Raw genomic sequence first — 72089 nt, 5'->3', positions numbered from 1 at the left:
GCTAGGCGTGTAGCATAGATGCCTCCAAAGATGGGACCCTTAGTACGGTTCATACTTAACCATCTATCAATAATACCGCCCATACTAAAAGTGTTATCACTGTATAAACCGTGGTGCAGAATAATTATATCAGGGATACTAAGGTTTCCACAGTTTCCGCGTCCAATTAAACAACAACTAGCAAATAATGCAAAGTAACGTAAAACGGGAAAATTTATGCTAGTGATTTGTGCATCGGAAACCTTCCTAGTTTCTCCTACGGTGATAGTATCAATAAACCCAGCCACATCATCAACATGATGTGGTTCTTCTGTCTTGCCCTCAAAAGGGACTAAACAAATCCGACAGAAATCATAAAGTGACATATCCTAATGCTCATCATATAAATGAAACTCCACCGTAGGTGGTGAGTTCCTAGAATGAAAATGAAAGTTTTGCACAAAAGTATTTGTGAGTAAGAGATACTGATCGCATTGGTCGTGGAGGAAAGCGGTGAGGCCTGCATTGTGAGCCAATTCATGAAAATCTTCATAGATACCGGCTGCTCTCAAGAAATCATCAGAACGCCATTCACACGCCCGAATCTCCGCGGTGCGCGACAAATTATACTTAGGCTTCGGTGCCTTTTCCTTTGAGCTTTGGCTTGATGAGCCCCTCAAAAATCTCCTCATTATTTTTCTGAAATAATCTGAAATTTTTAGTAACTTCAAACAAAAGTGAACCAACTTCAATAAAACTGATAGCAACTACTCCTACAAGTGCCTAGAACCTAAATCAAGCATTAGAACTACTTGGAACCATATAAATTTGACATGCAAGCTCAAGAACATGGTCACCTATGCAGCACAAATTTGCAAAGAATAAAGCACTAGAACAAAAACTAATTAGACCAATGGAGGAGTCACATACCAAGGAACAATCTCCCCAAGCAGTTTTGCAAGAGGTGCTTTGAGCAAGGAGATCGAAAATCACAGCAAAAGTGGCTGGAACTCGTGCTTGAGTTGGTTTTTTGGGTTTGTGTGAGACAGAGGAAGAAGATGGGTGCTGGGATAAGTGGAGGAGGGCCACCATGGGCCCATGAGGCAGGGGGCGCACCCTCGGGGGGGGCGCCCACCACCCTCGTGGCCAGGTGGCAGCTCCTCTCGCGGTAATTTTTGCACAGTAAATCCTCAAATATTCCCGAAAAAATCATATTAAATTGGCATGTCATTCTAAGGACTTTTATTTTGGGGATATTTTTATGTTGCACGGATAAGTCAGGAAACAGACAGAAAAATACTATTTTTACTTTATTTCTACTAATTAACAGAAAATATAGAGAGGGTACAGAAGGTTGTGCTTCTAGTTTCATCCATATCATGCTCATCAAAAAGAATCCACTAACAAGGTTGATCAAGTCTTGTTAACAAACTCATCCCGATACTCATGAAACCGGAGAAATTTCGAATAACACTAAGTTACCTCAACGGGGATATGCACATCCCCAATAATAAGAATATCATATTTCTTTTTGACAGTAGGAAGAGGAAATTCAAAACCTCCAATTATAATCGATGGAATTTTTCCAATGGAGTTGATACTATGAACTTGAGGTTGTTTCCTCGGAAAGTGTACCGTATGCTCATTACCATTAACATGAAAAGTGACATTGCCTTTGTTGCAATCAATAACAGCCCCTGCAGTATTAAGAAAAGGTCTTCCAAGAATAATAGACATACTATCATCCTCAGGAATATCAAGTATAACAAAGTCTGTTAAAATAGTAACATTTGCAACCACAACTGGCACATCCTCACAAATACCGACAGGTATCGCAGTTGATTTATCAGCCATTTGCAAAGATATTTCGGTAGGTGTCAGCTTATTCAAGTCGAGTCTACGATATAAAGAGAGAGGCATAACACTAACACCGGCTCCAAGATCACATAAAGCAGTTTTAATATAATTTATTTTAATGGAGCAAGGTATAGTAGGTACTCCGGGATCTCCAAGTTTCTTTGGTATTCCACCCTTAAAAGTATAATTAGCAAGCATGGTGGAAATCTCAGCTTCCGGTATCCTTCTTTTATTAGTAATGATATCCTTCATATATTTAGCATAAGGATTTGTTTTGAGCACATCAGTTAATCGCGTATGCAAAAAGATAGGCCTAATCATTTCAGCAAAGCGCTCAAAATCCTCATCATCCTTTTTCTTGGACGGTTTCGAAGGAAAAGGCATGGGTTTCTGAACCCAAGGTTCCCTTTCTTTACCATGTTTCCTAGCAACAAAGTCTCTTTTATCATAACGTTGATTCTTTGATTGTGGGTTATCAAGATCAACAGCAGGTTCAATTTCTACATCATTGTCATTACTAGGTTGAGCATCATCATGAACGTCATCATTAATATTTTCACTAGGTTCATGTTCATTACCAGATTGTGTTTCAGCATCAGACATAGATATATCATTTGGATTATCAGGTGGTTCAGCAATAGGTTCACTAGAAGTTTGCATAGTTCTATCATTTTTCTTTTTCTTCTTTTTAGAAGAACTAGGAACATCAATATTATTTCTTTGAGAATCTTGCTCGATTCTCTTAGGGTGGCCTTCAGGATACAAAGGTTCCTGAGTCATTCTACCAGTTCTTATAGCCACTCTAACAGCGTACTCATTTTTCTTACTATTCATTTCATCAAGCACTTCTTTTTGAGCCTTAAGTACTTGTTCTACTTGAGTGGTAACCATAGAAGCATGTTTGCTAACAAGTTTAAGTTCACCTTTAATATTAGCCATATAATCACCCAAGCGTCTAATCATAGAAGCATTTTCTTTTAATTGTCTACCAAAATAAGCGTTGAAGTCGTCTTGCTTAAATATAAAGTTATCAAACTCATCCAAGCACTGACTAGCAATTTTAGTAGGAGGGACTTTAGCTTTATCATATCTATAGAGATAATTTACCTTTACTACCTGTGTCGGGATATCGGGATCAGGAGGTTCTTCAGTAAATAAAGAATTGAGATCATATGTTTCTTCAACAGGCGGTATATTAAGACCATGTATTTCTTCAATAGGAGGTAAATTCTTAACGTCTTCAGCTTTAATACCTTTTTCTTTCATAGATTTCTTTGCCTCTTGCATATCTTCAGGACTGAGAAATAGAACACCTCTCTTCTTCGGAGTTGGTTTAGGAATAGACTCAGTAATTGGAGCAGGAGTTGGCTCAGGAGCTGGCTCAGGAGGTGCCCAATTATTTTCATTTGTCAACATATTATTCAATAGGATTTCAGCTTCATCCGGTGTTCTTTCCCTGAAAAGAGAACCAACACAACTATCCAGGTAATCTCTGGAAGCATCGGTTAGTCCATTATAAAAGATATCAAGTATCTCAGGTTTCTTAAGAGGATGATCAGGCAAAGCATTAAGTAACTTGAGAAGCCCCCCCCCAAGTTTGTGGGAGACTCTCTTCTTTAATTTGCACGAAGTTGTATATTTCCCTCAAAGCAGCTTGTTTCTTATGAGTAGGGAAATATTTAGCAGAGAAGTAATAAATCATATTCTGGGGACTACGCACACAACCAGGATCAAGATAATTAAACCATATCTTAGCATCACCCTTTAATGAGAACGGAAATATTTTGAGTATATAAAAGTAACGCGATCTCTCATCATTAGTAAACAGGGCAGCTATATCATTTAACTTAGTAAGATGTGCCACAACAGTTTCAGATTCATAGCCATAAAACGGATCAGATTCAACCAAAGTAATTATATCAAGATCAACAGAGAATTCATAATCCTTATCAGGAACACATATAGTAGCAAAAGTAGGGTCGGGTTTCATTTTATCTCTAAGTGATTCTTTGTTCCATTTAACTAATAACCTCTTAAGCTCATATCTATCTTTGCAAGCTAAAATAGCGGCAGAAGATTCCATATCAAAAAGATAACCCTCAGGAATAACAGGCATATTTTCATCATCACTATCATCATCATATTCAGATTCAATAATTTCTTTTTCTCTAGCCCTAACAATTTGTTCATCAAGAAATTCACCAAGGGGCACAGTAGTATCACACATAGAAGCAGTTTCATCATAAGTATCATGCATAGCAGAAGTGGCATCATCAATAACATGCGACATATCAGAACGAATAACAGAAGCAGGTGTAGGTGTCGCTAGCTTACTCATAACAGAAGGTGAATCAAGTGCAGAGCTAGATGGCAGTTCCTTACCTCCCCTCGTAGTTGAGGGATAGATCTTGGTTTTTGGATCTCTCAAGTTCTTCATAGTGTCCAGCAGATATAAATCCCAAGTGACTCAAAGAGTAGAGCTATGCTCCCCGGCAACGGCGCCAGAAATTAGTCTTGATAACCCACAAGTATAGGGGATCGCAACAGCTTTCGAGGGTAGAGTATTCAACCCAAATTTATTGATTCGACACAAGGGGAGCCAAAGAATATTCTCAAGTATTAGCAGCTGATTTGTCAATTTAACCACACCTGGAAACTTAGTATCTGCAGCAAAGTGTTTAGTAGCAAAGTAATATGATAGTGGTGGTAGCGGCAACAAAAGTAAAGACAGCAAAAGTAATGTTTTTGGTATTTTGTAGTGATTGTAACAGTAGCAGTGGGAAAGTAAATAAGCAAGAACCAGTATATGGAAAACTCGTAGGCACCGGATCAGTGATGGATAATTATGCCGGATGCGGTTCATCATGTAACAGTCATAACATAGGGTGACACAGAACTAGCTCCAATTCATCAATGTAATGTAGGCATGTATTCCGTATATAGTCATACGTTCTTATGGAAAAGAACTTGCATGACATCTTTTGTCCTACCCTCCCATGACAGCGGGGTCCTATTGGAAACTAAGGGATATTAAGGCCTCCTTTTAATAGAGAACCGGAACAAAGCATTAGCACATAGTGAATACATGAACTCCTCAAACTATGGTCATCACCAGGAGTGGTCCCGATTATTGTCACTTCGGGGTTTCCGGATCATAACACATAGTAGGTGACTATAGACTTGCAAGATAGGATCAGGAACTCACATATATTCATGAAAACATAATAGGTTCAGATCTGAAATCATGGCACTCGGGCCCTAGTGACAAGCATTAAGCATAGCAAAGTCATAGCAACATCAATCTCAGAACATAATGGATACTAGGGATCAAACCCTAACAAAACTAACTCGATTACATGATAAATCTCATCCAACCCATCACCGTCCAGCAAGTCTACGATGGAATTACTCACGCACGGCGGTGAGCATCATGAAATTGTTGATGGAGGATGGTTGATGATGACGACGGCGATGAATCCCCCTCTCTGGAGCCCCGAACGGACTCCAGATCAGCCCTCCCGAGAGGTTTTAGGGCTTGGCAGCGGCTCCATATCGTAAAACACGATGATTTCTTCTCTCTGATTTTTTTCTCTCCGAAAGCAAATATATAGAGTTGGAGTTGGCGTCGGAGGGCATCCAGGGGGCCCATGAGGTAGGGGGCGCGCCCTAGGGGGGGGCGCCCCCCACCCTCGTGAGAAGGGTGTGGGCCCCCTGGTCTTCATCTTTGGCGAGGATTTTTTATTATTTTTTCTAAGATGTTCCGTGGAGTTTCAGGTCATTCCGAGAATATTTGTTTTCTGCACATTAAACAACACCATGGCAATTCTGCTGAAAACAGCGTCAGTCCGGGTTAGCTCCATTCAAATCATACAAGTTAGAGTCCAAAACAAGGGCAAAAGTGTTTGGAAAAGTAGATACGACGGAGACGTATCATTACGCAACACCCCGTGCGCATGGGGGTCAAAAGACCCCGTGCGCACGGGGTATCCAAAACTTTTCTGATGCAAAATTCTGGATACCACGACAAGCACACAACAGAGGCAAATAACCACCTACAAGAGATAATTAATGGATACTCTGAGAATTTGAATTTCAAATGAGCTTGACATACCACATAGTGACTAGATAATATTGAGTATCAATACTATGTAGTATTTCTCATATTCACATTTTGGGTTTGTGATGCACACAAAACATAACACTCCCCCATAATGTGATGATCCACTAATATCTCGCAAGAGCCAAACAACATACAAATAAGGCTCAAGACAACAAGCAGCACTATATGATGTGCAACGCAACCTACACATGCTAGATAACACAAATCAAGCATACTAGGAAGCACAACATATAAATGCACATGCTAGATACAAAACCTAAGCATGCAAGGGGCGAGTAACTTTCAATGTAAGCAATAAAAAATACAAGTTACCGCAAGGAGCAACATTGGATAGATAATATGAAGATAATCCACATGACTTGGCTCGAACAAATAAATGGTGGATATCCTTTTCCTCATGAACTAGCCAAATCTCCAATGTCCTCCACACACCTATTGATCAAGTTTGAGCTTGATGGTCCCCAACCAAGTTGGGTCCTAAGAACTTAGTCACAATAGGCTTGGCAACCCAAATGGTCTTTTCCATTTCCAAACCACTTTGGGCACCAACAAACTTGGCAAACAAATTGCCAACAACATCCTTCCTAAGCGAATAATGATCATTGACTAGAGGAGGCTTAGGGATGTTACCGTTCGGACAAGATGAGGATATGTGTCCCTTCTCACGACAAATATAGCAACATGTGCTCCCCCTTCTCTTCTTCTTTATTTCCTCAACTTGGGGAGCATTATTTTTGTTCATCATTGGTAGTGGCCTTTCTTCAACATGAGGTTGACCTTGAGATTGAACTTGAGGCCACTTCCCTTGTTGCTTCACATTTGAAGCCTTCTTCTTCAATGGACAAGATCTCACATGGTGTCCAACATTCTTGCACTTGAAGCATGTAATGTTGGCCTCATTCTTGACTTGGTCTTGTCCATTCTTCTTATTCTTGGACTTCTTGTTGTTGGAAGTGAAACCAAGTCCACTCTTGTCATGAGGGGAGTTTTGAATACTCGAGATATTTTTGAGAGTGGAGTTCCCTTCATGACACTTTTCCAAGTCTTTCTTCAACATAGTGACTTGGCCCTTGAGCTCTTTGTTTTCCTCTACAAGGTTAGTATCAACAAAAGTACTAGAGGAAATATAAGCTTCATTGTTAGAGCAACAATGCAAGGAGAGCAATTCATCACGAGAATTGGCAATAATATGTCTAGATGAATCACTAGTACTAGCACATGTCAATAAAGCATTTTGAGTAGAAATAGTGCTCATGTCCACATGAGGCTCACGAGATGTTACCTTAGTCACAATAGCCTTATGAGCTAACTTTAGCCTTTCATGGGAGATTAGAAGATCATCATGAGAGCCCAAGAGCTTTTCATGACTTTTTTCTAATTTCCCATAATTGCTAGTTAGCAAAACAAGTTGAGCCCTTAGATCAACATTCTCCTTCAAGATAGATGCTTCACAAGAAGTAGAGTTAGTAGCACAAGCATTATTGCCAATATGAGAGGAGCTAGTAGAGACTAGAGACTTCACATGACTAGCTTGAAGTTCCTCATAAGACTTAGAGAGTTTGGTGAGCTCTCCTTTCACATTCTTGTAGCCAAGGTCAAGGTGCGCAAAATCCTCTTTAAGTTGATCATGAGCAACTTCAGTTTCTTCTTTGGAAGATTCTAAGTCTCTAAGAGTCTCTAGAGCATCAAGAAGGTTACTATCAAGTTTTTCATTTTGTTCTTGCTCTTCGTGAAGTAAATCATTACACTTTCCAAAATGAGTAATAAGATCTTTAAATATCTCATAAGTGTTCTTATTTACCCCACGAAGAGAATTACCAATTTCATATATTTCTTGACTCATATCCCTATCACATTCATCATCACTCTCATCATTATCATTACTATGAGTAGATGATACCTCGGTATTACCTCTTGCCATGAGGCACATGTGAAAATCGGAGGGTGATGATGATTCTTTTGGAGAGGGAGTTTCTTTATCATCGGGAGTAGGATGTCCGTGTCCATCCTCTTGACACTCATAGTATTTCCTCTCCAACGAGGTGATGTCCTTCTTTGCTCCTCTAGCAATTTCCTCAATAATGGTGTGTACACTATTTTCTCTTGTTTCCTCTACATGGTTAGTCAAACAACAACTAGAGGAAATAGAAGCATAGAGATCATGGAAACAAGGAGTATCAAGGATATCATCACAAAAGGTATTCAAGGAATCTCCAAATGATATGCATGGACTATCAACACAAGAATGTAAGTCATTTTTGCTAGATATGCTCAAGTCCATAGAATCTACAACACTAGCATGTATACATGAAAGATAATCAATGTTTAGCACAACATCATCATCACAAATAATATTTCCACTCACCATGTCATTACCTTGGGACATACCATATGATGGTGAGGTGGAAGAAGTAGAAATGTCCAAGCACATGGATGAAGAAGCAATATGGAGTTCTTCATGATTTGAAGATGTGGAGAACTCCTCAATTGAATCCTCCGACATATGATGAATATCAACAAGATTGGACCCACCATATATTTCTTCAAGTTTGGTCCACATATCATGAGCCGTCACACAGGTCATGATTGACTCAAACACTTCGAGGGATATAGACCGGATTATGGAATTCTTAGCACCATACCCACAAAGCATATCATCATTTTCCTCATTAGTTGGAAAATGGTCATCCTTACACGGAGAAGCCCCTACAAGAACAATTCGCAGAAAATTTGGACCCATGGTCTGAAAATGACAAAGCATGCGAATTTTCCACAAGTGATAGTTTGTGCCACTAAAACAAAAAGTGTCATTGTGCACTATACCCCTAGTCGACATCTTTACTCTCTAGGCGGTGAAGCCTACCAAGGAGATACCAAAGCTCTAATACCAATTGAAATGATCTAGATGACGACTAGAGGAGGGTGAATAGGAGTTTTAAAACTTTTACGGATTTGGCTTTATCCTAATGCGGAATTAAACTAACGGATACTTTTCAAGCACAAATCCTAAATATGCTAGGCTCAACTAAGTGCACCAACGACCTATGCTAAAAAAGATAGGCACTTAAGAAAACTAGCAAGCACAAACTATATCACAAGATATGGAAATGAAGGAACAGCTAAGCAATTCAACTATTACAAGATATCTCAATATGAGCAAGTATGAATTGCGGAAAGTAAAGGGTGTGGGTATGAGATAACCACAAGTGAGTCGGGGACGCAGATTTATCCTGAAGTTCACACTCGTGAGAGTGCTAATCTCCGTTAGAGCGGTTCCGAAGCCGAAGCTCCGAGGCGTCACCAAGTGACTCACTGTATTCTCCCTTTTGAGTCACCCCCAACGGATGAGCCTCGGTTCACTCGGGGTTGGTCTTGAAGGCGACCACCACACCTTTACAAACTTCTCCGGAGCACACCACAACCACGGAAGCTTCCGGAGGAACTTGACCACCTAGGCCACTTGAACACCCTTCCCCGGAGCACACCACAAAAGGAAGCTTCCTGGGGAACCTTGGCCACATAGGCCTCTTCACAATCTTCTCAATGATATCACCAAACCGTCTAGGAGGCGAAGCCTCCAAGAGTAATAAACTCATGGGCTCTCACTCGAACAAATCAATGCGGGGAGCTCAAACCAATGCAACAAATGCAATGCAAGGTCAAGCAACAAATGCTCAACTCACTCTCTCAATCTCACATGATGCAACTCAAGAAAGTGGGAGATTGAAGAGAGGGGATGCAATGGAGGAAATCAACAAATGACTCCAAGATCCATCCACAAATCCCCCTTCACTTAGAGGGGAGATAGGGGTTTGGGAGAGGTGGTAAGAGGCTCAAAATGATGTTTAGAATGTGAATGAACAACCCCACAACCGGTGGGAGGAAGGAGCCCTTAAATAGCCAAAACCCAAAACTAGCCGTTGGGGCTCAACGGGTAGTTCCTGGACACCCCGTGCCCACGGGGGTTTAGACCCTGTGCCCACGGGGTCCCGTGCACACGGTACGAGCCCATGCCCATGGGGGTCAAAACCCTCGTGCCCACGGGGTACCCAGGACAGCCTGCAGTAGCCCACTAAAACATGCATAACTTTGGCATACGAACTCCGAATTTGATGATCTTGGGCTCGTTTTGAAGGTAGGGAAAAGCCCAAGGTCCTCAGATAGAGAACCACCCAAGATCAACAAGAAAGGATGATACAAGTAATGCAAAGGTTTGAGCTCTCTACATGCGACGTGATCAAGCTACTCGCCCGAGAGTCCCTCTTGATAGTATGGCTATCAAACCTATAATCTGGTCTCTCTCCATGCACCATGAGACCGACAAAACTAGGAAAACCTAGCTAAGGTATACCTTTGCCTTGCATATTCAACTTGAGCTTGGTGATGACTCCAATGCTTGTCCCAAGTTGGAATCCCTTTCTTGTCCACAACCACTTGGTGAAGATGCTTGAATTGCTTCCTCATATTGCAATGAGGGAAGCCTTAACTTAAGCCCATCTTCACATGAGCATTATCATGATGTGGACCGCAAGATTCAAAGCATATAACCTCCGGCTTCTCATCTTGCACTTGGACTCCTCAAACCCGATGACCATCACCACTTGATGTCATCCACACATAGGCTACTTGAGATCTTTCCTTTTGATGCAAGCCCATGAGAAACACCTAACCCACATAGACATAACAAACACATAGCATGGGTTAGGTAACAAAGCACAATTCACAATTACTTACCATACCACTATATCACTTGATCCCACGTGGTACAATGTTTGCGCTTTGAGAGTTGACCATCTAGATATAATCTTTGAGCTTCATCTTGGTCAACCAACATCTTTACTCCAAGCTCCATCTTTACTCTAAGCTCCATCTTGGTTTCTTGAAAGCCACAATGAACTCTTCATTTCCCTTAATTGCTTCAAGACGATATCACCAAAGACTCTTTCATGGCCATATCAAGTCCCACTATGAATATCATCTTGGCCACCACTTGCCCTTCTAAAAACTCCATCACAATCTCTTGAGAGGCATAATGAATTTGTCACTCTAGTTGCTTGCTTCAAGACTTGATCAACTAAAACCCAACACATGAGCTCACCATGATCTTGTCTTGAGACCATAACGTGAATTCTTCTCTTTGATTATTCTCTCAAGCCCTTGATCCTTAAAAGCCCTCCATCATAATATCTTGAGAGGCACAATGAATTCTTCACTCTAGTTGTTTGCTTCAAGACTTGATCAACCTAAACCCAACACATGAGCTCACCATGATCTTGTCTTGAAACCATAACTTGAATTCTTCTCTTTGATTATTCTCTCAAGCCCTTGATCCTTAAAAGCCCTCCATCATAATATCTTGAGAGGCACAATGAATTCTTCACTCTAGTTGTTTGCTTCAAGACTTGATCAACCTAAACCCAACACATGAGCTCACCATGATCTTGTCTTGAAACCATAAGGGCGAATTCTTCTCTTTGATTATTCTCTCAAGCCCTTGATCCTTAAAAGCCCTCCATCATAATATCTTGAGAGGCACAATGAATTCTTCACTCTAGTTGTTTGCTTCAAGACTTGATCAACCTAAACCCAACACATGAGCTCACCATGATCTTGTCTTGAAACCATAACTTGAATTCTTCTCTTTGATTATTCTCTCAAGCCCTTGATCCTTAAAAGCCCTCCATCATAATATCTTGAGAGGCACAATGAATTCTTCACTCTAGTTGTTTGCTTCAAGACTTGATCAACCTAAACCCAACACATGAGCTCACCATGATCTTGTCTTGAAACCATAACTTGAATTCTTCTCTTTGATTATTCTCTCAAGCCCTTGATCCTTAAAAGCCCTCCATCATAATATCTTGAGAGGCACAATGAATTCTTCACTCTAGTTGTTTGCTTCAAGACTTGATCAACCTAAACCCAACACATGAGCTCACCATTATCTTGTCTTGAAACAATAACTTGAATTCTTCTCTTTGATTACTCTCTCAAGCCTTGATCCTCAGAAGCCCAAATATATCAATCTTTGAGATCCTCCAATGAACTCCATCATAAACATAATTAGATTAGGCATTGAAACCAATCTTGATGGCTTCAATAGAAGTACCCGAAGACCAACTTGAAACCTTACTGGATATGGGATCTCGAGAGCCAACACCTAGGCCCCGTGAGCACGGGGTATCTAGAGAGTTGACACTCGACCCCGTGCACACGGTACAAGCCCGTGTGCACGGGGTATCCAGAGAAGGATACCATGAGGACTTCTTCGGATGCTTTGATGGCAGACTTCACAAAACAACCCAATGCACTTCAAGCATCACCATGTAACATATATTCATATAAGATTCAATGCACTTGATTCTCCATAGGAATTGTCATTTAATACCAAAGCATAGGGAAAATATATCTTCATATATATGGACTTCATCTTTGATTCCATCCAATATCCTTGTGGCACCATCTATGGACAAAACCTTCAAATATATCTCACTGAAAACATTAGTCCGTAGAGATTGTCATTTAATTGCCAAAACCACACTTAGGGGCTACATGCCCTTTCAAATGCTCTAAAAACAAACACCTATTTGAAAGACGGAGAAACCTAAACTTCAGAGAAATCCATCACAGGACCTGAGTAGAGCAGAGCAACCTCGGGCAAGAGCAGTATATGCATTTGCAGAAGAATGGAGTCTAACTTGTGGAACGGCGAAGTAGGAGAGGTCAAAAAGACCAAGTCGCCAAAGATTGGAACGTCCCCTGGTCATGGCCGCCTGGTCATTGGTGTCGATGCTACCACTCCCGCCCTTCTTCTCCATGACAACCCACACCGTCATCTCGCTCCTCACCGTCGCAACAGCTCACCTGGCCCCAGCATTGTCCTCGCCTCTGTTCGGTTTGGCGAGGTCCATACCTGTCTCTCGCATACATGCATGAGCCATGCTCCCGACAAAAACCCCCGACCCTTCACCTCACCGGGGGACTCCGGCCGGTGAAGCCACCTGCGTTGGGCGCCCCCATGGCTGGGCGCTGGCCGATGGAGCGGGCCGCGTCGGAGGGATTGAGAAAAGGTGCGGGCGTGCAGCGGTAGGAGTCACGCGGGAGGCAGGATGAAGAGGTGCTCGCCGGGGCGGGCGCCAGGGAGCGGATCTGGCTGGGGCACAATGAGGCATTGGGTCTAGACGCGGCCGCGGGCTCAGGCTTGAAGCCTGGGAGGAGGAAGCGGAGGAAGGCGCCGTCGGCCAGGCGTGGGGGAGGAAGACAGGAGGAACATGATCGGGGTATGCAAAATCAAAAAACGGAAAAAGAGGATCGTGCCTGGGATGCCGATCGAAGGGCTTGGGAACCGTGTGGTAGTTTTGCAATCTGCCACACGGTTGCCACATACATATTTCGATATATGATTTACATGGTATAGACATAATATTATTGTTTTGTACTGTATGAAAAACGATGTGATGAATTTTGTACAATTCACACAAGATTGATTAAAATTAAATTTTGGGAAATATGTGCTTGTGATTTACCCACATCATAAGGTCCTCTTGACAATTCTTATCTTATTTTGGAAAAGCTTCGCGGGTTTTGTATTCGACCTCACTCTCGCCTTCTCGAAGAAGCCCCCGCGAGCTAGGGTTTACTGCCCCGGTCCCACGCGACCTTCCTCTTCTTGACGCGGCGGAGCTCATGGCCGGCGGCGAAGAGACGGCGGCCGCGGCGGAGGCGGAGATGGATCTGGAGTTCTCGCGCGGCGCGGATGTGCCCAGCTTCGAGTTCGCCTTCAATTCGGAGAAGTTCTCCGACAAGGTGCTGCAGGTAGAGGTCGTCGCCGGCGACGACGGAGGAGGAGGACCCCTCCCCGACTCAGTGCGCCACATTAAGGGGCAAGGTGCGTAATATGCCCCCCTGCCCCCCCCCCCCCCCCCCCCCCCCCACCCAGCCCCCGCCTCTGGGGGGATTTATGTTTATGCATTTCTGACGCGATTCAGACATTATTAATTTGATTCAGTGCTGTGCTTCATATGCAATGTTTGAGCTAAATCGTTTAGTGTAACGTGGAAGCAATTGAAGGAATCCACAAGGTCAAACTCAATTGAAGGATTGTGCGTGAGCTGATGTTGTGCAGATGTAAGAGTTATCTGACACTGAAAGCTGTGCTCGCTTAATTCGAACTCAATTTTGTAGAGAAATGTGGTTACCAGATCAACGTTGTTTTTTGAACCGGAGATTATACATTGTCCGCATGCCAAATCTGCCAATTATTATGTTTCCGAATGTAGCGGAAAAAAAAGGAACAACATATTATTATCAAATGTCTTGTTGAATATGTATATGAGAAAATATGATCCTTTATATTTAGAAAGGTGATTATATTTAGGAAGAACTCCGCCTATGTTGTCTCAACATAGCCGGTCCCAAGCCTGGGTAAAGAAGGAGGATTGTGATAGGCTTGTCGAGCCAACATAAAAACTCAGCGCTCTTATGCAGATGAAACCCAAAGATCTTATGGGTTTCACCTCTAGCCTACCCCAACTTGTTTGGGACTAAAGGCTTTGTTGTTGTTGTATTATATTTAGGAAGAGCTCCATAAAACTTAAGAACTCTCTGATTCCCCACAACCATGTTCCCTATTCAACATATAAGCATGCAAGGGCAATATTAATTAGTCTGCATTTTTCGCCTCTACAGGTCTGTTTTGTGTGTGTTAAAACATTTAAGGTCATTATTAGCCTGCTTGAGAACCACTTTTGTTTATGTAGTACAACCTGTTGCATAGAGATAAATTTGGCAGTCACATGGCTGATCTTTTTATTAGGGATTACTGGATTAGTGATTGTGGCAACGGTCAAAACAATAGAATGCTATTATAAGTTTTGCACCGGAGATCTTATCGTGGAAACGTAAGACCAAATGAAATCTGTGCTGGGCTAAATCATTATCAAATTTAACAAGTGGCATACCATGTATTCATACATCAGACTATGAGGCAACAAATAGCAATCCCCTTGACCCTGCAAAAGTAGAATAAAATCGATCCATTGCAACTGAGACTACCCACTGGACAATGGAGACACACAACCCTGTGAGTCAGAAAATTTGGAAGCATGCTATTACAGTTGACACCTAAAGTTCTACTACTTGTTGTCCTTTATGAAATTGTAGGCACTGATTACGAGTCGAAGGGCTAGTCTTGACTAGTGGAGGGACTAGTCTATGAGTCGCAATGTGAATGCCGACTAGGATTCTCATGTAAGCCGAGTCGAGTTGTCGAGCGACTAGTCGTAGACTAGTCTGGACTAGTCGTGCTCTATGAGTCGCTCGACTCAAATTTGGAAGGGGATAAGTGAGCCAGCTCGCAGCCATGGGAGGGTAAAATTGGAGAGCTAGGTTTTCAGGCTCGCTCTAGAACGAGCCGCACCTAAGACGAGGCTGCTGCCAGCACCTGCTGAACCGTTGCTGCCGGCAGCGGTGGCAAGGAGCATTGCTCCGCTCTGCGTCTGCTGGTTCTGTTCCTTCCTTTGCCGGATCTACTCTGCCGTTGAAGGAGGGATGTTGCAGTGAGGGAGAATCAGAGAAGGCTAGGGTCATGATGAGCAGGGAGGAGTTTTAGGGTTGTGTGCCGTTACGAGGAAAGAGAGCAGATCAGCAGAAGGCATGTGGCAGCTGTGGTGAGGGAGAAGGGAGTGACGATAGTGGAATAAGGTCACGGGGGGAGTATATAGCTAGTAGATGGGCTTTTGGGCCACAAGGAAGTGCATAGGTACATAGTTGCCCAATCTCTAAGTCTTCCTTATTTTTCCTTGAAATATACTCTACGTGCTAAACTGTTTGACTGCTCTGTTCCTTCTATGTCTGCCTCAAGGATAAGGCGGGGTTAGGCCTTAAAACAATGACTACTACTAGGTATTAGTAGTTGAGCACTGTAAGTTGAGTGCTACAGTACCACGTCGACTAGTCCAGCACTAGTCTAGACTAGTCACGATTAGTCTATAAGCCTCAACCCTGGAACGACTCGTCGATTCGTAAACCTTGATTGTAGGTTTTAATAAATCTATGATCATGATTAGTAAACCACGGTTAGTCCAGCACTAGTCTTCATTTTACAATTCTTGGTCAAGTTTGTCGTGAACCTTTTTAAAAGCCATTGACAAATTCTGGTAGGATCCTTGAGATAACATCTATGATCACTTTGCTCACTGAGCTACAAGCATGGTTAGATTACTGGCTGCAGCTAAATGACCATTCAGTTTTGGTGACCTTATTTTAACCATTTACATAGATCTGTAGATTGATTAAATGAATATGTACCATTGAACAAATTGTTCTAAGTATTTTAACAGAAGATAATATGTTTAATGGCTTTAATCATGTACCTTTTACTTTTCCTAGTTGTCTTGTATACCACTTGTCTTGGTATTTTGCACCTGATAATGGACAGAGTATTTACTCTTCCTCAGCCATGTCAGGTACACAAATTTTAACAGTAAAGGCCCTTCATATCAATTCAGCGATTCTTGCTGCAAGAAGTCCTTTCTTTCTAAAGGTATTTCTTATACCCATGGGAAATGCATTTGTTGTACAGTCATTTCAAGTTCCTAATAAGCTTCATATTTCTTAGCTCTTCTCAAATGGCATGAAAGAATCTGATCAGATGCGTCCAAGAATTAGGATTGCCAATTCAGGTAATGTGATAGCTTAAGTGTAACATTCTTTCTCATGTTTTATTCTAGTTTGCTATTGTGGTTGTGTTACTATTTTTTAAAATTAAAACATGATTATTTATGGTATATATTGCATGTACCATGCACTGTCTAAATATTCCTGATGTATGTCATCTCTTGTAGTCATCGATGTGGGCAATTTATGGATTAGCTAATTCTCTTAAGTAGGGGATTAACGCTCGCTTTAAGTCTCTTTTTGATATGCAATTATGAGGTAATTTGCAAGGTTAAAAGTAAATTATGAGCCATCCGATATAGTTGTATTGAGTGGTTGAGATCGTTTGGATTCTGCCAACTCGTAAATTCTATATAGTACTAGTATAGATATAAATTTTCCATGATTGGAAAAAGGTTAACCTCCCATGGAGCCTTTTGAATATTGTAAGTCAATAGTCAACTTAAACAATTATTTAAGGTACAAAAGGGTTGTTCTTTTTTTTTTGGTTACTTCTTTATCAAACTGTTGTCTTATGATTTTTCTGTTTTCATTCTACTTGGGAACAGAGCAAATTGCCCTTATGGAGGTTTTAAGCTATATGTACAGTGGAAAATTGACAACAGCTGAGCCCACTCTTCTGCTCGACATCTTGATGGTTGCGGACAAGTTTGAGGTTATTTCTTGCTTGAGGCGTTGTAGTCAGCTGCTCACAAACTTGCCTATGACAACAGAGTCTGCACTGCTCTGCATAGACCATCCTTGCTCGACTTCATTGGCCGCTGAGGTCCAACATGTTATAAGCGTTGCAAAGGAATTCCTTGCCGACAAGCACAAGGATTTTGATAAGTTAGTGATCCCCATTTAATGGAGCCATGTTTCGTTTCCTTTTTTGAGAAAACTGTAGAAATTGATGTCACAAAATCATGTATTTAGTGTACTTATGATATGGTTTGTCTCATTTCAGGTTCAGACGTGAACTGATGAATATTTCTCTTGCTGGGATGGAAGCTATCTTTTCAAGTACTGACATGCATGTGAGCTGTGAAGATGACTTATATTACTTCATGCTTGAGTGGGTCCGTGCAAGATACCTAGATTCAGAGGAAAGACGTGGGATCTTGAGTTCTCGTTTGCTGCCGCTAGTTCGCTTCAGTCATATGACATGTACGACACTTGAGAAGATCCTAGCATGCACTGATAATGATATAGACCATGAGCAAGTAACTAAGCGTATTACCGAGGTACTTCTACACAAAGCTTACCCAAGACAGATGGAAAGTGCTCTTAGTACACAAACCGGTTGGCAATTTGCTGAGCGTGCTTACAAGTACAAACCTGTGAAATTGGTTGCTTTTGATCGACCCTGCCCACAGGTTACAGTTTACTTGGATCTAACGCGCGAGGAGTGCTCTCGACTCTTCGGGTCTGAACATATATGCTCGCACCCGTTCCAGCTTGGAGGGCGGGACTTTTATCTTGTCGCATTCTGTGAAATGGATGAGCAGAGTAATTTGTGCACTTTTGGCCTCTGCTTAGTAGAATGGAAGAATATGAAGGGTTCATCAGATTTGACCATCGATATTGAGTTTGCTGCAAGGACTAGATTGTCAGGAAAATTCGTAAGCAACTTGGAGGTTAAGGTTATCTTCAGTTTGTCAGATTGGGTACATGGATCCGTGGATCTTTTTGGCGTTCCATGGTCGACGTTCATATCTGACGACAACCTCTTCATCAACGGGGTGCTGCATCTGAGAGCTGATTTGAGGTTGGCCGTTGGGCAGATGGGTTTACAATCTTGACGACATCTCACTAAGCAAAGTTAGGTTGATCGGTTCATGTGATTCCAGCTGGGGTGGCATGTTGGCAGCGTGGTTCAATGCGGTCACATTTTGTTATTTTTGTGTCTGTGCTGAAAAACTAGGCTTGCCTGAATGATGTAAGGAGGCTCTCGCTTGCAATGAGAAAGTTGAAAATTGTGGCGATACGTAGGCATATTTGATCCACTGAAAAAAAAAATACTCCCTCTGTCTCAAATTTCTTGTCTTAGATTTGTCGAGATACGAATGTATCTAATACATCCGTATCTCGACAAATCTAAGACAAGAATTTTGGGACGGAGGGAGTAGCATGCTATATCACCGCTAATAACATGCTATAGCATCCTGAAAATTGTCTCGCTAAATAAATTTATGTACAATGTCTCACTAATAGCACGCTATAGCACGATATAGCATGCTAATATTTGCTGTAGCATGCTATTTTTTTCCTGATCTGACCCTCTTTTTCTGTTTTAGATTCACCATAAGCTTCTTCTCTACATGCGTGATTGTTCACCCTTTTTTGTTTGTTTGTTCTGCATTAGATTCGCCATCGCCAGCTCGGTTTTGACGATGAAGCCGATTGTCCATGGAAGCCCAGCATGCGACGCATCAATGTATAGGCCAGAGAAACTTTCTGGGATTGTGCACTGATGTTGCAGTATGTCCTGGTGAATGAAGTTGTGGCTGAGAGAAGCAACTATTTGGAAGTGGTCGATTAGAGCAACTCTAGCAGACCCCGCAAAAACTTGACCTGCAAAATGCGTTTGCAGTTTTACGAAGATCACGTTTGCGGGTTGAAAACTAGCGCGGCCGAACAGATACTATAAAACAAACTGTAAAACTGAAATAAAGAGCTCCTTCCTCCGGTCCAGCCGTTGCCGCCCCTTCCTCCAGCCGGCCGCGCCCCGTCGCCCGTCGGCCGCGCCCCATCGCCCATCGGTCGCGCCCCATCCCTGCCGGTCGCGCCCCATCATCGCGTCGGTCGCGCCCAGCCTCGCCGGCCACGCCCCGTCGTCCACGCCCAGCCTTGCCGGCCACACCCCGTCGCCTCCGTCGTCCGCGCCTTGCTCTATTGCCAGGCGAGCCGTGCCCCTTTGCCTGCCGTGTTGGAAGGATTCCGGCGGCCAGGCTGAGGTCATGGGAGGCCACGACGATGTCAAGCTCGTCCAATTTGAACCGGCGGCGATCGATTGCGACGATGAATTCCGGTGAGTTTAGGGCGGATTCCGGCAAACTCCGCGGCGGCGTGTTTGCTCCAACAAGGTTTGACCGGTATACGGGGCCCCCTATATTCGACATTCCAACCTCCAAAGATAAAGGTTTCGGGTGTGCATTTGCGATGACCCTTAAAAATTTACGGGTTGGACTACTTTTACGGTTTCTGTTCTAGACACTTTTTTTCGCTCAAAACTGTAAAACGCAAATTTTGCGGGTTTGACCACTTATGCGGGGTCTACTAGAGATGCTCTTACCATTCATTCATTAAGCACACAGTAATCTGAACAATGGCCGACTTCATTTTCATCGGCTTCTGCACGTGGAAAGTAGAAAGTTTTGATTGGTCCCGGCTCCACCCGTTGCTGGAGCCTGAACCTGCGCTGGAGCACCTGGCGGCGCTCTCCTCGCTGGCTGCTGGACCCGGTCTCGCTGTTATCGTTCTGTTGTACAAAGTACTCCCTCTGTCCGATAATTCTTGTCGTGCTTGCTAGCGGAAGCGGTAAATGCTAGTCTAGACTCTAGAGCACACATGCACCCGCTCAAAAAATTGTTTTTCAAATATATAGACCTTAAGTTTGTAGAAAAATTACAAATTCAATGAATAAAATATTGGTATTCTATTCATTAATATTTTGTCCCTTTTTAAAACACAAATTAGCATATTTTCTCACACAAGATGGGGCCTTACGAGTGGTAGGTGCTAAATAGGCCCTATATGACGCTCGATGCGTCACAATGCTGTTCAAATGCACGGAGCGACCGAGCTGGGCCGGCCCATATGATGTTTTGAAGATTTGTAGGCTGGTTCTAGTTTTGGGAATCCTGAACTGGGATTTTTCTTCCTTGTATTTTCTGTTTTTTTTTATTTTTTAATCATTTTCTTAACTTTTTATTTCCATTTTTTCTTTTTCTTGCCCTTTTTTCTTTCATAATTTCCCAAATTTCGAAAAATGTTAAAAAATTGTTCAGAGTTAAAAAAATATTTCGTTCTTTTTTCAAAATTTGGAAATTGTTCATGATTTTCAAGATTTTTTTTTAAAATTAAAAATATGTTCGGAATTTCAATATTTATTCGCATTTTTCAAAAAAATAAAAACTGTTCGTGTTTTCAAAAGATGTAGCTGTTTTAAAAACATGTTCACTAAACTGAAAAATGTTCATGTTTTCCAAATAATGTTCACTTTTTCAAAAAAAGAAAAGAAAAATTTGAACCGCCGCTGTGCGCTCCCTGCTAAATATGTAGACATGCTTAGAAAATATATCTTCTCCACAAGCCATAAAACACTAGATATGCTTGTTTAGAAAATAAACAACTTCAACTTAAAAAACAACCTTATCAATTTGCTTGGCACTTTTTGTCTTTGATTGAAGAGAAAAAACAACCTCATAATAAAGTACGGATTGACTCCGTGAGTTCACCGTCACAATGCGCTTTCTTCCCATGATTTTATGCTTTCACTTTGAATTTTAAAACTTATTCGAGGTGGTACTAATTCGTGGTCAAAACCGAATCTGATCGACGGTCCGTCGTTAGATTTTCGTCCGTACATCTCGCACGTGGGCCGGCCCATTGATGATGCATCGCTCAAATCAGCCAAAAAATAATGATTTTACGCTTTTACTTTGAATTTTAAAACTTATTCGAGGTGGTACTAATTCGTGGTCAAAACCGAATCTCTCAAATCAGCCAAAAAATAATGATTTTACGCTTTTACTTTGAATTTTAAAACTTATTCGAGGTGGTACTAATTCGTGGTCAAAACCGAATCTGATCGACGGTCCGTCGTTAGATTTTCGTCCGTACATCTCGCACGTGGGCCGGTCCATTGATGATGCATCGCTCAAATCAGCCAAAAAATAATGTGGTGCAGGAGTATCGAACCCGCGCCCCCAGTTTTCGCAGGTAGGTAAGGTACCAGCTCGCCTATGATTCAGTTCTATCAAAAGGAAGTATTTAGCTCGTATTAATCAATAGTACCACATCGCTGCTTTACATGAAATTACATCAATTTATATATGTCCGCAAGTACACAAGGAACAAGCTTGGCAAGAAATAAAAGAGATGTCTGAATAAGGATGGAATGTGTTGCGCTATAATAGGAATAAAGAGGGGGACCTTGTGGCAAGGATATCCAATTAATGCGGGAATAATGGTTGATTGTGTTGCCCGAATAAAAGATGGAATGTGTTGTGCTATATAAAAGAAATAAAAGAGAGGAAGCGGGGTGGGATGTAAATAAATAAGGACATGCAGGGCAAGAAATAAAAAAGAGGCCTAAAGATGGGATGTTGGTACGCTATAAAAGAATGACAAGAAATGTCGGATGTGCGCTATAGAAGAAATATGAAGAGAGAGACCCAATAAAGAGGGATGTATATGTAGTTTGACACTAAAAAAAATGTTGTTTATGTATTTTTTTTTAAATCTTCACGTCTTTAATTAATATGCATGTTGATTTTTTTCAAGAGTTGCAAGAAAAATATTTGCACATAAAAAATTAACGTGATAGAGGATGCATGAAGAATTTCATAGCGATGTTTCACGTCAGAGGGAAACAAGGACGAGCTCGGCACGGCGGCGGGAGGATAAGCTTGAGGTCGTGGAGCGAAGCCAAGAGCTGGAAGGAATGATGTTCAATATGCCCTAAGTTGGTTACGCTTAACCGCCCACGATGCATTTATGTCTCCGTAGTGTGCAAATGTATAATGTTTGTTTTTATCGTTTTCTTTTACCCATAACAACACCCCATTAGACGCATGTCATGAACAAATCTAAGAACAACTTTGTTTCGGCCGCAACTACATATTCTCAAACTCTAAACCATCATTTATAGACTATAAGAACGTGTGACATTTTTCCTCCCGTTGCAACGCACGGGCCCTCTTGCTAGTATATATATATATTCATTAATAACAATATATAGTACAGTAGCATTGTTACAGTCAGGCTTTGAATCAAATTGAGAGAGGCTTCCAAAAGTAAAACTACTCTAATTAGATACCGCCGACCTCGTCTTCTCGAAGAAAGAAGCATCGGCAGCTAGGTTACGACCGGCTACCGTCCCGCGCTCGGTGCTTCCTCCACCTCCCTCTCCCAGCCGTACGTGGCGGAGGGAATGGACGCCGACGAAGAGTCAGCGATGGCGGCGGCAGTGGCAGCAGACTAGCAGAGTTGGGGCTGGACTTCTCGCGCGGCGGCGTGGTGCCCAGTTTCAAGTTCGCGTTCAATTTTTACCCATTTCTTCGACAAGTATTTCTGGACGGAGGGAGTATATAGGAAAACCATGTTATTATGTTGTTCACACATAGAGTTTTACTTCTCCCAGTTCTTTGATGTATTACCTTGTAAGGTCTTTGGGAATAATTAATACTATGACTGCATGCATCGTCCAGATGCAAAGGCCGGGGTACATCCTCCTTTTCTAAAAAAAAATCTCCCAGTTTGTTCTTTATTAATCTCTTTTATCTTTGTTATTTTGCAGGTTATAAAGGACAGATCATTGACTCTTCCTCCATGATGGTGGATCAACCAGTTTTACAAGAAAAAACCTTTTATATCAATTCAGTGATTCTTGCTTCAAGAAGTTATTTCTTTCTGAAGGTAACTCTGATGACCTTTGTGAACTGCATTTGTTGATTTGTTCTAGCCAGTTGAAGTTTCTAATAAGCTTCATGCTTCTTAGCTTTTCTCAAATGGCATGAAGGAATCTGCGCAGACGCATTCGACAATTAGGATCACTGATTCAGGTAATGCGATTGCCAAAGTGCAACATTCTTCCTCCTATATAATTTATTCTAATTTGTTACTGTGTTAGTACTATTTTCTATCTAGAATCAGAATAACATGGATATTTATAGTGAACTGAAGATTATGTTTCATAGTTTCTGCCAATTTTGTATTTTCAATGATAAAATGAATATTTAGGGTAAACGAATGTTTATGTTTCATGGTTATTGCCACTTTTGCATTTTCAGTGATAAAGAGAAGGTTAGTCTCCCATGGATCTTTTCTAAATATTGAAAGTCAACATTCAACTTAAATAATCATTTAGGATACACAAGTCACAAGGTTGTTTTCTTTTATTTCTCTATTATTCGTTCTTTCCGCGTCTTTATGCATTTTTGTTTTCATTCTACTTGGAACAGAGGAAAATGCCCTTATGGAGCTTTTAAGATATATGTACGGCGGGAAGTTGACGACAACTGAGCCCACTCTCCTGCTCGACATCTTGATGGTTGCGGATAAGTTTGGGGTTCTTTCATGCATGAGGCATTGTAGTCGGTTGCTCACAAGCTTGCCTATGACGACCACAGAATCTGCATTGCTCTACATGGATCATCCTTGCTCGGCTTCATTAGCCGGTGAGGTCCAGCGTGTGATGCGTATAGCCAAGAAATTCCTTGCCAACAAATACAAGGATTTTGAGAAGTTAGTCATCTCCATCTGATGGAGCCATGTTTTATTTCCTTTTCTAAGAAAACTGAGGTCCAGCATTGATGTCCCTCCCCAAATCATGTGTTTAGTGTGCACTCATGGCATGGTTTGTCTCTTTTCAGGTTCGAGCTTGAACTGATGAATTTCCCTCTTGTTGCGATTGAAGCCATATTTTCTAGCACAGGCCTACAAGTACTAACTGAAGGTAACATATATACCTTTATGCTCACGTGGGCCCGTGCGCGATACCCAGCATTGGATGAAAGACGCGAGATCTTGACTTGTCGTTTATTTCCGCTGGTACGCTTCAATCATATGACACGTGTGGCACTTCAGGATATCCTAGCTAGCACGCACCGATGATGATATAGACCATGAGCAAGTAACTGAGCGTATTACCGAGGCACTTCTGCGCAAAGCCTACCCAACACAGATGGAGGGTGATCTTGCAGCAGAAGTAAGCGCCTGCTGGCAATTCGTGGAGCGAGGTTACGGTTTCAAACCTGTGAAATTGTCTGTTGTTCATCCAAGCTGCCCAGAGACGATTCTGGTTTATTTGGATCTAACGTTCAAGGAGTGCTCCCGACTCTTCCCCTACGGAGATATATTCTCACATCCATTCCAGCTCGAAGGGTGGGACTTATATCTCATGGCAACATGTACAATGGATGAGCAGAGCAAGTTGTACAGCTTTGGCCTCTGGATAGTAGTCACTAAGAATCTGAAGGGCTCAAAATATCTGACAGTAGATTATAGTTTTGCTGCAAGGACTAGATCATCAGGAGAATTTGAGAGCACTTTCAGGGATGAGAATACGTTCACCAGTAATGGGATGACGGGATGCTCTGATCTTTTTGACACTCCATGGTCGATGTTCATTGCTGACAACAACCTCTTCATCGATGGCGTGTTGCATCTGAGAGTTTATTTGACGGTGACGGGCTGGCAGGAATTACATATGTATATGATATCACAGTAACCCACTCGGCAAATTTAGGTTGTGTGTGCAATGTCGGTCGCTTCATTGTGATTTCAGTTCAAATGTGGCTTTGTTGTTTGGCTGAACATGCTTCTTCATGCGGTCTAATTTCATCATTTTCTGTGAAACTCTTTGGCGCCAGAACAATGTAAGGAGTTGGTGGAGGCTCTTATAACTTCTTATTTAAAAGCGAAGTTTGAGAAATCCAATGCTTATTGTAGTAATGGGCCGGATTCACATCATAATTTTAATTCACAACTAGAATTTTCTTTTCTATAGCTGTGTTCGGATTTGCAATTGAATTTTATCACAAAATCAATATGTACTCACTCCAACTCTAAAAAGAAGACGTATGTTGATTGCCGATTAGTCAAGTAATGTCATTTATGTTACACAGTCACAGAATAAACACTGTTAGATTATAGTACTCAAAAGTACTTTCACATGATTATGATTTTGTAACCATTGACTAAACAGTCAACATGACATTGGACAGTTAAACTACACCTTATTTTAGAATCAGGTGGGAGTAGTGTCTTATGTCATCATGTTTTCTTGATCTTTTCGTGACTGTAGAGTGAGATTTTCCTACTTTGTAGAGAGATTCCAATTAATCTAGAGTAGAATATACTCCTGGTGATATGGATCATACGTCCTTATGTGGCCCAAGAACACACTTCTTACCAAACCGCTGCAATGACTACTTGCTTTGTGAGAAATATGAGATGACAAAGCTAAAATTTATTCCTACCTATGTCATCATTCAAGCAATTTAGAAATAAAAATCTGTTTTCAACTTTGCATACAAATAACAATACTTGCATAAAGAACAAGAATGTTTTCATTGGGTCTTCAATTGCTATGTCATAATGTCATTGTGGCGTGAGTAAAAAAAGGATGTTTCCATTGGTTTGTCAATTGCTATGCCATAATGTCATTGTGGTGTGAGTTAAAAAGAAGAAAAATGTTTTCATTGGTTTGTCAATTGCTATGTCATAATGTCATTTGCTCCTTTTTGCATACAAAGACATTATTCACCTCGTCACTGTTGTGATTTTTCTGTGTACCGTACAAATCACTTTTCTTTTAGAAGAGTGTTTTGTATAGTGTGACAAATTTCACGCCAGTGATGTTTTTCAATTTCTGCCGCACTCTACAAAAATATCAAGTCTTGCATTCAATAGATATCTGACTGTGAAACACAACATGCTTTGATTCCTTCAATAGTCGTGGTAGGGATGTCGCTACCACACGAGCCAATATTCATATGAAAATTAAATGAGACCTGCCCACGGGTGCGAGGTAACGTTGCGTATTTACGCTGGCTGCGAATTAGACGCCCCCTATTGTGCAGTGGGCTATATTAAGTAGGAATCACGATGTGCATGGGGACGTGTGAGATTTCGGCATAAAATCCACGTCCATGAAGACAACCCATATAAGCTACTAAAGCAACACAAGGTACTAGGTCCCACTTTTTTATGTGAGACTATCCAACTATAATGGATGTCTATCCCATGAAACTCAATGTAAAATATTTGTATATGTTTATATGAAATGGAGTATTCAATAGATGTTTGTGTTTTGCATTGCTGTGCTGCTAGTAGTAATCCTAGACTGCTAGCAGTGCAGCTTATAGCTTGCAACTAGACTTACCGACTAGTCAGTGATAAGTCTTTGGTTCACGCTGTCTGATAAGTTGCATTGCCGGCCGACCCATCTGTTGGAAATATGCCCTAGAGGCAATAATAAAAGCATTATTATTATATTTCCTTGTTCATGATAATTGTCTTTATTCATGCTATAATTGTGTTATCCGGAAATCGTAATACATGTGTGAATAATAGACACCAACATGTCCCTAGTAAGCCTCTAGTTGACTAGCTCGTTGATCAACAGATAGTCATGGTTTCCTGACTATGGACATTGGATGTCATTGATAACGAGATCACATCATTAGGAGAATGATGTGATGGACAAGATCCAATCCTAAACATAGCACAAGATCGTATAGTTCGTTTGCTAGAGTTTTCCAATGTCAAGTATCTTTTCCTTAGACCATGAGATCGTGTAACTCCCAGATACCGTAGGAGTGCTTTGGGTGTACCAAATGTCACAACGTAACTGGGTGACTATAAAGGTATACTACGGGTGTCTCCGAAAGTGTCTGTTGGGTTGACACGGATCAAGACTGGGATTTGTCACTCCGTATGACGGAGAGGTATCACTAGGCCCACTCGGTAATGCATCATCATAATGAGCTCAAAGTGACCAAGTGTCTGGTCACGGGATCATGCATTACGGTACGAGTAAAGTGACTTGCCGGTAACGAGATTGAACGAGGTATTGGGATACCGACGATCGAATCTCGGGCAAGTAACATACCGATTGACAAAGGGAATTGTATACGGGATTGATTGAATCCTCGACATCGTGGTTCATCCGATGAGATCATCGGAGCATGTGGGAGCCAACATGGGGTATCAAGATCCGCTGTTGGTTATTGACCGGAGTCGTCTTCGGTAATGTCTCATGTCCCGAACCCGTAAGGGTCTACACACTTAAGGTTGAATGATGCGACGCTAGGGTTGTAGGGATATGTATATGCAATAACCCGAATGTTGTTAGGAGTCCCGGATGAGATCCCGAACGTCCCGAGGAGTTTCGGAATGGTCCGGAGGTAAAGAATTATATATATGAAGTGCTATTTCGTGCATCGGGACAAGTTTCGGGGTCACCGGTATTGTACCGAGACCACCGGAAGGGTCCCGGGGGTCCACCGGGTGGGGCCACCTGCCCCGGGGGCACATGGGCTGTAGGGGTGTGCGCCTTGGCCTACATGGGCCAAGGGCACCAGCCCCAAGAAGCCCATGCGCCTAGGGTTCAAGAAGGAAAGAGTCCCAAAGGGGGAAGGCACCTCCTAGGTGCCTTGGGGAGGAGGGATTCCTCCCTTGGCCGCCGCCCCCTAGGAGATTGGATCTCCTAGGCCCCCCCTTGGCCCTCCTATATATAGTGGGGAGAATGGAGGACTTCTGTTGGAAATATGCCCTAGAGGCAATAATAAAAGCATTATTATTATATTTCCTTATTCATGATAATTGTCTTTATTCATGCTATAATTGTGTTATCCGGAAATCGTAATACATGTGTGAATAACAGACACCAACATGTCCCTAGTAAGCCTCTACTTGACTAGCTCGTTGATCAACAGATAGTCATGGTTTCCTGACTATGGACATTGGATGTCATTGATAACGAGATCACATCATTAGGAGAATGATGTGATGGACGAGACCCAATCCTAAACATAGCACAAGATCGTATAGTTCGTTTGCTAGGGTTTTTCCAATGTCAAAGTATCTTTTCCTTAGACCATGAGATCGTGTAACTCCCGGATACCGTAGGAGTGCTTTGGGTATACCAAACGTCACAACGTAACTGGGTGACTATAAAGGTAGACTACGGGTATCTCCGAAAGTGTCTGTTGGGTTGACATGGATCAAGACTGGGATTTGTCACTCCGTATGACGGAGAGGTATCACTGGGCCCACTCGGTAATGCATCATCATAATGAGCTCAAAGTGACCAAGTGTCTGGTCACGGGATCATGCATTACGGTACGAGTAAAGTGACTTGCCGGTAACGAGATTGAACGAGGTATTGGGATACCGACGATCGAATCTCGGGCAAGTAGTATATCGATTGACAAAGGGAATTGCATACGGGGTTGATTGAATCCTCGACATCGTGGTTCATCCGATGAGATCATCGTGGAGCATGTGGGAGCCAACATGGGTATCCAGATCCCGCTGTTGGTTATTGACCGGAGAGTCGTCTCGGTCATGTCTGCTTGTCTCCCGAACCCGTAGGGTCTACACACTTAAGGTTCGGTGACGCTAGGGTTGTGAAGATATGTATATGCAGTAACCCGAATGTTGTTTGGAGTCCCGGATGAGATCCTGGACGTCACGAGGAGTTCCAGAATGGTCCGGAGGTAAAGAATTATATATAGGAAGTGCTGTTTCGGCCATCGGGACAAGTTTCGGGGTTATCGGTATTGTACCGGGACCACCGGAGGGGTCCCGGGGGCCCACCGGGTGGGGCCACCTGTCCCGGGGGGCCACATGGGCTGTAGGGGGTGCGCCTTGGCCTAGATGGGCCAAGGGCACCAGCCCCAAAAGCCCATGCGCCTAGGGTTCCACTTAAGGGAAGAGTCCCAATGGTGGAAGGCACCTCTAGGTGCCTTGGGGGGGAGGGAAACCTCCCCTTGGCTGCCGCACCTAGGAGATTGGATCTCCTAGGCTGGCGCACCACCCCCCCTTGGCCCTCCTATATATAGTGGGGGAGAGGAGGGACTTCATACACCAGCCCCTGGCGCCTCCCTCTCTCCCCGTTACGCCTCTCTCTCGTAGTATAGGCGAAGCCCTGCTACTGTGACGCCCTGCATCCACCACCACGCCGTCGTGCTGCTGGATCTTCATCAACCTCTCCTTCCCCCTTGCTGGATCAAGAAGGAGGAGACGTCTCCCGTCCCGTACGTGTGTTGAACGCGGAGGTGCCGTCCGTTCGGCGCTTGGTCATCGGTGATTTGGATCACGTCGTGTTCGACTACATCATCACCGTTCTTTGAACGCTTCCGCACACGATCTACAAAGGTATGTAGATGCGTCTGATGACTCGTTGCTAGATGAACTCCTAGATGGATCTTGGTGAAACGAGTAGGAAAATTTTTGTTTTCTGCAACGTTCCCCAACAGACTTCTCACCCCACGCCTTTGGTGCCTCCCTCTCCCTCTCCAACACATCCTCCTTCTCCATAGTGCTTGGCGAAGCCCTGCCGGAGTACTGCAGCTCCACCACCACCACGCCGTCGTGCTGCTGCTGGAGCCATCTTCCTCAACCTCCCCTTCCTCCTTGCTGGATCAAGAAGAAGGAGACGTCACGCTAACCGTACGTGTGTTGAACGCGGAGGTGCCGTCCGTTCGGCGCTAGGATCTCCGGTGATTTGGATCACGTCGAGTACGCCTTCCTCATCCCCGTTCTTTGAACGCTTCCGCGCGTGATCTACAAAGGTATGTAGATGCAATCCGATCACTCGTTGCTAGATGAAATCATAGATGGATCTTGGTGAAACCGTAGGAAATTTTTTGTTTTCTGCAACGTTCCCCAACAGTGGTATCAGAGCTAGGTCTATGCGTAGTTCTTTTTGCACGAGTAGAACACATTTTTTTGTGGGCGTAGATGTTGTCAACTTTCTTGCCGCTACTAGTCTTATCTTGCTTCAACGGTATTGTGGGATGAAGCGGCCCGGACCAACCTTACACGTACGCTTACGTGAGACCGGTTCCACCGACTAACATGCACAAGTTGCATAAGGTGGCTGGCGGGTGTCTGTCTCTCCCATTTTAGTTGGAGCGGATTCGATGAAAAGGGTCCTTATGAAGGGTAAATAGAAGTTGACAAATCACGTTGTGGCTTTCACGTAGGTAAGAAAACGTTCTTACTAGAACCCTATTTCAGCCACGTAAAACTTGCAATAACAATTAGAAGACGTCTAACTTGTTTTTGCAGCAAGTGCTTTGTGATATGATATGGCCAAAGTTGTGATGAATGATGAATGATATATATGTGATGTATGAGATGTTCATGCTATTGTAATAGGAATCACGACTTGCATGTCGATGAGTATGACAACCGGTAGGAGCCATAGGAGTTGTCTTTATTTTTTGTATGACCTGCGTGTCATTGAGAAACGCCATGTAAATTACTTTACTTTATTGCTAAACGCATTAGCCATAGTAGTAGAAGTAATAGTTGGCGAGCAACTTCATGGAGACACGATGATGGAGATCATGATGATGGAGATCATGGTGTCATGCCGGTGACAAGATGATCATGGAGCCCCAAGATGGAGATCAAAGGAGCTATGTGATATTGGCCATATCATGTCACTATTATTATTTGATTGCATGTGATGTTTATCATGTTTAGCATCTTGTTTACTTAGAACGACGGTAGTAAATAAGATGATCCCTCATAATAATTTCAAGAAAGTGTTCCCCCTAACTGTGCACCGTTGCGACAGTACGTTGTTTCGAAGCACCACGTGATGATCGGGTGTTAGATTCTAACGTTCACATACAACGGGTGTAAGACAGATTTACACATGCAAACACTTAGGTTGACTTGACGAGCCTAGCATGTACAGACATGGCCTCGGAACACAGAAGACCGAAAGGTCGAGCATGAGTCGTATGGAAGATACGATCAACATGAAGATGTTCAGCGATGTTGACTAGTCCGTCTCACGTGATGATCGGACACGGCCTAGTTAACTCGGATCATGTTATACTTAGATTACTAGAGGGATGTCTATCTAAGTGGGAGTTCATTGTATAATTTGATTAGATGAACTTAATTATCATGAACTTAGTCTAAAATCTTTACAATATGTCTTGTAGATCAAATGGCCAACGTATTCCTCAACTTCAACGCGTTCCTAGAGAAAACCAAGCTGAAAGACGATGGCAGCAACTATACGGACTGGGTCCGGAACCTGAGGATCATCCTCATAGCTGCCAAGAAAGATTATGTTCTACAAGCACCGCTAGATGACGCACCCGTCCCACAGAACCAAGACGTTATGAACGCTTGGCAGACACGTGTTGATGACTACTCCCTCGTTCAGTGCGGCATGCTTTACAGCTTAGAGCCGGGGCTCCAAAAGCGTTTTGAGAGACATGGAGCATATGAGATGTTCGAAGAGCTGAAAATGGTTTTTCAAGCTCATGCCCGGGTCGAGAGATATGAAGTCTCCGACAAATTCTTCAGCTGTAAGATGGAGGAAAACAGTTCTGTCAGTGAGCACATACTCACTATGTCTGGGTTACATAACCGCTTGACTCAGCTGGGAGTTAATCTCCCGGATGACGCGGTCATTGACAGAATCCTCCAGTCGCTTCCACCGAGCTACAAGAGCTTTGTGATGAACTTCAATATGCAGGGGATGGAAAAGACCATTCCCGAATTATTTGCAATGCTGAAATCAGCAGAGGTAGAAGTCAAAAAGGAACATCAAGTGTTGATGGTGAATAAAACCACTAAGTTCAAGAAAGGCAAGGGTAAGAAGAACTTCAAGAAGGACGGCAAGGGAGTTGCCGCGCCCGGTAAGCAAGCTGCCGGGAAGAAGCCAAAGAATGGACCCAAGCCCGAGACTGAGTGCTTTTATTGCAAGGGAAGTGGTCACTGGAAGCGGAACTGCCCCAAGTACTTAGCGGACAAGAAGGCCGGCAAAACGAAAGGTATATGTGATATACATGTAATTGATGTGTACCTTACCAGTATTCGTAGTAGCTCCTGGGTATTTGATACCGGTGTGGTTGCTCACATTTGTAACTCAAAACAGGAGCTGCGGAATAAGCGGGGACTGGCGAAGGACGAGGTGACGACGCGAGTCGGGAATGGTTCCAAGGTCAATGTGATCGCCGTCGGCACGCTACCTCTACATTTACCTTCGGAATTAGTTTTAAACCTTAATAATTGTTGTTTAGTGCCAGCTTTGAGCATGAACATTGTATCAGGATCTCGTTTAATTCGAGATGGCTACTCATTTAAATCCGAGAATAATGGTTGTTCTATTTATATGAGAGATATGTTTTATGGTCATGCTCCGATGGTGAATGGTTTATTCTTAATGAATCTCGAGCGTAATACTACACATGTTCATAGTGTGAGTACCAAAAGATGTAAGATTGATAATGATAGTCCCACATACTTGTGGCACTGCCGCCTTGGTCACATAGGTGTCAAATGCATGAAGAAGCTCCATGCTGATGGACTTTTAGAGTCTCTTGATTACGAATCATTTGACACGTGCGAACCATGCCTCATGGGTAAAATGACCGAGACTCCGTTCTCAAGAACAATGGAGCGAGCAACCAACTTATTGGAAATCATACATACTGATGTGTGCGGTCCAATGAGTGTTGAGGCTCGCGGTGGCTATCGTTATGTTCTCACCCTCACTGATGACTTGAGTAGATATGGGTATGTCTACTTAATGGAACACAAGTCTGAAACCTTTGAAAAGTTCAAGGAATTTCAGAGTGAGGTTGAGAATCAACGTGACAGGAAAATCAAGTTCCTGCGATCAGATCGCGGAGGAGAATACTTGAGTCACGAGTTTGGCACGCACTTAAGAAAATGTGGAATAGTTTCACAACTCACGCCGCCTGGAACACCTCAGCGTAATGGTGTGTCCGAACGTCGTAATCGCACTCTATTAGATATGGTGTGATCTATGATGTCTCTTGCCGATTTACCGCTTTCTTTTTGGGGCTATGCTTTAGAGACTGCCGCATTCACTTTAAATAGGGCTCCGTTGAAATCCGTTGAGACGACACCGTATGAATTATTGTTTGGGAAGAAACCTAAATTGTCGTTTCTAAAAGTTTGGGGATGCGATGCTTATGTCAAGAAACTTCAACCTGAAAAGCTCGAACCCAAGTCGGAGAAATGCATCTTCATAGGATACCCTAAAGAAACTATTGGGTATACCTTCTACCTTAGATCCGAAGGCAAGATCTTTGTTGTCAAGAATGGATCCTTTCTAGAGAAGGAGTTTCTCTCGAAAGAAGTAAGTGGGAGGAAAGTAGACCTTGATGAAGTACTACCTCTTGAACCGGAAAATGGCGCAACTCAAGAAAATGTTCCTGAGGTGCCTGCACCGACTAGAGAGGAAGTTAATGATAATGATCAAGATACTTCTGATCAAGCTCCTACTGAATTTCGAAGGTCCACAAGGACACGTTCCGCACCAGAGTGGTACGGCAACCCTGTCTTGGAAATCATGTTGTTGGACAACAGTGAACCTTCGAACTATGAAGAAGCAATGGCGGGCCCGGATTCCGACAAATGGCTGGAAGCCATGAAATCCGAGATAGGATCCATGTATGAAAACGAAGTATGGACTTTGACTGACTTGCCTGTTGAGCGGCGAGCCATAGAAAATAAATGGATCTTTAAGAAGAAGACAGATGCGGATGGTAATGTGACCATCTATAAAGCCCGGCTTGTCGCTAAGGGTTATCGACAAGTTCAAGGGGTTGACTACGATGAGACTTTCTCACCGGTAGCGAAGCTAAAGTCTGTCCGAATCATGTTAGCTATTGCCGCATTCTACGATTATGAGATATGGCAAATGGACGTCAAAACGGCATTCCTTAATCGTTTCCTTAAGGAAGAATTGTATATGATACAGCCGGAAGGTTTTGTCGATCCTAAGAATGCTGACAAGGTGTGCAAGCTCCAACGCTCGATTTATGGGCTGGTGCAAGCATCTCGGAGTTGGAACATTCGCTTTGATGAGATGATCAAAGCGTTTGGGTTTACGCAGACTTATGGAGAAGCCTGTGTTTACAAGAAAGTGAGTGGGAGCTCTGTAGCATTTCTCATATTATATGTAGATGACATACTTTTGATGGGAAATGATATAGAACTCTTGGACAGCATTAAGGCCTACTTGAATAAGAGTTTTTCAATGAAGGACCTTGGAGAAGCTGCATATATATTAGGCATCAAGATCTATAGAGATAGATCAAGACGCCTCATAGGTCTTTCACAAAGCACCTACCTTGATAAGATATTGAAGAAGTTCAATATGGATCAGTCTAAGAAGGGGTTCTTGCCTGTGTTGCAAGGTGTGAAATTGAGCTCGGCTCAATGTCCGACCACGGCAGAAGATATAGAAGAGATGAGTGTCATCCCCTATGCCTCAGCCATAGGTTCTATTATGTATGCCATGCTGTGTACCAGACCTGATGTAAACCTTGCCGTAAGTTTGGTAGGAAGGTACCAAAGTAATCCCGGCAAGGAACACTGGACAGCGGTCAAGAATATCCTGAAGTACCTGAAAAGGACTAAGGAAATGTTTCTCGTTTATGGAGGTGACGAAGAGCTCGTCGTAAAAGGTTACGTCGACGCTAGCTTCGACACAGATCTGGATGACTCTAAGTCACAAACTGGATACGTGTATATATTGAATGGTGGGGCAGTAAGCTGGTGCAGTTGCAAGCAGAGCGTCGTGGCGGGATCTACATGTGAAGCGGAGTACATGGCAGCCTCGGAGGCAGCGCATGAAGCAATTTGGGTGAAGGAGTTCATCACCGACCTAGGAGTCATACCCAATGCATCGGGGCCGATCAAGCTTTACTGTGACAACACTGGAGCTATTGCTCTTGCCAAGGAGCCTAGGTTTCACAAGAAGACAAGGCACATCAAGCGTCGCTTCAACTCCATTCGTGAAAATGTTCAAGATGGAGACATAGAAATTTGTAAAGTCCATACAGATCTGAATGTAGCAGATCCGTTGACTAAACCTCTCCCTAGAGCAAAACATGATCAACACCAGAATTCCACGGGTGTTCGATTCATCACAATGTAACTAGATTATTGAATCTAGTGCAAGTGGGAGACTGTTGGAAATATGCCCTAGAGGCAATAATAAAAGCATTATTATTATATTTCCTTGTTCATGATAATTGTCTTTATTCATGCTATAATTGTGTTATCCGGAAATCGTAATACATGTGTGAATAATAGACACCAACATGTCCCTAGTAAGCCTCTAGTTGACTAGCTCGTTGATCAACAGATAGTCATGATTTCCTGACTATGGACATTGGATGTCATTGATAACGAGATCACATCATTAGGAGAATGATGTGATGGACAAGACCCAATCCTAAACATAGCACAAGATCGTATAGTTCGTTTGCTAGAGTTTTCCAATGTCAAGTATCTTTTCCTTAGACCATGAGATCGTGTAACTCCCGGATACCATAGGAGTGCTTTGGGTGTACCAAACGTCACAACGTAACTGGGTGACTATAAGGTATACTACGGGTATCTCCGAAAGTGTCTGTTGGGTTGACACGGATCAAGACTGGGATTTGTCACTCCGTATGACGGAGAGGTATCACTAGGCCCACTCGGTAATGCATCATCATAATGAGCTCAAAGTGACCAAGTGTCTGGTCACGGGATCATGCATTACGGTACAAGTAAAGTGACTTGCTGGTAACGAGATTGAACGAGGTATTGGGATACCGACGATCGAATCTCGGGCAAGTAACATACCGATTGACAAAGGGAATTATATACGGGATTGATTGAATCCTCGACATCGTGGTTCATCCGATGAGATCATCGAGGAGCATGTGGGAGCCAACATGGGTATCCAGATCCCGCTGTTGGTTATTGACCGGAGAGCGATCTCGGTCATGTCTACATGTCTCCCGAACCCGTAGGGTCTACACACTTAAGGTTCGGTGACGCTAGGGTTGTAGGGATATGTATATGCAGTAACCCGAATGTTGTTCGGAGTCCCGGATAAGATCCCGGACGTCACGAGGAGTTCCGGAATGGTCCGGAGGTAAAGAATTATATATAGGAAGTGCTATTTCGGGCATCGGGACAAGTTTCGGGGTCACCGGTATTATACCGGGACCACCGGAAGGGTCCCGGGGGTCCACCGGGTGGGGCCACCTGCCCCGGGGGGCCACATGGGCTGTAGGGGTGTGCGCCTTGGCCTACATGGGCCAAGGGCACCAGCCCCAAGAGGCCCATGCGCCTAGGGTTCAAGAAGGGAAGAGTCCCAAAAGGGGAAGGCACCTCCTAGGTGCCTTGGGGAGGAGGGATTCCTCCCTTGGCCGCCGCCCCCCTAGGAGATTGGATCTCCTAGGGCCGGCGCCCCCCCTGGCCCTCCTATATATAGTGGGGAGATGGAGGACTTCTCACCCCACGCCTTTGGTGCCTCCCTCTCCCTCTCCAACACATCCCCCCTTGGCGAAGCCCTGCCGGAGTACTGCAGCTCCACCACCACCACGCCGTCGTGCTGCTGCTGGAGCCATCTTCCTCAACCTCTCCTTCCTCCTTGCTGGATCAAGAAGAAGGAGACGTCACGCTGACCGTACGTGTGTTGAACGCGGAGGTGCCGTCCGTTCGGCGCTAGGATCTCCGGTGATTTGGATCACGTCGAGTACGCCTTCCTCATCCCCGTTCTTTGAACGCTTCCGCGCGTGATCTACAAAGGTATGTAGATGCAATCTGATCACTCGTTGCTAGATGAACTCATAGATGGATCTTGGTGAAACCGTAGGAAAATTTTTGTTTTCTGCAATGTTCCCCAACACCATCAGTGAAGAAGCATACCACAGACGGACAATGTCATCACTGACTCGGAGGCACAGACCGGCGACTTGCGCGTCAGTAATATACACTTTTGGCCGACAACGCTATCCACACCTGTAGCAGTGGCATCTACAATCAGACCCGTCAAAAATCCCTATACGTCCGGGCGGATGTCTCGGTCACAAAATTGCTGCCCAGCTAGGCACCCCATACCCAGCCCAAACAACCGGATTGTCTGGCAGCCCCCAAACCCAACCAATACATGCTGGGGATACCCCTTTTCGAAAGAAAAAAAAACAACCAATACATGGGGCGGATATTGGGAGGATTGGGCACGTCCGCCACGTCGGACTGACAGGAGGCCTCACCAAAACCCATCGGTCCACCAGACGGCTCCTCTGGTTCAGTGAGAATGCATTCATGGCACCGCTCCGGCGCTCAGGCCGAAGGGCCAAAACCGATTATTTAAGTCAGATGATGATTCTAACTTTAGCCCATCCCCATTCCCCTCCTCTCCCTCCCATTTGTGCCGCTACCACGACCCCGTCCGAGCACCACTCTGCTCCGACCTTGTCGTCTGCTGACCGCCATGGTCCGCACCAAGGTGACCTACTACAAGATGCTGACCCGGAGCGTCGGGCGAAGATCTAGACGAGGATGTGCGCTGTCGAGGCACGTCACTCGCTCGCATTGCAGACAACCTGCCTTCGAACTATGACTTTTGTTAACCCCATGTCCCCGTTTTGTTACTTGAACTTGGTTCTGCCACTAGATGCTTGCACGGTATAAAATACTGTCTGTTCTTTCATACTTGGACACAATTATACGAGATTCAAACAGGATCCTTGGGATAACATTTACTATCACTTTACTTACTAAGCAGCAAGCATGCTTAGATTGCTTGGTGCAGCTGAATGAATTTGAAGGTTCATGATATTTTCTTAATCATTTTACCATATTTCTGAATGTTGAATAAACAAATATGTGCACATAGAAGCACAGAGTGTTCCAAGTATCTTAAAAGCAGAATCTGTCTGGTGGTTGTGTTTTATGCCTTTTACTTCGTTTTCCCTGTTTGTCCTTTATTTCTCTCTGATCTTTATAATATATGTGATGGATAGATGGACAGAGTATTGACTCTTCCTGGACCATGCATGGTGGCCGTGCCAGTCTTACGAGTAAAGACCATTTACATCAGTTCGGTGGTTCTCGCTGCAAATAGTCCATTCTTTCTCAAGGTGATTCACATAATGTTCTGAGATTCATTTTCTTCTATGGTCAGTTCATATTTGCTAATATGCTTCATTCACCGTAGCTTTTCTCAAATGGTATGAAAGAGTCTGATCAGAGATAACATTCTTCCTTTATAACTTATCCTGGTTTTCTCTTTTCTGTTGTGATTTTGTTATTATTATGTAATCTGCACGCACTACACTTTTTAATATAAAACATGATTATTTGTGGTATTCTAGGGATTATGTCCCCGAGTCTCTGTCACCCCTTAGTTTTTTTTAATCAAATGGTTTAGTCTCTTTTCATCGTCGCCTTTAAGTACCAAATAGTTATTTTGTTTACTCTTTGTCTGCTGTATGGATAGCTTTCCTAGTACCGAAGGTGTACTGTAGTACTTTACGCACAAATAATCTGCCATTTAGTTTTTTATCGAACTGTTATCATAAATCCTTATGCCTCCTTGTTTTATTCTATTAGGAACAGAGGAAACTGTCATGATGGAGCTTTTGAGATTTATGTACACTGGAAAGTTGACAGCGACTGAGACTGAACCCAATCTTCTGCTCGACATCTTGATGCCGCCGATAAATTTGAGGTTCTTGCTTGCATGAGGCGTTGCAGCCAATTGCTCACAAACTTGCCTATGACCAGAGAGATTGCACTGCTCTACCTAGATTACCCATGCTCCACTTCAGTGGCTGCTGAAATTCAACATCTGACAGATGCAGCCAAGGAATTCCTCGCCAACAAATACAAGGTTTTAGATAAGTGAGTGACCACCATCTGATGGAGCCACTTTCTTTTCCTTTTTCGTGAAAACTATAGACATCTTCTCTCAAAAAAGAAAAGGCGTAGGCACTTATGCCACAAAATCTTGCATGAAAATGTTTACTCAAGGCATGATTTGTCTCATTCCAGATTCCCTCATGAATTGATGGACATGCCTCTTATTGGGATTGAAGCCATCTTTTCTAGCACTGACCTACAGATATCATCTGAAGATGCCGTATATACCTTCTTGCTCGAGTGGGTGTGCGAGCAATTCGTAGAAACAGAGGACAGGCACAAGATATGGAGTTCTCGTCTACTTCCGCTGTTGCGCTTCAATCATATGAGCTGGAAGAAACTCCAAGAGGTCCTGACATGCAGTGATGATTGTTGGATAATCAGTAACTGATCTTTACTAAGGGCCAAAGGCCATTATATATACATGTGTGGTAAAGTGCAGGAAACCCTTTATACAATGGGGATATAACACTGAGTTTGAGAGGAAAAAGCCATGTTGCGCTCGAGTCTGTGCCTTCGTGAAGAAGTCAACCAACTGTAACTCAGAGGGCACATAGTGAAGAGCGAGAGTCTGATCCTGCACAGCAGCACGCACAAAGTGGGCATCCACACCGATGTGCTTGGTGAGCTCATGCTTCACCGGGTCACGCGCAATACTGATAGCACCGGTACTGTCTGACAGTAAGGGAGTCGAGGTAGTAACAGATACACCAAAGTCCTCAAGTAACCACCGTAACCAGATCACCTCATCCGTCAACATAGCCATGGCTCGCAACTCAGCCTCTGTACTCGAGCGAGAAACTGCAGTCTGTTTCTTTGTCTTCCAGGCAATAAGAGAGCCACCGAGAAAAACACAGTAAGCAGACAGCGAGCATCGATCAGAGGGATCACTAGCCCAGGTAGCATCAGAGTAGGCCTGTAGCTCAAGAGAGCTGGAGCAAGGAAAGAAAAGGCGCTGAGAGATCGTGCCACGGAGATATCATAGAACACGGAGGAGGTGACTATAGTGGACAGAGGTGGGAGCTGAGACAAACTGACACGGGATGTGGACAGGATAGGAGATGTCAGGACGCGTAACAGCAAGATAGACAAGGCTGCCAACAAGGTGACGATGGCGAGTGGGATTAGGAAGAGGGTCACCATCAGAGACACGAAGCTGAACGTTGAGCTCCATGGGAGTCACAACAGTGCGCTCATCACCGAGAGTAGCGCGAGCAAGAAGATCCTGAATGTATTTTTCTTGGGAGATGTAGAAGCCATCAGAGGTCGAGGAGATCTCAATACCAAGAAAATAGCGCAACGGACCAAGATCAGTCATGACGAACTGGTCGCGAAGGCGAGCCTTAACAAAGGCAATGTAGTCAGATCATCACGGTACACAAAAAGAGCATCAGAATAAGCGGATACCTGCTGATCATAAGCATCAACTGCAGCATCATCTAGAGCCTTGGCGGCATCCCGGTCAGCCTGAGAAGCATCAGCAGCAAGGACCGGCGGCATTGGTGGGATTGGGCCACTGGCGCAATAGGACATGGCGGACAAGGGACCTCGCCAGAGAGAACACCCCACAAAAGAAGTCCACGCATATGGATCCGCATAAAGCCCACAAACTCAGCACAGTTGGTGCCATCGAAGATCACCGAACAGCGAGGAACAACAACATAGCCCGAAAAGGACATGTCGAACTCTCTGGTTTTTTTTGTTTTTTTGGAAGTCAACTGCACAAGACCCGATCTGGATCAGGAGAAGCGGCGGGGGCTCACGCACGAACGAGGCAGAGTCGAGAGGGAGGGGCGGACGTCCGATCCAGATGGGATCGAGAGCCAGCCCACCAGATCCTGCGGGCAAGGCGGAGCCGAGTGGATTGGGAGGCCACGGCTACACGGGAGAGGCGGAGGCCGCGCGGGGCGGAGGCCGGACGGGCACGGCAGCCCAACAGGCGCGGCGGCAGCCGGGCGGGCGAAGCAGCGGCAGCCGGGCGGAGCGGCCCTTGCAAGGCGGCAGCCGGACTGGGCAGCATCCAGTGGAGGGCGACCGGACGGGGCTGCTTCGGCTGCTTCTAGACGGAGCAGCGTCCAGACGAGACAGAGGCAGAAGGAGCCGGACGGGGACGGCGGCCTGTAGGAGGAGAAGCAGAGCCATGCCGGAGATGCAGCGGCCAGACGACCGGAGGCGAGCAGGCTAGGAACGAGATGCACGGAGTTGCGTCGTGCGGGGGAAAGAGGTTAGCCTAGCATCTGATACCATGTTGGATAATCAACAACTGATCTTTACTGAGGGCCAAAGGCCATTACATATACATGTGTGGTAAAGTACAGAAAGCCTCTTATATAATGGGGATATACCGAAAAGAGACTATACACATCTAATGATGATGATGATGATGTAGACAATGAGCAAACAAAGAAGCGTATTACCGATGCACTCTTGCACAAAAAGCTTACCCCGCACACGAGCAAGGTGCACTTGCAGCAGACACAGCAACCTGTTGTCAAGTTCCACAACGGGCCTACATGAGAAAACCCCTGAAAGTAGTTGAGTTCGATCGACCCCGCCCACAGGTTATTGTGTACCTGGATCTAACGCGCGAGGAGTGCTCCCGACTCTTCCCTGAAGGAGAACTATTCTCGCAATTGTTCCATCTTGCAGGGCAGAACTTGTATATCATGCCAACCTGTGAAATGGACGAGCAGAGTAGGCAATACAGCTTTGGCCTCTGGTTAGGGATCCATGACAAGCCGGAGGCCTCGGCATGTTTGACATTCAAGTTTGAGTTTGCTGCACGGACAAAATCGTCAGGAGAATTTGTGCGCAAGTTGAAGGATAAGGCTATCTTCACAGGTGGTTGCATGGAGGAATGTGGTGATCTTTTTGGCGTTCCATGGTCGACATTCATGGCCGACGACAGCCTCTTCATCGACGGGTTGCTGCATTTGAGGGCTGCTTTGACGGTGGTGAAGCAGCCTGGAGTACAGGCTTGATGATATATCTCACTCGGCAGTGCTAGGTCGCTTCAATGTGATTGATGCTTCCGAGGTCTTGTTTTATCATCTGGGTGCCTTAGTGATACTTTTACAATGAGAAAGTAGAAAATCTGTGCGCTAGGCACTTTTGGTCTGACTTGACAGTTTTTCTTGTCGAAGCGTGAGCCTCCACTACAGTACAGACCTGAATGCATGGCTGTAATCTGAGAGTTTAGTTAGTTGGCTGTGCGGTTTCGTTTCGATATTTCCTTGTCTGTGCTGGAAAAGGAGGCTTCGGTGCCTAATGATATAAGGAAGCTCTTACAATGTTGAAAAATCTGTGCACTTCTGGTCTGAGTTAACATTTTTTGTCTATGTTCTTTTTGCTCTGTATAGATTTGGCATTGTCAGCTCTGTCAATGTAGCTGGGATTTTAAGGCCGAGGAGCTTGCTGGGATTGTGCACAAATATATATGTACCGATGAATGGTGACTTTGGAATGTAAGATGCCTGCTGCGACGGAGCAAGAGCAAATAAGCATGAACTTGAAACCTGATTCAAACTCAAATGGTGACTGACAAACAACTGTCTGGATAAGTTGGTCGGCCGACAGTCCAGAAGGCGTGTTGCCCGTTGGAGAATGCGCCGCCGGAGCACCTGGAGAGCAGCCTCAACAGGCGGAGGAGCTGCTGTTGCTGACGGACGGCGTCGTAGTACAGAAGCTGCTGGATCCTGAAGGCGTAGGTGTTGCTCTGTTGGCTCGTGGTGGGTTCTTCTTCAGACGAAGGAAAGACCAAGAAGCCTGATGGTGTGTCAAGAATGAATCAGTGGCTTCCATGGGATTCCAGTTGTATCCGAGTAACTTTTATTATTGCAAGAAGAAGGGAAGAGGAGATAGGAACTGTTGCTGCTGCTGCTGCTGCTGACGGTGGCATTGTGGAGGGTAGCTGGATCCTGAAGCTAGCCGCAGGTGTGGTGATGACTGATGACACAAACTCTGAAGAAACCAAGACTGACTCGATCGATCGGTTGCACCGCAGGACAGCTGACACGTGTACTGTACGGTGACCTTTGGTTTGGCCTAGTAGGATCCGGCCATGTCTTGGATCGATCGGTTGATTTGATACTCATGCTCATGCAAGTTGCTACTGCTGCTAGTAAAATCGACGACCTTGCTGGATGGACGAGCTGTAAGTAATCCACTGGCTAACCACAGCTGCTGCGTCTCTGTCGGCGGGTCAAGAGCGCCAAGTTGACTATCGCATCGTATCGTATGGGTGGTGACTCGTCCACAAGAGTTGAGAACAAGTGCCAGGCCCAGCTGCGATGCGTCCGTCCGTGGCAACTGGCAAGCCACCTAGCAATTAACAATGAGTGTGTCTAGGTCTCAATCGACTCTCAGTCAAGTGACATGGTAGTATATAAGAAGAAAAAGGAAAAACCGAAAAGAAATTTTGTACGAATCATCATGCAAGATCAAAGGAATATAGTGGCCTGTTTGTAGCTCTGTACTTCAGCTATCACCTGCTGTAGCCCTGGCAAGGCTCTTGTTTCTGCTCTATGGTACCGCTGATGCATCCTGGTCTTCCAATGAATGAAAGCCTTTCCATCCTAAATTGGAATGTTCGTGGTCTTAACTGTCCGAATCGGCGCACTACCGTTCATGAGACAATCACCGCTACTTCTTGCAACCTTGTTGCCTTCAGGAAACGAAACTGGCAGCGGTTGATCCTTTCTTGGCTGCTTTCTTGGGTGGCCAACGACTCAAAAGCTATGCTGAGCGGCCAGCGGATGGAACCAGAGGAGGCATCCTCCTTCTCTGGAACGAAGACTTCATTAAGGTGGATAATATTTCCTTGGGCACCTTCAGCATCTCTGCTAGCATCACTATTGTCACCATTCTTGTTTCTTTCAAACTCACTTCGGTTTATGGTCCTACTAGAAGCAACCTTAAAGATGCTTTTCTCCAAGAGCTTGTTAGCCTCAAACCGCCACAGGGTACACGATGGCTGGTTACGGGCGATTTCAATCAAATCTACCGTGCAAGAGACAAAAACCGCGCAAACGTAGACCGCTCTCGTCTTGTGCGCTTCCGAAATGCCCTCAACTCATGTGAGCTAAAAGAGATCCACCTCCAGAACAGAAAGTTTACTTGGAGCAATGAGCAAGCTAACCCGACCATGAGCAAGTTAGATTCTTTCTTCTGCAATGATGACTGGGACGTCGAGTTTGGCTCTCACATCCTTCATGCTCTCTCATCCTCGCTCTCCGATCACTGCCCACTGCTTTTGGCTAGCGGCAAGGGACCAAGACGACTCAAGACTTTCCGATTTGAAAATTTCTGGACGAAGTTGCCCAACTTCAAGAGAATTGTCCAAGATGCTTGGAGCAAGGGAACAAGTCTCTCCGAGCCCTATCAAGTGCTCTTTCACAAGCTGAAAAGAACATGCCAGTGCCTCAGGCGTTGGAGCAAATCCATCTTCTCGAATCACAAAGTGCAGCTCCACATGGCCCTCGAGATCATCCTCTGCCTCGATGTGGCTCAAGAGACCAGGACACTCAGCTTGGCTGAATGGAATCTGAGGAAGGACCTCAAAAAGAAGGTGGTGGCCTTGGCGGTTCTTGAGCGAGCCAGGAAAAGACAATGTTCGAGAGTTAAGCTGCTCAAAGAGGGGGATGCGAATACCCGTTTCTTTCACATCCGCATCAACCACCGACGAAGGAAAAACTTCATCCACCGCCTTAAGCACAACAACGGTTGGGTCACCAGTCATGATCACAAAAAGGACATCATCCAGAGCCACTTTTCAAAAGCCATTGGGAAGCGCCTCCCGCGCTCCAAGGACTTCAATTGGGGCTGCATCCCGTCGTCGACTTGTGACCTCTTCGACCTGGGTGCCCTTTTCACCGAGGAGGAGGTCCGGGCTGCGATCAACGAACTTCCAGGGGACAAAGCTCCGAGCCCGGACGGTTTCACGGGAGTCTTCTTCAAGGAGTGTTGGGACATCATTAAACCTGACATCATGCTTGTTGTCAACAGTTTCTCCAATCTCCATGTCAACAATCTTCACTGGATCAACTCAGCCAACATTGCTCTCATCCCTAAAAAGGATGGAGCGGAGGACATCTCTGACTTCTGACCAATAAGTTTGATTCATGCAGTTGCTAAGATTATCGCGAAAATGATGGCCACTCGACTGGCCCCTCACATGCCCGAGCTGGTTTTCCAACATGCAGAGTGCTTTTATTAAGAAAAGAAGTATTCATGATAACTTCATGTATGTCCGCAGCTTGGCCCGTCGATTTCACCGTACCAAATCTCCAACCCTGTTATTCAAGCTTGACATCAAAAAAGCCTTCGACTCGGTCCGATGGGACTACCTCGTGGACTTATTGCGGCACCATCATTTCCCAAGTCGTTTCTGTGACTGGATTTCAGCGCTTCTTTCCACGGCCTCTTCCAGGGTGCTCCTTAATGGTATTGCGGGTGATCCTATCAAGCATGGTCGTGGGCTTCGGCAGGGAGATCCTTTATCCCCCTTGCTCTTTGTCCTCGCCATCGACCCTCTCCACCGCATTCTCGCAAAGGCCACCGAGCAAGGCAACCTCCACCCACTGCGTGGAAATCCGATTCGGGCATCCCTGTATGCCGATGATGCTGCCATCTTCGTTGCACCTATCAAAGAGGACATCCAGTTTCTAGCCTCGACGCTGAACTCATTTGGTGAGGTCACCGGACTTGTTACCAATTGCAACAAAAGTTTGGTTGCGCCCATTCGGTGTGCCAATCTCGACCTCGCTGGCATCATCCAGGCTTTCCCTGCCGTCCGGACCTCTTTCCCTATGCGGTACCTTGGTCTTCCTCTGTCGGTCACGAGGCTAAAACGCATCCATTTCTAATACCTCGAGGACAAGATTGCGGGCAAGCTCCCACCTTGGTCGGCCATGCACGTGGCGGCCCCTGGACGCATCATTTTGGTAAAAGCGGTTCTCACGGCCATAGCAATCTATCATCTAACCCCCCTTGATATCCCGGTTGAGGTGCGGAAGAAAATCGATAGCCTAAGACGTGCCTATCTTTGGGCAGGCTGCGACAAGGTGTCTAGAGGCAAATGTAAGGTTAACTGGAACCTTGTCTGCAAACCCAAGATTTTCGGCGGCCTGGGTGTGCTAAACCTCCAAAATTTTGCCACCGCCCTTCGACTCCGCTGGCTTTGGTTCGAGTGGGCTGACCCCCCCAAAACTTGGGCTGGAATGGAGACACCCTGTAGCAATGCTGACAGAGATCTCTTTGCGACATTCACGAGTGTGACCATTAGTGATGGTAAAAAGGCAAAATTCTGGGAATCGTCATGGCTTAATGGCCTCAGACCAAAAGACGTCGCGCCCAAGATCTTTGAGATATCTAAGAGGAAGGCGTCTTCGGTCAACAAAGCGCTGGATAACCACTTCTGGGTCAGTCAGATCGACGCTTCTCAGGGCCTCTCTTTGGCCCATATCCAGGAGTTCGCCAACCTTTGGGGAATGCTTCAGGATGTTACCCTCAACCTGGATAGAGAGGACACCATACATTGGAAATTCACCTCCACCAATGAATATTCGGCGGCCACTGCTTACATGGCGCAGTTTGCAGGACAAGTTCTCAGCCCGACCTCTACCACGATATGGAAGACTTGGGCTCCGCCGAAATACAATTTTTTTTCTTGGTTGATCATCCAAAATCGTGTGTGGACGGCCGATCGGTTGCAACGGCGGGGATGGCCGAATTGCGGCTTCTGCCCCCTTTGCAAGCAGGTTCAGGAGTCATCTCCTCACATCCTCTTCCAGTGCAGATATAGTGCCTGAGTTTGAAACGAAATCATCGCTTGGCTTGGCATTCATGGCCAATCAACGACGGCTTGGCGTCAGGAGATCTCTGTCCAGGATTGGTGGCTCAAGACGATCAACTCTGGAGGCCACATCAATAAAGCCATTGCCTCCGTTATGATGCTTGTCTCGTGGGAAATTTGGAAGGAGCGAAATGCGAGAGTCTTCCGCAACACGGCCACCCCGACCACTGTCATTGTCGCGAAGATCAAAGAGGAGGCCCGCCTTTGGTCGTTGGCTGGAGCGAGCCACCTGAGTAAGCTTATGTCGCGAGAGTAGTCTCTCCTTTGTTCCTGCCGTTTTACGACTTATGTCTAAACCTTCTTCTTAATCAATGATATGGCAAGTCTTTTGCCTTGTTTCAGAAAAAATACTGAGACATAACAAAGTCGCAGTCGACTGAGACTTAGCAAAACTGATTAACAATTTTTTAAACACGGTACTAATGTAGGCGCTCATATATACACGCGTGAGTGACTCATCCATATGTGTTACATATGGACCCTACGTGCATCACCGAAAATCCTGAAATAAATCCAAGATAATGCATTTGGTCTCACTATCTGCCCTGTGTGACGAGTCGAACAACCCTGCCTAACTTTCATAAAACGTGACCTTTATGCGTTAAAACTAGGGAAAACTCTTCTCGTCGGATCATAACTTCCTCTTTTAGGAATGACATTATACTTTTCCCTCAAAATTCATAGGGGCACGCAGGTGCGGCCTGCGCGGCCACCTCGATTGCCACGCGATCCACAAAGTAGCTCAATCCCGGACAAGGGCACAATAGATAGTTTTATGTTTTAATTTTTGAAACTTATGACATTGCATCTGAAACTTAGGATTTTGTCAGTCGCTCGTATCAAGTTTCAGAATTGAAATTTTAAGATTACGTTTTGTTGGCCACTAGTACTAAAACTTTGTGCTTTTGTCGGTCCCTCGTACTAAGTTTCAAAAGTTGAAACTTGACAAAATTTCAAAAACTCGTCATAACGGATCTCATCTGTAAGCCCTCGTCACGAGAAACACATAAATGGAAATATAGTTTGATTTAAATTTTTTTGGTTTAAAATATACGAAAGATTAAAAATCAGAAGCCAACAGAAAAAGCACGCGCAAGTGGCCTTGCATCTGCCGGCCACAAATTCTCTCTCCCTCCTTCCCAAGGCTTGGGGAGATCCCTGAAGATTTTTTCTGAAGGGCTTAGATTAGGAAAAAATAGCCTTTGGCCTTCCAACTCTTCATCCTTTGCGTTTACCAACCCCCTCCGCCCAAGTGATTTCTATCTAGCTTCGTCACTGTGTGGCACCTCTAAGAGAAGGTGATTTTATGACTTTGGTGAGCGAAGGGAGTAAATAAAATCAATGATCACACAATTAGGCAGGATTCCAGCCGCGCACCGATTTTTGTGACTTTGGTGAGTGAAGAGAGTAAATAAAATGGTGATTCTGTGACTTTGGTTTCTATCTAGCTTCGCCACTGAATGACACATCAAGCGCCCACAATACATACATAGGCCTCCACGCTAAAGAAGAATCCGTGACTTTGGTGAGCGAAAGGAGTAAATAAAACCTGTGAACACACAATTTAGCCACCACAATCAAACTAGTCATTGCTGCCAAAGAGCACATGTGGATGTACCTCCTTGATATTAATATATTCTCTTTGTTGAAAAAAAATGTGGATTAAAACCCTTTTTTGGGTCAATCACAATCACCTTCAACGTATACTTTTTTTTTTGAAAGCACCTTCCACGTATACTGCTACTACCTGATTGCGCGGTCGTTGTCAAGTGTCAACCCAACTGCGACAAGTCAGCAAACAAAATCCCGTGGAACGGGATAAGCATCCCCTCTCCTTTTCCTCCCCCCTTGGATGGATACCTCTGGAGAGAAAAGATAAAAGAAAAAGGATGGGATAAAACCCATCCACATCCACAAGTCCGTTACGCCCACGTGGCGCCACGCCGCTATATACGCGGCCCGAACCGCTATCCCGGAGCAGATCGCCGCCTGTCACGGTTGCAACTTGCTTCGGGGGTCAAACCGCAGACAGAGCAGGGGAGAGTCCAAACTTCTTCCTTCTCGAACCACCCGAGAGAGACAGAGGGAGATAGCGGCGATGGCGACCAAGGAGGCCAAGGTGGTTCCCGCCGGCGACGTCGACGCCGCCGTCGACGGCGAGGAGCTGGTCCCGGCGCTGGCGTCGCTGGAGCCGGTGTACGGCGCGGGGTCGGCGCTCGACGAGGCGCGCCTCCGCTTCGCCCGCCTCGCCGACCGCTTCCGCGCCCTCTACGCCGCCGGCCCCGCCCTCTTCGCCCGCTCCCCAGGTGCGTCCGTTGGCTGGTCGGTTTCCCGGTGCCGGCGATTTGGGAGTGGCTGATTTGCTGACTGATGCGTGGCGCGTGCTCGTGCAGGGAGGGTGAATCTCATCGGGGAGCACATCGACTACGAGGGCTACTCGGTGCTGCCCATGGCCATCCGCCAGGACATGATCGTCGCCATCCGCAGGGCCGACGGCGGCCTCGTCCGCGTCGCCAATGTCGACGACAAGTACGCCACCTGCGTCTACCCCGCCGACCCCGACAAGGTACTAATAACAAGTTAATCCTCTGCTCCGCTCCGCCATGCTCTGCTCTGCTCTGAGATCGGATTCCGGAATATTCCCCTTCACGCAACGCCGTGATTGAAGGGGTTGGGTTGCTATCCAATCCGCCGAAAACAGATAAAGCGGAGTTTTCGGTTCAGGATTCCAGCCGTGCGCCGAATTTTTTATTTTCGTAATAAAATTACTTTGTTCTGCTGGGGAGGTAGGGCACGCGAATCTCGTTCCTAACTTGTGGTGCGGCGGGCGGTTGCATTATCATGATATTTTGGATAGCAGAAAGCCCGTGATGCGTGGCATGGACCAGTTCCGTGCCCTGCCCGTGAACTCACTAATTTGTGTTTGTGATTCCTAACCCCTGTTGGCTCACTAGCGTGTGGAGCCTCCTTTTTTTTTTTTTTTGAAAGTGCGTGTTGGGCCTCCTGCTTGTGCAACATATGCTGTTGCCCTCTCTCGGATGTGCAATGGAGGGCCGCGGGAGCTCCAGAAACCTCGAGCACTGGCAAGGGGATGCTGGAAACGATTACTTTGCCCTACCAATTTTGGTCACAACACTGGAGGCATGGTCAAATTTGGATGGGTCATTCAAATTGGAATGCAGAACAATCCTAAGTGTGCAGTAAATAGATGCCCGATGCAGCGAATGCAACCGGAGTTTGTTGATTCAGAACAATTGCCGATAAATAAAATAAGTCTGTCGTGCTCAGGAATCAAAACAAAACAAGCGTGCCCTTTTTCTGTTCTTTTCGGAATCATTTGGGATAGATACTCATAGCACCATCACTTGCCTTGCGGTGGCACAGGATTTGCTTTTGTCCATGTTGCTATCTGTCATCAGCCTCACTTATATGATTCTTTCTGCATGTCACCTTTGTTTCGGTCATTGATTGCTAAAAAAATTGTTGTGCAGGAAATTGACATCAAGAACCACAAATGGGGCCACTACTTTATGTGTGGGTATGTTTAGCTACTTACTGGTAAAGTCATTGCTCTGTTTATTTCTTTCGCTTGACTGCTTAATCCTCTGTCTGCAGATACAAGGGAGTGTATGAATATGCTAGGTCTAAAGGGATAGATATGGGTGAACCTGTTGCTCTTGATGTCGTAGTTGATGGCACAGTCCCTCAAGGTATTATGGAGGAATTTAATTTTTTATGGTCACCTTGAATGATATCATGTGTACCAAAGTTTGTAATGTCTCTGTGTTGCTCTTATTTAGGATCTGGACTTTCAAGCTCAGCAGCATTTGTCTGTTCGGCAACAATTGCTATCATGGGAATTCTTGGTAAAAACTTCCCAAAGGTATTCCTTACCACAAATCAAACATTACTGTAATTGCTGTGCACCCATTAATCAAAGGTGAACCTTTCATGGATGAAGCTTTTGATTGGAGGCTTCAAGGAGGAACTGTTCTCGAATAATTGCCACAATAAACCAAATCACCATATCCCTCTGTAAACTAATATAAGAGCATTTAGATCACTAAATAGTGATCTAAATGATCTTATGTTAGTTTATAGAGGGAGTATAATATAAGGATGCATAAGTGATCAACTTGTCAGGTTCTGGAAACTTGATGTGCTAATTGCAAAATTTGACCCTGAGCTAGTGCATCTTTTTTTTTGTGTCAACTGGATATGTTATGTTTATCTTATGAAAGAACATATACACGTGCTGAGGTAGTGGTGATGCCCTTTTCACAATAATATAATAACTTTTGTATTTGACTAGTACAAAGTGTGGAGATAAAAATGATTTTGGTGGTGCTGAATTGTTGCAGTATTGCTGTTATTGATATGATTTCATATGGAACAGTAACTAGGTGTTTTCAAAAACATGTATCCAATTTTTTTTGTGTTCACAAACAAGCTTCCTATGATTGTTTCGTATTTCTGATTGTCTATTCAAATCATGCAGAAAGAAGTTGCCCAATTTACTTGTAAATCTGAGCGCCATATTGGGACACAGTCAGGGGGCATGGATCAGGTAATTGACACCATACTGCTTATGGACAAATCATATTTTATTTTTCTGCTTAATTCATGTCATTTAAGTGAAGTCAAAGTAGTGGTAAGATAAAAAGACTTGTTTGAAACTAACTTGCGGGCAGGATAGTATGTATAGCTGATTTCCTCCAGTAAATATTTTTTACATTCAGTAAATATGTTGTACCTGGGACACCATAGAGGAATCCTGGCAGCAGGTTACCATGTTTGCTATGCCTTATTCTTTGCAGAATCAGAAATTTTAGCTTTGTGTTCCAAGATCCTTTTTGTGTATCATTCTTACATGCTAAAAACAATATGACCCACCCTCGATATTATTCATTGGAGGAAGATATGTGTTCAATAAAGGATGCAAAACTTGATATGTCACTTCATGCACTACTCACACTGTTTAAGATGCTTTTAGACCACGTTATATTGTTTTTTTGAGTTAATTTATGTCACTATATTTTTCCAGGCTATATCTATCATGGCCAAACCTGGATTTGCTGAGTTGATAGATTTCAATCCAATTAAAGCAACAGATGTGCAACTACCTTCTGGTGGTACATTTGTGATTGCCCACTGTCTGGCAGAGTCCAAGAAAGCAGAGACAGCTGCTACAAACTACAACAACCGCGTTGTAGAGTGTCGCTTGGCAGCGGTAAGAGATTCTTCTTTTCAAAATTAACATATAAAAAAAAGATTGCACAACTTATTCTATTGCACCTTATTGCTAGACAGCTATATTTCATTTCTTGTTTTGAATTGAATGTCTTAAAAATATGGAAGGTCCCAAATGCGTTGCCACTGCATCCCCGCAAGCAATTCTGAAACAACATATGTAGTTTTATCTAGAGAATGTGTTTCGCTGTTTTCAGTTTTCGTTGTTAACTGTGGAAAAGAAACTGGAGATATACATCTTCATTTGTTATCTATCAAGGTAATATTTTTCTGTTTGCATTTTTACAGATTGTTCTCGCCATCAAACTAGGGATGGATACAAAAAAAGCCGTCACATCTGTTACGACCCTCTCTGATGTTGAGGGACTATGCGTCTCCTTTGCTGGCAAAGAAGGTTCTTCTGATCCTGGAGTTGCTGTGAAGGTACATAACCTTACTAAAATTTAGGATGTGGCCAAGGAGGATGTGCTTTTGCATACAAAGAATGTGTGCTTCTTTAATTTTCTCTGTTCATCCTTATGTTGCAGGCTTGCGGCAGATAGATACATTTGTATACGTCGGGACATAATATAGATAACTGTGACTCACAATTTTCATAAAATGCTAGTATAGCTACAATATGTTAAGGTGATAGCATGCATCAGTAGTGTAACCAGCTAAGGGCAACTCTAACCGATCCCCTAAAAGTTAGTGGAGTATCCGGCCGAGTAAACGTAGTGGAGGAAAATTATCCTCCTATATAGGTGGCCGCACCTAGCCGATCCCCTAAACCTAGTGGAGTAAATTATTATTTTTGCATAGTTTCTTTTGTTTTAGCCGCACCTAGCTGCGTGAACTTGAAACACAAAAAGAATACAGACAAACATATGAAGTGATGATAGCGTGATACTCGAACTAAAAACTGGATATGATTCCCATATTCCTGGTGTCCTTGGGTGTTTACCTTATCCTGCCAATTTACAGCAACCTATATGTGGTTCAGCTAATTAAAATTTCAGTGAAGTTCTTGATGTCCTTGTGGTCGCAACTATTTTCCTTTTGGAGTTATATGTCAGCTAACATATAAGCAAAAAATTCTAAATTCTAACATACGAGCAGAATCTAATTTCTGTCAAAATTGGCTGAGGCAAATGCTGGAGATTTGCTGTTAAAAAGTTCCTTCTGGAAGCCTGAGCAAACCATCTCTGATCTTGAAGTTATCTTAATCGTTCCTAGTTAGAGATGTCAGCACTTGCCTGGGTTGCCATTAGTGCTGCCTAATGGTGAAACTTGGATCTTTGAAGTATGCTTCGAGAACTGCTTTTGTTGCAACAGAGCCTCTCTGCCATATACTTTTTCTTGTTTAGAAATAAACATTGGTATTTGGTACTAAGGATAAGAATTTCATTATGCCTAGCTATACATATTATCCGGGAAAAGAAGTGCTGCTTTTGCAACAGTAAATATTTCTCATGTTTTGTTTTTACTTTGCACTTCTCTGATCAGCGTGCAACTCTGCAGAAGCTATTGCATGAGGAGCCATATACGTTGGAGGAAATAGAGAAAATTACAGGTCAAAGCCTAGCAACTGTCTTCCAGAGCTCTCAAACTTCCTTGGATGTTTTGAGAGCTGCAAAGCATTTCAAGTTATTTCAGGTGAATTCAACTTCATTGTTCTGTTTTTCTTACGTGCATCCATGAAGATGCATATCGCACTCTACTTAGTTTATAACAAACTAATTTGAAGACTCAGAAACTTCCCTCTCCCCTGACACTCTATTTTGGCGCCATTCCATGTCAGCACAACTGGTCTTTGACTTCCACCTATAATGCACACACTTCACGAGTCTAGCACACTTTAGTTTACTTTAACTTGAGCCTTCTGTAACTTAAGATTGAGATTTTTTCTTCATTGTATGATGCTAAGTATTGAGTCTACTTTCCGAACATGTGCGTAATTTCAGCGTGCCTCTCATGTGTACTCTGAAGCAAGGCGGGTGTATGCGTTTAGGGATACTGTATTATCCAAACTCAGGTGAGTTGATTAACCTCAACTTCAGTCACCATGTATTATTCTCTGCATATACTCTCATCATAGATGACCTGGATAAAGTTTGTTTGACCTGTTATACTCAGCATTTTCCTTCTAAACTCCGTGATACGGCGCTGACCATTACTTGCTTGCAGCGATGAAGGTATGCTTAAGAAGCTCGGTGATCTAATGAACGATAGCCATCATAGCTGCAGTGTGCTATATGAATGCAGGTATGTGTTTGGTGTACTCTGTCATTTATTAAAATCCAAACACTCATGTGTTATGAAACAACTTTTTTTTAACAATTAATTAATGAGCATACTGATGTATTCCTCTGCATTAGCTGTCCCGAGTTGGAAGAGCTTGTAAAAGTGTGCCGGGACAATGGGGCACTCGGAGCGCGGCTCACAGGAGCCGGGTGGGGCGGCTGCGCAGTCGCCCTAGTCAAGGAGGGCATCGTCCCACAGTTCATCCTCAATTTGAAGGTATACGCGGGAACCCTCAGCTCACCTAGAACCAGCGACATCATCCAAACTAGCAGCGAATGCACAATGCTTTCCCTTTTAACCGACCCTCAACCTGTAACAAGGGGACGGCGGTAAAGAATAAGAGTATCAGTCGTTGGCAACTAAAAACGGATTGTTTTCCCTCTCTTTGCAGGAGAAGTACTACAAATCAAGGATCGACAGGGGAGTGATCAAGCAGAGCGACCTTGGCCTGTATGTGTTCGCGTCGAAGCCGTCGAGCGGCGCGGCCATACTGAGGCTGTAGATCGACCACCGCCGTCCGTGGCCGGTCACTTGTACATGCACACATACTCGCCCACAACCTATTGCTCGAATAAACGCGTGCTCGCCTCGAGGCGAGCACGCCGCCGTTAGCTAATTTAGCCCCCGCCCATGCGTGTCTGAATGTACAATGCTACAATGTGTCGTATTTATCGTTGTTTATTATGGGCGATCTGACTGCCAGGTTATCTACATATGCTGCTGTTGGCCCTCTCCAAGAGGCACGGAGTCCCGATGGTTGATGCATCGCTAATCTTTTTCTTCTCTTTTTTGAGGTGTGGTTACATTACCTGACACTCACGTCGACTAGCTATGAACAACGGGAGAGGTGTGCTGTCCTGGGAACTTTGCAGAAAGGACCACAACGGAAACCCCAAGCACCACTGAGACACTTTTCTTGACCCGGACAACGCCAGAGTCCAGGAAATCTTGTGAATATGATGGCACTGTCAGGTACATGGTACACGGTTCAATGTTGAGCTCACTTGCAGCTGCATGCTCGTGCAACCATGGATGTCAGGCGCGGGCTAAGGTGCTTGGTGGACATATACAAGACTAGGAGGTGAGCGTCACGACGACGGGGCATAGTCTCGGGCCAGCGCTGAATGCGTTCGACATCGCCAAGAATAGCTTACTAACGCCACAACAGCCGCCGGCCTCTGCGTTCTGTCACATCCGCAAAGACATCGTGCCCACGTAACCGGCGGCGCTGCTCTACCATGACGTGGGCTCCGAGCTGGCCACCGACATTGGCGCGTCGCGATTCCCGAGGGCGCCGTCGCCTGGTTCGCCGTTGTCGATGGGACCATCGCAGGGTGATTTGGGGCGTTTTTTTGGGTGAAAATAGTGCCTCTTGGGCATCGCCGGCGAAAATTTCGGCTTGGGGGGGGGGGGGGGGGGGGGGGGTTCCCAGTGACGACCACAACGACATCGGCCAAAAAATATTTTTAAAACCCAAAGTCGACGAAATTTGGTTGATTTGGATGAAATATAGGCGATTTCATTCATATTTTAGGCGAATTTACATAGATTAAAAAACCTAGTCTAGTTGTTCATGCCGAGGAGTTTGTTAAATTAGTTTTTGGCCGATGCCGTTGTGGTCGCCGACCCCCCCCCCCCCCCCCCCCCCCCCCCAAAGCCGAAATTTTTGCCGGCGACGCCACAAGAGGCGCTATTTTTGCCCGAAAAACATCCTTGGGGGGCCGAACAGGTGGAGATGCTCTAAACCACACGGCGGCCAATGCTGACCCTCAGCTGAAGAAGCTATTGTTTGCGGTCGTGATATAATATTGCTTTCTAGACTTTCACATGCTATTCTTTGGACTGGAGGTTGGCTTTGGGATGAGGTACCGTTCAAACAATAGTACCGCAGATGATAAAAGATATTACATTTTGATCTTTTAGATTTGGTAAGTAGCTTTGGGATGAGGTACCGTTCAAACAATAGTCCATCCTCTTGTTTAAGCCTGCTCTTTAGATTTTTTAGATTTGGTAAGTGTTTGTTTCTATGTGATGTTTGGGTCTATTCTTTTGGTTGTTTTTCCATCAAAGGGGCGGTGGTTGAAGACATTTGCATGGTCTTTGAAGTAAAACCTATAATATTTCAGGAATTGATTTGGGCGCAATCTTGCTACGTACCTAAATCTTTTTTTGGCCTCCTTTACTTCTCCTGTGTGCTACCAGATTGCTCTAATCCAGGCATTGCTAATCTGCATTCCTCTAATGACAATGTTTTTCAAATTCAAGCAGTAAGATAAGGCCTTTAGAAATTCACCTGGACGTCTGATGTCATCTGCACTATATTGGACTGTATTTTTCTGCATCATGTACATTTTCCCCTCCTTTATAAATTCTGCAACTCTGTAAATCTTATATTGTTGAATAGGTGCATGGATTGGAGCTTAATTCCCAGGTTTACAAATGGGATTTGGAGCTGATGCTCAATGCGGAGTTGGTTTTATTTATGGTTTTGGAAATTCAACTGCATATGACGAGATAAGTGATTTAGGTTTTCGATTATTGTGTAATTGTTCTCTCAGTTTCATTGATTATATGGTAGAGTATATGTGTAAAACCCTGCTTTATAGGAAGATGTTATTTTGTCCAGACCTGCTTGTATTTTATTAGCTGGTTTCCAGAACAACATATAGTGCATGTGGTGAACCAAATTTGCTCCACCAAAGTGCAGATCCAAGGCAAATGTTTTTGAGAGAATCATTATATCTTGAATGTTGCTGTGGCAATTACATGAGGGGTTCATTTGCACAATATGCTTGTTTCCAGTCCAAGCTATAGATGATCTTACTTCAAGCAAGAAAGTGTTAAGGCTATAACTCCTTGTCATTGGTAGATGCTAGAATCGGACGAATACCCAGTAAACACAAAGTTAGCAATGGCAATGCATGTTTTAAAATAGTTGTTGCTTGCTTATATTTTTTGTGTTTTCAGTTGGTATGGGCTTGGAAGCATGCTGTCGACAGAAGGAATGCATCATTTTGTCAAACTATTGGATGTATAACTAATTTCATACTGTTTTCAGTGTGTGCATCTGCAGCAATGTTGTATTGACACATTGATATGGTGGCAGGAAGAAGATCCATGATGGTACTTTGGGGTTCTTGCGTTCAACCCTCTTGTAGATATTGAAAAGCATGAAATGCACATTAGATTATGTATTGGGTACATATTCACGGTTTTCTCTACCAGAGTATATTGCTTCTCTATTGTTTGGCCAAGTAATCTGGATTCACCTTATATTCTTGAAGGTATTAGTCTATCAAATTATTAATCTATATTTCATTTTCCAAGAAATCAAAGGAGGAGTCAAACATTGTACGAGCTTCGACTAGCAAAACCTGCCCTCGGAGGTGGTGGCCAACAATGAGGTGACAACGCTTCATGAGAAAACCTTGTCTGAGGCCGTGAGCTGATGCAACCTCAGGAAGATTAGTGATATTTGGCTATGTTAGAGGATTAGTGATAGAAGAAAAAGTTATTAGGTTAATAGAAACTATTGGGCAATTTTTATTTGTATATGTGATTTTAATCCTGGCTTAGGAGGGTTCGTGTGATAGGAACTATCACTCATGCACTGCTAATCAAATGAGGGAACTTTGTGATTTTTTATGTATATCATTGCAAAATTGTTTGGGGAAATTGGTGAATTTGTCAGAACTTTGAGAATGGAGTAGATGGCGAATGTTGGAAGACATTCGAAGTTAGTGATTAATTGGAATGCCTATGGCAATTTGGTTTACTTGAGAAAACATATGCAAATTTGGAGTTGGGTGGCAATGTAGAGTTAAAGCCAAGAAACTTGTGATATATTCATTTGTCAATCCATAAGTTAGGGATGATGGGACGGACTATGGCAGTTTGGAAGACTAGGAGAAAGCACGAGGTAGATTTGGATCAGGGTGACAACATAGCGAAGCAATAATGCAATGACCGAGGAGCTAAAGTCAAGGGGCTCGTGATAGATCCATTTATGGCCCGTGGCAATGCACGAGCATTGAACTAGTGTTGGTAGGAGAGCTGCCAAATCCTTAGACTAGAAAGGGGTATTATAAGTAACACTCTGGAGGAGGAATGCACTATATAAGGCGAGTGCCAAAAAAGGAAAAAAGAAAAAAAAGGTTGCTTGATTTATCCAGGAATGCTGGTTGAAACGTAAACATCGGCTATAGCTAGACTAAAGCACCACACTACATATAACACGCCAGAAGACGACACCCCACAAGACACCTAACTGGGCACTTTATGATCAGATTGTTCATTGAAATTAGTTGAATCTTTTGAAGTTTTTTTGCTGTATAATTGAATAGCTTTGTATGCTCTCCGACCTATCTATCTTCTTTGGCCAAGTTTGATGGGTATTTCTTCGAGGGAGTGATGCATAGTAGTGGGTTCTAATCTTGCCATGAACTATATCCCAGTGACAGAAAGGGACAAGACACATATTATATTGAATTATATTGTTGCCACCAAGGATAAACAATGGTTTCTTGTCATATTGCTTGATACTTTATTGTCTAAATTATGTCATCTTACTTATTCCAATGCTCTGTGTATCATGAACTTAATACTTCGAGATATATGCTATATAGCGGTCTTGAGGTGGAGTATTAGTTGTATATGTAGTTGGATAACGGTCTATATATCACGAACGTAATGCCTATATGAGATTACAATGAATGACCATAGTCATAAATGTAAAGATTGCAGTTTAATCGTTGCCCAACTGTAATTTGTTCACCACACTACAAGGTATGCTAATGAGAGATGCCACTAGTGAACCTATGCCCCGTTGGGTCTATTCTCCATTTTTGAAAACTCTATCAAAAAAATTATACTTCTCTGTACCGTTTCTTTAATTTATCTATCTATCAATTCTTACCATACCATGCAATTTATTCTTGTAAGTAGCAAGACAAGAAGCTATACAACCTTCTTGATGTGTTGGGGACAAACTTTTTGTGTTTTGTGTGCAGGTACCAGTGACTTTGTTTGCTGGAAAAAATTCTTCTGGTTTGATAAACCTTGGTTCTCAAATCATGGGAAATGCATATTACTAGATAAGTTCACCCTTATACTTGAGGATTATCCAACCACTCTTACAAGAAAGCAAGTAGAAGCCAACAAAGCAAAACTAAAATCCTTCATATTAGGGACATCTAAACCTCCAAAAACCTTCTTCACGGCCACAAGGCCCCAATGAGCCAAGTGATATTTGTGCATGTCACCCAAGTTACCCCAAACGAAGTGAGCCGTTTGTGATGAAATAACATTTAAAACCCATTTTGCAAACTCAGCAACAGAATTTGGACTCAGAAATTGAGTTAATTGCACCATTTATACATGAATTTGTCCCCATTGCTCAGTCTAGGCAAATGGTGCAATTAACTCCAATGTTATACTCCCTCCGTTTTCTTACACAAGACCACTATCAAAAATACATTTTGCATCTATATAAGGCCACCAACAGTAATCGAGGCAAAGATTAATGATGTTTTCTATACTAGCAACTTGTTTAATACTTGCATGCATGTAGTCGTAATGACACTTAATTAGCTACTTTCTTCCCATTCCTTCCTTGCATGCATATGGGCGTATTAATGATCGCAGTTAACTAAAAGAAAAGTTAGCTTGCAAAATAGTTATTAAATTTTACCTTAGTACCTGTAATCTGAGTTTGTGGCCTTTTAAAAGGGAGTGGAGGGAGTGACAAAATATTATTGATTCACCACGGCCAGAAGATCGGAAACATCTTTCGAACTTGTATATTGGACTTGTTCCCCTAAAGAAAATCCTTGTGTTGTTTCTTCCAGCGAGCGCACGGATCGACATGGCATGCACATAATGGCATCTCCAACGCTGCCCTCCCAAAATGGAGACACTATTTGTCCGTGGATAGTGACGTGAGAGCTGACCATCCAACCGTGCCCGCATCCATTCCAAAAAAAAATTGAACATACCGAGCGAATGTCATCAAACATGACCAAATTCATTGTAGTTCAGACATAATTTACAAAACACAGATGATATTTCATATGTTTAACTAAAAACTAAAAAACCTAGACTAACTTTTAGCGAATAGTGAGCTCGTACGCGTGGCTGTCCTGGCCGGGCAAATAGCTCCCATGCGACGTCGTTGGTGTGAACTGTCTCTCATGCGACGTCGTTGGCTGTAATAGCTCTCATGCGACATCTGCATTGGAAAAAATAGCTCCCATGCGACACACCATTTACGTGGCTAGTTGGCTGTTAGTTAGGCTGAGGTTTGGTTAGGACACTAGGGGTTATGTGCTCTGACTGGTGGGGTCCACCTATGGCCACGTAGACAAGAGTCAACCGTCCACGACTCGACCTGGGACTGTGTGACCTGCTCGACTCGCCCGTGCTGGACTGGGCGAGCGGCGCCGCCGTAAGCATCTTCTCCGGCAGCGGTTTCTTCTCCACGATGGTGGAGCGCATTTTTCGGCAGCGGCAGAGCTATTGCGAGGTGAGCCCGAAACCCTAGTCCCACTCCCCAGAATTTTGGGGGATCTGTGGCCTCATGCTGCCCTCTGTTTCTTGGCGATTTAGAATCGGGCTCCATTGGATCTGGGGGTTGTTTCTTCTCCGCGGCCCGGTGGTGGAGCGCCTATCTCTGCAGCGGCTATTGCGAGTGAGTATTTTCCAAACACTACTCCCATTCCACTGAATTTTGGATAAATCTGTGGCCTCATGCTGCCCCTGTTTCTTGGCGTTTTAGAATCTCGATTGGATAGGAGATGGAGCGAGGGCTGGATGAGATGGAGCGAGGAGACAGTGCTTCAAATCGGTAACGCCACCCTCTTTTCTTGGCGATTTAGAATCGAACTCGATTTGGTAGTGACTGCCGCCGCTGCCTGCCATTGACAAAACAGGGGAGGTTCAGGTTCTACCACCACATTCGCAATTATAGTGGAATTTTTTCCCTGTAAAGCCAAGCTCAGTGATGGCAGTGTCCAAGACATTGATAGAGATACCACCGTGAGGTTGGATGTCGAATTTGCAGATGTTGATCCCCAGGAATTGGAGAGCATGAAGGAGAAGGCCGTGGGCAATTTGGTGGAGAGAATTGGGGAGAGTATTGTTTGGGGTCCAGAACAAGAGGTATCTCTGCAACATTTCGATAACTATAATGGTGAATATGTGAGAATTGAAGATGGAGAATCCATGGTTGCTGAAATTGATCAGCAAGAAGGGTGGGCAAGCAAACAAGTAACATTTTATGCAGAGCTAATTGATCTGCAAACTCATTCCAGAGTTGGTTATGTGCAATCAAAGAGGGCTGCACAGATGGAAGATGATGAGTGGGTTTCACAAAAGAAGATGTTGGCATTGTTGACTGAACCGACTGTAGTAGCTGAAGATACAGGGATGGATGCAGATGGAGAGGAGGGAACCCATGGTGCTAGGAAGATTGTTGTTGACTGGAATGTAGTAGAGTTGAATGAAAAAACAGATTTGGTCATTACACCAATATCTGACATTGATATGGCCGAAATGTTTGGCATTCAAGTTGATGACAAAGATAAGGAGAAGGATGACAGTTCTTTGCCTGCTGAAGGTAACACAGGCCCTAGAAATGCAAATGAGGATGAAGAACAGCTGGTGAGAGAGGCTGCAAATGATGTGGATGATGCAGATGATAATGAGCTGGTTTGTTTGTATGACAAAGAGAACCCAGTTATTGAGGTGGGAAAGTTGTGGCCAAGCATGAAGGAGTTTAGGATGTCTTTCAGGACCTATGCAGTGAAAAAAGAGTTTGATGCCAAGACTATGTGGACTGATCGAAAGAAATTTTATGCTCGGTGCAAAGGTTATGATGGTGGTGGCAATCCTTGTAAATGGTACTTGTCTGCCAGACTACAACCTGATGGAAGTACAGTAAGGGTAAATCAAATACCACACCAGCATACATGTATGACCACTTCACAGAGAGTTTCAAAGATGACATCACAGCTTTGGGTTACAGAGAAGATTACTCCTATTTTAGCCAAGACTCCAAACACTACTGCAAAGAGGCTTAAAGTTGACTTGGAGAAGCTGTACCCCATCCAGCTGCAATATACCACAGTGTGGAAAGCAAAACAAAGGGCCATGAAATCATTGTATGGTGACTGGGCAAATACATTTAGGATATTGTATAGTTTTAAAGCAGAGGTGGAGAAGAGGTCACCTGGGAGTGTGGTGGAGATAGATACAGAGGTAATAGAGGATGGCAAGGTTTTATTCAACAATTTTTTTATGTGTTTGAAGCCTTGCATAGATGGATTCAAAGCAGGTTGTCGTCCATATTTGAGCATAGACTCATCATTTTTGACTGGAAAGTGGAATGGTCAGTTGGCTGCATGCAATGCTCTAGATGGACACAACTGGATGTTCCCAATTGCAATAGGAATGTTTCAATCAGAGACAGAGGCATCATGGATATGGTTCATGATGCAACTGAAAAGATGCATAGGGCCAGTTTCTCCTTTGGCCATCCACACAGATGCATGTAAAGGGTTGGAAAATGTAGTAAAAATGTTTTCCCCCATGCTGAGCAGAGGGAGTGCTTTGGACATATGTGGATGAATCTGATAAAAAAATTCAGAGGAGATGAATTTGGGCGCATGTGGCTAGCAGCAAGATCCTACACTAGACAGACACATTCCTATCACCTTGGTAAGATATTGGCATCATGTAGTGATAATGAATTTGCTTCATGGTTGAACACCCACCATTCTCTGTTGTGGTATAGATCAGGTTTTAATACTGCCATAAATGTGATCATATCAACAACAACTTGGCAGAAAGTTTTAACAACAAAGTGAAGGATTTGAAAGACTTGCCTGTGCATGACATGGTGGACCAAATAAGGATCATGATCATGCGTTTGTGGGAGTTGAGAGGAAAAATTGCTAATATTTTGGAAGGGAACAAGCTTCCAGCAGTGGTACAACAGGTGGTCAACAGGAGTAGAAATCTTTCACATCTATCTGTTGAGAAATCTTCCTTGTGGGGTGCTGAAGTTAGAGATACAAAGAGTGGCAAGAGGCATGTGGTAAATACTGAGTTGCATGAGTGCACTTGCCAAGAGTGGCAACACACTGGAAAACCATGTGAGCATTCCATACTTTTTTTGGCATCTAAACCCAGGTTAAATATGCACCCATATTTGCATGAGTGTTATTCAGTACAAAAATTCAAAGCTGCATATGCAAGTCCAATTCCTGCACTGACTGACCAATCTCAGTGGCCTGAGGTGGAAATAGAATTTACATTGTGTCCCCCTGTCACTAGAAGAAAGGCTGGGAGGCCTAAACAGAGCAGATTCAAAGCTTGGTTTGAGAAAGGTGGTTGTAGTAAGAAGGGGAAAAAGGAAAAGGAAAAGAATGATAAGCCCAAAAGGGCTCAAAAAGGTAACAAAAATAGGTGCAAGTTGTGTGAGGTACTTGGGCACAGAATTGGTTCATCCAAGTGCATCTACACTCCTCAGAGACCAAAGTATGTTTATGTTACTGTTTTTGCAAGTTTTTGATTTTGCTACTTGTTCTAGTATCTAACCAAGTCAAATGCTTTATTTTTTAGGAGGAAGCATGCAGAAAAAGCCCCACCTCTTATTGTTGAACAATGCTGGCCAGTGAAAAAAGCAAGACTCAATGGCTATAGACGGAAGAGCACTAAGCAGATAATGTTTGGTGACAAAGACATGGAGCTAACTGAAACTGTTACTGCTGAACATGAGCTAAGTGTTTCTGTTTTGGACGATGTGATGCATATTGAATCTGTTTTGCAGACTCTAGGGCAATCTGAAACTGTTGCAGATGAAGCAACTGTTGTGCTGCCATGCGAATCTGCTTTGACAACTGTGTTGCCATGTTTGGAGGTTGTGCTGCCAAGTGTTGAGTTGCAAACTGAAGTAGTTGAACAATGTGTGCCATCTACTCAATCTGCAGAAGTGCAAACTGAAGAAGTGGGACATGATCAGGTGCAAAAGTTGAGGGGGGCTAGTGGAGTTTGCAAGGGGCCAAAAAGCAAGAGCATCAACATCAAGAAACTATGCGCCGTGGAACCAAACGGTGGAAAAAAGCAGAAGAAATCGAGTCGAAATCATTCAAATTTGATGTGAAAACTTAAGTTTGTTGTCATTTCATGTGAAAACTTATGTTCTTTCATGTGAAAACTTATGTGCTATGATGTTGATTTGACTTGAAATAAACAAATTTGAACCGACATTCAAATTTGAACCTATCTCCAATATTTTTTGAGTTCATTTGTTTGTTATGTGATGTTGCATCGTTTTCTGTACTACTATGCACTTTAGTTCATAAATCCAACCCTTTTTGTGAAGTCCAACTCATAGTCACTGAAAATGTTGTCCAAACAGGCTCCAAAGTAAGGGAAAACGGCCCCATTTCTAAGCAAGTTTTTTTCGACCTTCTCAAAATCACCCAAAAAAGATTTTCTTAGCTTATATTATACCTATATAGGATCAATACGAAGTCTCACCTTTTTTTGAATAAGTATTCATATTATTTAATTTATTTTTGAAAAAACACCCTTTAATACAAAGTCAGCAATAAAACAAGTTTAAAAATTTTAAATGCAAAAATAACTTCAGATCCTCCTTAGTCACTCTAAAATGAAGCTAAGGTGATGTTTTTGATTTTTTTGTATTTTCAAAACCTCAAACCCTCTTCTCACTCCTTTGAACTCTATGCAACCTCAGTCGAGATAGTCCAGTTTGTGAAGGTTTTTTCATGCAAAGATCATTAGATCAAGTTTATCATTTTATATCATAACTATGTAACATAAAAAGGCTATATGCGCAGGTTTTTCATTTTTTATATTTTTTTGAATTAGTTATACACATTTGAATGTTCGGTCAAACCTTTCAAAACCCCGTTGACTGCCTCAAAACCCTGTAACCCTAGCGCCAAACGTCCACCGTCGATCTAACCCTAACGCCAAACTGCGGCCGTCAGATAGGCCTTCTAGAAGGATTCCGCGGGGGCGATCCGTGGGCTCCAATCTGATTGGCCACCGTTTTTTCTCTCTGACGAACAGATAACGTTGAGCGGGGGAGCATCTAAGTGACCGTTGGGCCGAGCGGATCGGGCCCGACAGAGCCTGGCATGCGTGCGCACGGCTGTCGAGAGGGGGGGATGGGCTGCATGCGAGAGGGTCAATGACATGTGGGCCATCCCTGTCCCATGCATGCCATGCAACGTCGCAGCCTAGCTATTCTTTGCTCGTGAACGCCTAGCCATTTGCATGCGGGCTTGCATGCATGCATCGACGCAGTAAAGCACGACAAGGGCGCAGCGTATAGGTACGTCGCATCTAAGCTATTTTAACAAATGCATGTTTGAACGAGACAGACGCGTCGGTGGTACAACTCCTTTTCCAGTGTCACGCGCGGATGAACGGGCCTGTTTCCACGCGGCCTCTTTGGATGCTCTGCCCGCCGTTTTTTGAATTAATGCCCGCAATTACTTATGCCAGTGCGAACGGAGAAGAGAAAACGATCGAGAAGGCACCGTGTACACATTGACCACGGCTGCAGCGCGGCTATAAAAGGGCACCATTTCCTCATCCTCTCACACTCATCTCTCAAGCCTCCTCCCCTTCTTCTTTTCGAGCCAAATCCACCACTCGAGCCACCATGCAGTCAACGGCCCTACCTACCATCGCCCTCGCACCGTGCCGGAGAGGCAGTACCCGGCCGGAGTCGTCATCGAGAATAGCCTGAGGGTGTGGGCCATCTCTAGGTGGAGGGGCCCTAGAGAGTTGGCTCGCTTCTTCCTCCAAGCCGGCTACCGCCACCTCCCTCCGGGCACTCCGCCCATGTTCCACCTCCACGAGCAGTATGATGGCAACGCCAACGGACTCATCATCGGCCTCTACGTCACCTTCACCAACCCCTACGACGCTCACCACCTCCTCGGGGAGGTGTTCTGGTGTGGATGCGAGTTTATCGCGTTCACGACCTACAAAATCTTCACCAACTTCCACCACATCTTCCCTCACCCCAACGGCATGCACACCCTCCCCTACCAGATGCCGGAGAACGACGAGTGAGGGGCCCAAGGAGGAGGGGCCAAGGAGTGGCAAGGAGGAGGGGCCAAGGAGTTGTTCAAGGGGCTGTTCAAGTTTGAGTCTTCTATCTATCTAGTTTGTGTTTGTGTTGGTTCGGGCATGTGTGCCCGTGTCTTCTATGTATCTAGTTTTAATTATTTTACTTTCATGTTTTATAAACTATATGTAGTGGGGGGATGCCCCTCTATATGTTCTATCTATCTATGCTACTAGGGTACCCGATGCCCCTCTATCTATCTATATGTTTTTTCGGTCCTAAAGTTTCTCCATTGCATTTTATTTATGTGGCCATGTGTACTAAAAAATGCACTAAAACATGATCCAATCATATAAGTTGTTGTTAGCACATGTCTAGTTAATTATCTTCCTTTTATGTTTTATGCACTATATGTTGTAAGGGATGCCCCTCTATGTTGTAAGGAGATGCTACTAGGGGCACACTAGATGTATTCTTTTTTTGAGAGGGGCACAACCTTTTTCGGTTGAAACACACGAGTAAAAACTTTGAAAACACCATAGCACAAGTCACAAAAATATTAAAAAATGGTGCTTGGTTGAAATAAACTAGAACCAAACAATTGCAACTTTTTTGGTTCACAAAGACTGCAAGTTGGACTGCTAACTAGAACCAACCTTTTGTTTTAGCCGAAACAACACGGGACCCTACCATCGGACACGATAGCTTATGCATAAAAATAGCTCAAATAATTATCAGATGAGTTATCTCAAAAAAGGTGACTGCAGGAAACTTAAAATTTGTGAAATAACCTAAAGTCGAGAAGATATATCGATGTCAATGACCATGTGCACTTTTTTTTGCATTAGCTACACTTTATGTTCTATATGGGCCTGGCCTTTTTGGGCAACGGGCTGTGGACGAACCTTTTTTTCCTTTTCTCCCTCTACCACTAAAACTGAAACTGATGACGAACTGAAGAACTAAAAATACGGGGCCGAAACAGAGTGGAGAGGACATGCTGAATTCGTACATCACAACACTTTTTATTCAAATATACATATCATTACGATTACAAATGATGCCCAATCTATTCACTTACGACTAATTATCATCACATAAACAAATGCGAGAGCAATTAAACAAACATAAAAAAGTCCGGCCATCAGCCCCATCAAATTGCCCTGCTTCTGCAATTCGATGAGTTTCTTCATCTGCTTGTTCAGCTTCTTCAGCTCTGCCGTCACTACTGCATCCCCCACAGTAGCCCCAATGGAATGGGCAGATCCAGGGGCCCCAGATCCAGACGCGCCCGGTCCAAACTTGCCAACTTCTCTGCCTCCAACGGTAAATCGAGCTCCCCTGATGCACCCTCCAGTTGAATCCGCTCTATGCACTCATCTAGCCACTCAAAATGGGTGCATTGCTTCAATTTCTGAAATTGGAAAGATGAACCCTAAATCCCAAATCCGATGAAAAATGGGGAAAAATTGGGCAAATATGAAATTAGGAGACAAAAACCAAAATTGGCATATTGAGAAGTAAAATCTCACCTTTCCCTGCTCTGGTTTGCTCTCGCATTTCATGAATTCCCGCCCAAGGTTGCCATTCTTGTCGGTCGTTGTGACTAGCCGCTTCAGGGGTGCGATACATGGGCATGTAGGGCACCTTGTCATGGGCACTGCGCCATAGCGCGGCCCTGAGCGGCGGGAGGCTGAAGCGGAGCTCGACATTGCTAGGCCGCGGCCCGGAACGGCGTTGTTGCGTGTCGTCGCCGGAGAAGAAGAACAACAACAGTCGGGGAGGGGGGAGGGGGGGGGAGGATGGGCTCGGGTGCTGCACGGCTCGGTGTCCTCTTGTAGCAATGCTGACCTGGATAATTTAGTGGGTCCCACGTAGTGGGTCCTGCTCACCTGACCAATGCTGAGTTGGATAAGTTAGTGGGTCCCATGCTGTGGGTCCCGCTCACCTGATTCGAGTTTTAAACATGTGTCTTTGGATTAGGCAGCAGTGTCGCATGGGAGCTATTTTTTCCAACGCAGATGTCGCATGAGAGCTATTACAGCCAACGACGTCGCATGAGAGACAGTTCACACCAACGACGTCGCATGGGAGCTATTTGCCCGTCCTGGCCGACTGCATTGCCATCGCTATCCGTGTCGCCGCCGTCGTTGTTAGAGTAGTCCTTCCAGTGGCGGAGAGGCACGGGGGAGTGGCAGCCCTGCCCGGCTGCTGTGTGGCCCTCACGAAGGAGCTTCTCCGTTTCCTCCTGCACCGTGCGAAGGGCCGCTGCAGCCAATGCCGACCTTGGCCGTGGTTCCCTGGCTGCGTCCTTGCCCCTGCCGGCGCCACCGTGTGGCCATCTCTCCGATTGTGAGCGAACGGTCATGAGCCCAGGCCTCCGCAAGGTCGGGGCCCTCGCAGACCTAGTCCAGGGCCTCTGATTTGGCAAATGTGGAGCAGAGCACAACTCATGTCTTGTCGCCCTATCATCGGCCAACACGATGGCCCATGATGACGAGGAGCCGCCGCCATGACCACCGAGGTAGTCGAGGAGGTGGTCGCGCACCTTCACGATTGCTGGCTGATGAAGCTATGTCATGGCGATGACGACTTGTCCTTCGCGGTGTCCGATTTGGACGATGTTGTTGCGGGGCAATAGGATTGCAGCTCTGCCTTCACACATTGGAGAGGAGGTGCCACCGGCTCCTTCTTCACGTGTGTTGGTGGCGACGTCGGACCATGGTCCGGGGCGACCCTCCGTCAGCAGTTGAGTCTGCCGCAAGAACTCGTCATCCTGACCGTGCCCTCCTAGAGGAGGCACGGTTTCTGCAGCGGCGCCTGGTTCTCCTCAACGCCAGAGGGGATGACGATCTCCTTGTCGAAGGAGTCGGTGAGTGTGGATCTCAAGAGCCCCGAGGATCAACGGTAGCGGCGTCAAGATCTGGAGCTGGCACCACCTACGGGCTCGGAGAACCACGACTTGGGCATGGTGGATCATGGGTCGGAAGTAGAGAGGTGGCTGGGAGCGAATAGGAGTTTAGAGGGGTGCAATGTGTACGGTGCCAAAGCACGAGTTAAATATGTGCGACGACTACCCAAAAGGATGGGAAGTTGGCTTCAATGTGGTGCAGAGACTAGAGTAGGTTTCTTGGTCACCGTGTCTACATTGAAGCGGCATCGCCCACTCGCTCAGTGTTGGAAATATGCCCTAGAGGCAATAATAAATTAGTTATTATTATTATTATATTTCATTGTTCATGATAATCGTTTATTATCCATGCTAGAATTGTATTGATAGGAAACTCAGATACATGTGTGGATACATAGACAACACCATGTCCCTAGTAAGCCTCTAGTTGACTAGCTCGTTGATCAATAGATGGTTACAGTTTCCTGACCATGGACATTGGATGTCGTTGATAACGGGATCACATCATTAGGAGAATGATGTGATGGACAAGACCCAATCCTAAGCCTAGCACAAGATCATGTAGTTCGTTTGCTAAAGCTTTTCTAATGTCAAGTATCATTTCCTTAGACCATGAGATTGTGCAACTCCAAGATACCGTAGGAGTGCTTTGGGTGTGCCAAACGTCACAACGTAACTGGGTGGCTATAAAGGTACACTACAGGTATCTCCGAAAGTGTCTGTTGGGTTGGCACGAATCGAGACTGGGATTTGTCACTCCGTGTAAACGGAGAGGTATCTCTGGGCCCACTCGGTAGGACATCATCATAATGTGCACAATGTGACCAAGGAGTTGATCACGGGATGATGTGTTACGGAACAAGTAAAGAGACTTGCCGGTAACGAGATTGAACAAGGTATCGGGATACCGACGATCGAATCTCGGGCAAGTATCGTACCGCTAGACAAAGGGAATTGTATACGAGATTGATTAAATCCTTGACATCGTGGTTCATCCGATGAGATCATCGTGGAGCATGTGGGAGCCAACATGGGTATCCAGATCCCACTGTTGGTTATTGACCGGAGAGTTGTCTCGGCCATGTCTGCATGACTCCCGAACCCGTAGGGTCTACATACTTAAGGTTCAATGACGCTAGGGTTATAGGGAAAGTATGTACGCGGTTACTGAATGTTGTTCGGAGTCCCGGATGAGATCCCGGACGTCACGAGAAGTTCCAGAATGGTCCGGAAGTAAAGATTAATATATAGGAAGTATGGTTTTGGCCACCGGAAGTGATCCGGGCATCACCGGTAGTGTACCGGGACCACCGGTGGGGTCCGGGGGTCCACCAGGTGGGGCCACCAGCCCCGGAGGCCTACATGGGCCAATAGTGGGAAGGGACCAGCCCCTAGGTGGGCTGGGGCGCCTCCCACCAAGGCCCAAGGCACCTCCAAGAGGGGAGGGGGGCAAACCCTAGGGCAGATGGGCCCTAAGGCCCACCTCAGGTGCGCCTCCCCCTCTCCCCCTTGTGTCCACCACGCTAGATGGGATCTAGGGCTGCCGCCACCCCTAGGGAGGAAACCCTTGGTGGGGGCGCAGCCCTCCCTCTCCCCCTATATATAGTGGAGGCAAAGGGGAAGCCCAACAGATGAAGTTCCTCCCCTGTTGGCGCAGCCCTACCCCTCTCCCTCCTCGTCTCTCGTAGTGCTTGGCGAAGCCCTGCTGGAGTCCCGCGCTCCTCCACCACCACCACGCCGTCGTGCTGCTGCTGGATGGAGTCTTCCCCAACCTCTCCTTCTCCCCTTGCTGGATCAAGACGTAGGAGACGTCATCGGGCTGTACGTGTGTTGAACGCGGAGGTGCCGTCCGTTCGGCACTAGGATCATTGGTGATTTGGATCACGACGAGTACGACTCCATCAACCCCGTTCACTTGAACGCTTCCGCTTAGCGATCTAAAAGGGTATGTAGATGCACTCTCCTTCCCCTCGTTGCTAGATTACTCCATAGATTGATCTTGGTGATGCGTAGAAAATTTTAAATTTCTGCTACGTTCCCCAACAGTGGCATCATGAGCTAGGTCTATGCCTAGTTTCTATGCACGAGTATAACACAAAGCAGTTGTGGGCGTCAATTTTGTCAATTTACTTGCCGTTACTAGTCTTATCTTGATTTGGCGGCATCGTGGGATGAAGCGGCCCGGACCGACCTTACACGTATGCTTACGTGAGACTGGTTCCACCGACTGACATGCACTAGTTGCATAAGGTGGCTAGCGGGTGTCTGTCTCTCCCACTTTAGTCGGATCGGATTCGATGTAAGGGTCCTTATGAAGGGTAAATGGAAATTGGCATATCACGTTGTGGTTTTCGCGTACGTAAGAAACGTTCTTGCTAGAAACCTATAGCAGCCACGTAAAAACTTGCAACAA

At 44.6% G+C, this 72089-nt stretch overlaps 2 protein-coding genes and 2 pseudogenes across 4 annotated transcripts; all 4 read left to right on the top strand.

The window, feature by feature from the left end:
- The first annotated feature begins 13540 nt into the window (after positions 1 to 13540).
- LOC125552982 (BTB/POZ domain-containing protein POB1-like) lies at positions 13541 to 18607 on the top strand. Of its 2 annotated transcripts, none has more exons than XM_048716707.1 (5): positions 13541 to 13844; positions 16423 to 16499; positions 16575 to 16638; positions 17182 to 17461; positions 17580 to 18607. In XM_048716707.1, exons 1-5 carry the CDS (start codon positions 13643 to 13645, stop codon positions 18412 to 18414), a joined length of 1458 nt encoding a protein of 485 aa, XP_048572664.1. In that variant the 5' UTR covers positions 13541 to 13642; the 3' UTR covers positions 18415 to 18607. The 2 variants fall into 2 exon arrangements, with proteins under 2 accessions (XP_048572664.1, XP_048572663.1); XM_048716706.1 differs by having other exon boundaries at positions 16414 to 16499.
- A 4539-nt stretch (positions 18608 to 23146) lies between these two features.
- On the top strand, positions 23147 to 25067 carry LOC125554923 (annotated as a pseudogene).
- A 13342-nt stretch (positions 25068 to 38409) lies between these two features.
- LOC125552980 lies at positions 38410 to 44195 on the top strand (annotated as a pseudogene).
- Positions 44196 to 49101: 4906 nt separating this feature from the next.
- LOC125552979 (galactokinase) lies at positions 49102 to 55372 on the top strand. Of its 2 annotated transcripts, none has more exons than XM_048716703.1 (13): positions 49102 to 49432; positions 49520 to 49692; positions 50618 to 50664; positions 50742 to 50836; positions 50927 to 51009; positions 51625 to 51693; positions 52171 to 52356; positions 52665 to 52799; positions 53862 to 54011; positions 54320 to 54390; positions 54543 to 54620; positions 54734 to 54875; positions 55051 to 55372. In XM_048716703.1, exons 1-13 carry the CDS (start codon positions 49225 to 49227, stop codon positions 55159 to 55161), a joined length of 1548 nt encoding a protein of 515 aa, XP_048572660.1. In that variant the 5' UTR covers positions 49102 to 49224; the 3' UTR covers positions 55162 to 55372. The 2 variants fall into 2 exon arrangements, with proteins under 2 accessions (XP_048572660.1, XP_048572661.1); XM_048716704.1 differs by having other exon boundaries at positions 49103 to 49432; positions 53877 to 54011.
- Positions 55373 to 72089: the final 16717 nt, after the last annotated feature.

This window comes from Triticum urartu, chromosome 4 (assembly GCF_003073215.2).
Source record: "Triticum urartu cultivar G1812 chromosome 4, Tu2.1, whole genome shotgun sequence".
Classification (NCBI taxonomy): domain Eukaryota; kingdom Viridiplantae; phylum Streptophyta; class Magnoliopsida; order Poales; family Poaceae; genus Triticum; species Triticum urartu.
Note: the sequence above shows the minus strand (reverse complement) of the source record. Positions and strands in the feature narration are given on the sequence as shown.

What these genes read in the sequence shown, in the direction of transcription:
- LOC125552982 (XM_048716706.1), top strand. Translation starts at nt 13,643, where the DNA reads ATGGCCGGCGGCGAAGAGACGGCGGCCGCGGCGGAGGCGGAGATGGAT. An exon ending in GCGCCACATTAAGGGGCAAG is followed by an intron (nt 13,845 to 16,413) that starts GTGCGTAATATG and finishes ACTCTTCCTCAG; the next exon opens with CCATGTCAGGTACACAAATT. An exon ending in GAAGTCCTTTCTTTCTAAAG is followed by an intron (nt 16,500 to 16,574) that starts GTATTTCTTATA and finishes CATATTTCTTAG; the next exon opens with CTCTTCTCAAATGGCATGAA.
- LOC125552979 (XM_048716703.1), top strand. Translation starts at nt 49,225, where the DNA reads ATGGCGACCAAGGAGGCCAAGGTGGTTCCCGCCGGCGACGTCGACGCC. An exon ending in ACTGTATTATCCAAACTCAG is followed by an intron (nt 54,391 to 54,542) that starts GTGAGTTGATTA and finishes ACTTGCTTGCAG; the next exon opens with CGATGAAGGTATGCTTAAGA. An exon ending in AGTGTGCTATATGAATGCAG is followed by an intron (nt 54,621 to 54,733) that starts GTATGTGTTTGG and finishes CCTCTGCATTAG; the next exon opens with CTGTCCCGAGTTGGAAGAGC.